At 41.1% G+C, this 72,089-nt stretch overlaps 1 protein-coding gene across 1 annotated transcript; it reads left to right on the top strand.

The window, feature by feature from the left end:
• The first annotated feature begins 18,213 nt into the window (after positions 1-18,213).
• Positions 18,214-71,008, top strand: LOC139468038 (protein NDNF-like). The gene is made up of 4 exons (XM_071249726.1): positions 18,214-18,544; positions 57,849-58,079; positions 61,755-61,882; positions 65,448-71,008. The coding sequence occupies exons 2-4, from the start codon at positions 57,856-57,858 to the stop codon at positions 66,758-66,760; spliced, it is 1,665 nt and encodes a 554-aa protein (XP_071105827.1). The 5' UTR covers positions 18,214-18,544; positions 57,849-57,855; the 3' UTR covers positions 66,761-71,008.
• Positions 71,009-72,089: the final 1,081 nt, after the last annotated feature.

The raw sequence follows: 72,089 nt of genomic DNA, 5'->3' as shown, positions 1-72,089 counted from the left end.
ACGCCAGCTACCCGAAATAATCTAAAACAGCACCCTAGGGTATTAATAGAGCCATAAAGTCGTATCGCGTTGTCCATGCCGTTTCATCCATTAACGTCGATGACGCAAATCATAGCACTGAAACGTATTTCCATGTTTACTTAAACTAGCGACAACCAACAAGAGGAGATCTTTGTCGCGACTAGCTGGGATTACAAAGTAATAATCACTATACACCTTTTATACAAAATGTACCAAGCCTTGAACCAACCGGCTATAATACTTAGATTTATTAATAGAACATATTTATCATTAAGATATCCGTTCCATTACAAAAATAGCCAGCGTTATCTAAATTTATAGCTATTTATTGTAATTATTGTAGTAAATTGCTAATAGGGCGAATGCTGGCTATTGTATGAGGCTAATCTTGCCCGCCTCGCCTTCGAGTGATCTTGCTTCTTGTGTTTGATCCTTGGGTTAGTATTATTGGGTCCATGACACTCTGTGGTTGATGACGATACAAGTAGCACATATCTTGTAATTAAGTGCTTGCTTCCGAGATGTATCCAGTTCTAGACTGTCCCCTCTTCCCCGGCGCTCATGATTGACACAGGTATTCTTTTGTCATCCGATCTTGTACTACTCCTCATTAATCAGAAACAGCTGCTTGGAATGTAATATTACCTCGTTTGATCTAGACTCTTTGACGGACACTTGTTGAAAGGTCATCTCAGGGGTTTTCGAAGCAATATCAATAAATCAGCCGCATTGCATCATAGGATTGAGTGGCCTTTTCACAATATTTACTGAAACACTGTCTCCGGCTATTCCTGGACGCTGCATGTGCAAACAGGAGGCATGTTAAAGTGTTCGATGGGAGATGACGTTAGCAGTTAGCGACGACGTTGCACAAGGACTTCTACACAGACCAAAGCTGTCAAGGATGACGTATTGCATAGGGCGGTGACTAGAGTGCCGATGAAACCAGGCTTTGATCGAAAACGGACGGGAAAATTGAATTTTCACTGATATTTCACAGGATCTTAATAACTTCCAGGTAAGAAAATCACAAAAAATAATATTAGAAGCGGTACAACGAGGACTTTACGAATTGCATGTCCCTGTGCCTCCGTCTACAGGAATACGGCATTTTACGAGCTGGAGACCAAAGGTGTCGGGTGTTATAGAATGTTCAACTCACAACATCTTTTACATTCCGCTATTCGGTCTCGGGTGTTGAAGAATATTTAGCTCATGTAATCCTGTACACCCTCTACTCGGCCTGGTTGTGTTGAAGAATGTTCAGATGATATAATCCTGTACACTTCACTATTCGGTCTCGCTGTTCAAGAATGTTCAGATAATACAATCCAGTACACTCCGCTATTCGGTCTCGGGGTGTTCAAGGATGTTCAGAAAATGAATCATGTACACTCCGCTATTCGGTCTCGCTGTTCAAGAATGTTCAGATAATACAATCCAGTACACTCCGCTATTCGGTCTCGGGGTGTTCAAGGATGTTCACAAAATGAATCATGTACACTCCGCAATTCGGTCTCGCTGTTCAAGAATGTTCAGATAATACAATCCAGTACACTCCGCTATTCGGTCTCGGGGTGTTCAAGGATGTTCAGAAAATGAAATCCTGTACACTCCGCTATTCGGTCTCGGGGTGTTCAAGGATGTTCAGAAAATGAAATCCTGTACACTCCGCTATTCGGTCTCGGGGTGTTCAAGGATGTTCAGAAAATGAAATCCTGTACACTCCGCAATTCGGTGTATTTGTTAAAAAATGTTCAGATAATAAAATCCCGTGCACTTCGCTATTCGGTCTCGCCGTTCAAGAATGTTCACAAAATGAAATCAAGTACACTCCACTATTCTCGGTGTTCAAGAATGTTCAGACAATGAAATAGTGTACACTCCGCTATCCGAGGTCGACATATGTAACTAATTTTTATTACATTTATTTTCTGTGGAATGTTTTGCCTAACAATGTAGACCTATGACGTTGCCTGGCAGCGGAAAATTGTAGAATAATGTGCCAAATGATGGCATGTCAATAAATGATGCCACGTTCAACGTTATCCATAACCTACATGGTTTTTTTCAAAGATGACAATTGACACTTTTTAAAATAGTTTTTTAGAGAAAACAATATATCTGAATGTTAGAACCGTGTGCCATAGATTTATCCGTAACTCCTGTCATGGTCGATATTCATAAAGAAGGTCTTGTGGCCCCCAAACATGAACTTTACCAGAATTAGAGGGCAAGTAAAGTGAAAAAAAAAAAAACTTTGCAGGTTTTAATACTTTAGGGCATACGTCATCGCTAATGCTTGACCAAAAAATATATTTGAAAAACGGAAATACCGTAAAACAGGCGAAATCGTCCAAACATCAAGCGATCATTCAAAGCGCTGCTGAATCTCGGAAAGAGGCTTATAATTATCGTGCTATTTTCAAATTGACAAGTGATAATTTGCAATACATCGTAAAGCCCCACTCCCCCACTTTGTAGATGAACGATCCGATTCCGATTTTCCGAGAAAAGTCAGATTGTTTTCGAGTAATGTTTCGTCATCTCAGGATTAGTACAAAACAGCCTTAAACCAAACTCGATCACTCAGGATTAGGAAATAAGGACATCCAACCAACTGCCCACACTGTTTGTACAATTTAGCTAAAACCTGTCAAAATACCCTTGAATGTCACTACAAGAAAACCAAGGTAGATATTGCTACCTGGGTAGGTAGGGGTGGTAACGACGGAGTGCTGATATGACGTGAGTGCTGATATGACGTGGGAAAAGTGGAGCTTAGCGAAACCATACTCCATCGTACGTCACCTGTCCCCTTGGGGATTCCAGGTTAGAATAGGTCCCCAGCAACATATTACTTTTGGTTAATTAATGGATAGGGTAGTCAGGCCCGATTATTTACATGCCGTCATCATATAGCTATAATAGTGCGACGTTAAACAATAAGCAAACGTTACTGGTCACAATTTACCATTGTTAAACCGATTGGAATCAACGCAACCTTTCTGACATCAATTTAAATGGCTAGTGTCAGTTTGGCACTTTGTACTTCGGGTGCTGGTAAAGGTTTCGCAGTTGTTACCACGTTTGTTTTATGCTCATATTCTATACTAAAATATTGGAACGAAATAATTAACAACATATATTCTCTTAATGTCTTAGTATTGTTGGGGCGGTCCGGTAGCCTAGTGGTTAAAGCGTTCGCTCGTTACGCCGAAGACCCGGGTTCGATTCCCGACATGGGTACAATGTGTGAAACCCATTTCTGGTGTTCCCCGCTGAGATATTGCTGGAATATTGATAACATCGGCGTAAAACCATATTCAGTCACTCACCTAGTATTGTTGGTAATCGATACTGAGCTGGACCGATTTCAAGACAATGTCACCAATGTGTACTGAGTTCATGATAGCCCACAATTCCCTGTTAATACCGTGTGGAATTTCAAGACCGCCGTTATCAGCCACGTCGCCCACAATGACAACTGGAATGTCCTTTCGATTGTTAAACAATATCACACTATTTCATTATCTTACATACATCGATGGTGTCATAATTGTAGGTGTTGAGGTTATATGAAGTGTGTTTGCAGTTTGCAGTTTGCAAGTATTAACTCGGTGTCACTGTGTGGTCCTTCTTCGAGATTGCTATAGCCATTCGTCAAGCCTATCATTTCTCTTCATCAAGTCTATTGTAATCCTTCATCAAGTCTATTGTAACCCTTCATCAAGTCTATTGTAACCCTTCATCAAGTCCATTGTAACCCTTCATCAAGTCTACTGTAACCCTTCATCAAAGTCTGTTGTAACCTTTCATCAAGTCTATTGTAACCCTTCATCAAGTCTATTGTAACCCTCCATCAAGTCTATTGTAACCCTTCATCAAGTCTATTGTAACCCTTCATCAAGTCCACTGTAACCCTTCATCAAGTCTACTGTAACCCTTCATCAAAGTCTATTGTAACCCTTCATCAAGTCTATTGTAACCCTCCATCAAGTCTATTGTAACCCTTCTTCAAGTCTATTGTAACCTTTCATCAAGCCGGGAGCAGCCCTACAACTAATCTTGAAGCAGCCCTACATTAATCTTGTAGTAGCCCTCCACATATCCCGTAGTAGTCCAACATTAATCCTGTTGTAGCCCTACACTTATCCCCTGTAGTCCCACACTAATCCTGAAGCAGCCCTACATTAATCTTGTAGTAGCCCTACATTAATCCTGTAGTAGCCCTACATTAATCCTGTAGTAGCCCTACATTAATCCTGTAGTAGCCCTTCACTAATCCTGTAGTAGCCCTACATTAATCCTGTAGTAGCCCTACACTTATCTTGAAATAGCCCTACATTAACCTTGTAGTAGATCTACACTTATCTGTTAGTAGTCCCATACTAATCCTGAAGTAGCCCTACATTAATCCGGTAGTAGCCCTACACCTATCCCGTAGAAGCCCCACATTAATCTTGCAGTAGCCCTACACGTATCCTGAAGTAGCCTACATTACCTTGTAGTAGCCCTACATTACTCCTGTTGTAGCCATACATTAATCTTGTAGTAGCCCTACCTAAATCTTGTAGTAACCCTACATTTATCCTGTAGTAGCCCTACATTACTCTTGTAGTAGCCCTTCACTAATCCTGAAGTAGCCCTACATTAAGCTTGTAGTAGCCCTACATAAATCTTTTAGTAACCTTACACTAATCCTGTGTAGCCCTGCATCTTTGTTGTAGTAGCCCTACATTAATCCTGAAGTAGCCCTACATTAATCTTGTAGTAGCCCTTCACTAATCCTGAAGTAGCCCCACACTAATCCTGTAGTAGCCCTACAGGCTCACGGAGTTGGTTTGGTCGGTCAGGTTGACGGAGTTGGTTTGGTCGGTCAGGCTGACGGTGTTGGTTTGTGTGGTCAGGCTGACGGTGTTGGTTTGGGTGGTCAGGCTGACGGAGTTGGTTTGTGTGGTCAGGCTGACGGTGTTGGTTGACTGCTTGTCATCATGCCCCAACGACGTAGGCCGTTGCTCATGATATTGTCTGGTCCAGATTGAATTATTTACAGGCCGTCGCCATATAACTTGCATATTGCTCAATGCGGCGTTACAAACACAAAAAACGCCCTTACACACAAACACGCGCACGTACACAGGCACGCACACACACACAGACGTCACATAGCTACAATATTGCTGAGTGGGGTGTCAAACAACAGACAAACGACCATAGGATTTTGGCTGACTCTTGGACACAGGCTCGCTGACTTGGTTGATGCATGTCATCGTTCCCAATTGCGTGGATCGATGCTCATGGTATCAATCACTGGATTGTCTGGTCCAGACTCAAATATTTACAGACTGCCGTCATATAGCTGGGTTATTGCTTAGTGCGGCGTTAAACAACAAACCAACAACAACAACTATATGTCGTTTTTACGAGCTGAAACAGTTATAGTATCACCAGTCACACTCTTCATGATACGTACCGTGTAAAACAAGTCGCCGTGGTTCCTTTCAAACGTCATCTAGCATGCCCGAAATATTGCTGATGAAACGTTTAGCAATATTAACTTACCTTCGTGTTTATATAGTTCCTCTTTACCCAAGCCTTGTGGTGTGTAACTGCTGAACAGTCCCTCGCATAGTATCTATACTATGAACAGTATCAAAATCGAATAATTTTATTGATATTTTACGAAACGTGTGTATGATATATTAAAAATATTGAATTCATGGCACATAATTCTCGTAAATCATATCTGCGCAATGTGTTTATCAGAAGCCAAACGAGTCACGTGATAACGAAATACCCGATTCAAATCAGGCTTATTCTATGACAACTAACGAAATTAGGTCAAACTGTATATACATGCTGTGTGTTCCCCGTTATCAATACTTTGAACCGCGTCACTAGCTATAAATAGACGGCTATTAATGGCGATGATTTGTTTTGTTTTGAACACGTGGTTTCCAAAGCGAGGTATTTTAATATCACAACAAGATCTTGCAGTGGCGGGTGGTAAGTTTTTGTTCATTTAGCATTTGCGGTTTTTTAACAATTACGTTGTGTTTGAGGAAATATGGCGATTAACAAATGAAGTCTTATTAATATTTGACTGATCACCGTTTGATATTCGTATAATATTGAATATAAGGCAATTGGCGAAATCAGCTCAATGAATATTTCAACGCGACTAACGAAAACACAATGACAGTTAACGCGTTATTGATAGGTGATGTCATACAGACCTGTATTATCACCAGCAGGTATTTGCATAACACGTTTTATTATTAATCTGTCATTCGAGATAAATGGAATATGCCCTTGATAACACGAGAAGCTGACAGTAGCTTTACAGGGATTTTTCATTTTTCACAGCGCACTCTCTCCCGATTCCTAGTCTGAATAGAACTGTGGTATACCATGCCACGATCGGTGGCCAAATTCTCTGTGCATATATTTAACCGTACTTGTATGTGGGATAACAATAGTTATATGAGGGGATATAAATAGTTATATGAGGGGATATCAATACTTATATGGGGGATAACAATATTTATATTCAGGGATGACAATACTTATATGAAATATATTAATACTTATATGTGGGGATATCAATACTTACATGAGGGGATATCAATACTTATATGTGGGCATATCAATACTTATATGAGGGGATATAAACACTTATATGAGGATAACAATACTTGTATGGGGTATATCAATACTTATATGTCGGGATATCAATACTTATATTTTGGGATATCAATACTTATATGAGGAGATATTAACACTTATATGAGGATAACAATACTTGTATGGATATATCAATACTTATATGTCGGGATATCAATACTTATATGGGGGATACCAATACTTATATGAGGGGAAATCGATACTTATATGGTGGATATCAATATTTATATGGAGGATAACAGTACATTTATGTGGGGATATCAATACTTGAATGGGGGATATTATTGCTTATATGAGGGGATATCAGTACTTACATGGGATATATCTATACTTATTTGAGGTGATATCAGTACTTATATTGGGGATATCAATACTTATATGGATGATAACAATACTTATATGTGGGGATATCAATATTTGTATGGGGTATATCAATACTTATATGAGGGGGTATCAATACTTATATGGGGATATCAATACTTATATGGAGGATGACGATACTTATGTGGGGATATCAATACTTATATGTGGGGATATCAATACTTATATTGGGGAAAATGATCGGTCAGTTATGTGAGCGGATTCATATTGATTTACTTAGCATGCTGATATAGCCCAACTCTATCCCGAGGCCCTACAAATAGGGATGCACAGTCCATGCAAACCAGTGATTGATAGCATGAGCAACAATCCTTGCCTTTGGAGTTGGACACAGTCAGCAAGGCCACACTTCGTAACCACACAGTCCTTAAGCTGTTTTAATAAAGTATTAGGCTCCCATGGTTTTTTCACGAGGAGAGTTCGGCGTTCCGAGCGAACACTCTTACCTTTAGTAAATTATTTCGTCTGAAGGACACGATCAATGTATGTCCTTTGTTCGTGTAAGCGACAGTAATATGTTTCAAATCAGGCATTGCATCTTTGATTTTAAGGCGAGTTGAGTTTATAAGTTTAAATAGAAGGAGAAGAGAAGTCCTATTTATATTGAAGTGATGTCACTCACATGCCGCCCAAAATACATGACGTGTACTGGTTACAATCGAACAGGGCCCGTCCTAGATTATATATCGTTTACGATAGGTGTTATAGTGTACACATTGATTTGTTTGTTGTTTAACGCCGCACTCACCAATATTTGAGGTATATGACGGCGGTTTGTAAATAATCGAGTCTGGACCAGACAACCCAGTGATTGGTGTTGTGAGCCATGACTCACGCCGTTTGGGTACAATGACGCAGTAACGACGAAGTCGGCGAGCCTGACTACTCGATCCATTAAGTCACCTCTTACTACAAGTATTGGTTGCTGGGGACCTATTCTAACCTGAAATCAACGAAGGATTGTATTGTACACTAATACCATGTGAAATATAATATGCTCATAACAAATGTTACTCGTGCAAATGTAAACTGTTATGTTTTTATCTAAACCTGTCACGTTAAACGTGGATTATTAAATTATAAGAAAGTAAAAAACATACCAGGTGTCAGCATGGTGAAGTGTTTTGATAACTGAGGTTCAACTATACATATGCTTTAGTGCTGTATACACGGATCGACTTAAGTTACTTTTCCCCACCCCACCCCACCCCACCCCACCCCACCCAAAATTAACAACCCTCAAATGCGCCTTTAACTAAGGTTTTAATACATGTCGATGATGTCGTTTTAAAGAGTAGTCGATAAACAGTGATAACACACTTTTTATATTGGATATTTGGATATTGAGTATTGAATATTGTTTATGGGATATTTCCAACCACTCACTGCCGCGGGATCCAAGAATGCCCTCTGCACCGTCTATAATCCGACCCCCGGTATAAAACGTGATTACAATTATGACATGTAATATTTTTTTAATGGGAAGAAACCTGTTTTCTGTCTATGCCTACAGCGTGTTATTTTCGAGGAATATAGCTGGAGGAGAGATTTATTAGAACATTTAATCATAAAGAAGTATTTATCAGTGTGCTCATGGTCTGGGGAGATGTGCCCCCCAGGTGACCGCCGTCACCCTCACAGTCATGTCCCCCGGACGACATGCACGGCATATATGACGACTCCCCAACCTCCCACGTCGCCTACGGGGATAAAGATATTAGCTGTAACATCGAGGGGGCCACACTGGGGCGGAAGGACGCCCGATGAACGCTGTTTTGGTATTACGCCCTCTTACCCCCACCCCAAGTCCCTCCCGAGAACCGCCCGATACACAAGGGTCGGGATTACGACGCACTCGTACTGAAACCATGGTACCATCAATCACTGGATGCACACAGGACTCTGGTTCCGTCTCTCACTCGAGATAATCACTACGCTGATACATTATTGAAGTGAGAGATAAAGTCCACGTCCAATAATGGGATTGGTAGAGAAATTATGTGAAACTTGGATTTTTAATATGAGTTGAACCGAGATTAAATGTTAATATGGTCTCCTTCGTGTGTGAAGGGGTAAGGACTAAGAACAGATGGTACACCACGGGGCACCGGGTTCATTGCGGGTTGGAATGCGGAGCTGTAGGATATATTTCATTTTGTGCAGAAAGTTCAAGGCAGCGCCAAATTAGACGCTTGACCTTTCCTGGATACTAAAGAGAAAAGCGACAAAAACATTTCCATAATCATAAGAAATCTCTACCAAAAGCAGAGAACACGTGTACGATAAACAACACTGCAGAGTACACGTTGAACGTAAAGTGTGATATACAGTACAACAGAGCACCTGTTTAACTCTTTCTGTGACGTGCAGTACTACAGAACACATATTTAACTCATTATGTGATGTGCAGTACTACAGAACACCTGTTTAACTTATTTTGTGATATGCAGTACTACAGAACACACGTTTAACTCATTATGCGATGTGCAGTACAACAGAACAAATATTTAACTCATAGTATGATATGTAGTACAGCAGAACACATGTTTAACTCATTCTGTGATATACAGTACAACAGAACACATGTTTAACACATAGTATGATATGTAGTACAGCAGAACACATGTTTAACGCATAGTATGATATGTAGTACAGCAGAACGCATGTTTAACACATAGTATGATATGTAGTACAGCAGAACGCATGTTTAACTCATAGTATGATATGTAGTACAGCAGAACGCATGTTTAACACATAGTATGATATGTAGTACAGCAGAACACATGTTTAACTCGTTCTGTGATATGCAGTAAAGCAGAACACATGTTTAATACATATTGTGATATAGAACACTACAGAACTCATGTTTAACTCATATTGTGATACAGAACACATGTTTAACTCATTCTGTGACATGCACTAGAGCAGAACACATGTTTAATACATATTGTGATATGGAACACTACTGAACACATGTTTAACTCATATTGTGATACAGAACACTACAGAACTCATGTTTGACTCATATTGTGATATGCAGTACAGTTAAACACATGTTTAACTCATTCTGTGATATGCAGTAAAACAGAAAACCTGTTTAACTCATATTGTGATATAGAACACTGCAGAATACGTGTTTAACTCATACTGTGATACAGAACACTACAGAATACGTGTTTGTCAGATTAGTGCATGATGTCAGTTTGATGTCGATGCGAGTGTCATTTTTGTCAGATTAGTGTTAGAATAAATTGTGTTGAAAGTTCTCAACATTATCAGACATTAAATTATGTCTGATGGACTTGCGTTAAGAGTTTCATCATTGTCAGATTAGTGTATGAAGTAATTGTGTTGAAGGTGATATCACAGCCAGTTTTATGCTTGAAGATTACCATGCGTTTACTTCCGTTTTACTGTTAGAGATTGGCACCGATATTGTCAACATTGTAAGTTTTATGTTTAAGAAATAGCGTCGACCATTGCCAGTTTTAAGGGAAAGAGACACTGATCGCGTTACTACCGCCAGTTTTACGTTTGAAAAGTAGCACTGATATTTTTATCATTGTCAGATTTAAGACCTGCAGACACACAGAGTATCTCCAGTAGTTTAGGATCCTCTTCCCGCGAGGCAATTGTGATAAGGTTTTATTTAACTTACAAGAAGTTTACTATTCCGTGGTATTTGTTTGTTACTGGTATTACATTTCTAATGCTTATCACCATTGAAAAAAAGTATTGGATGCTTTTTGGAGTTCATGTACTTCAGTCGGTGGATATTAGCTCAACACGTGGCTCGGCTGCAGAAGGGGAAACTAAACATGGGTTTCTGGCAGTTTTATATCTGACACCATCATAACACGGTATTCATCTTCAATGAGGCTGGAAATGGCACATGGCGTGGGGGCCTGTCTTAGGCGCCGCAATTCGCTGTTTTACGCAGTTTTTAGCAGTTCTGCAGACATACTACGACGGACGCCATGAAGTGGTTCACACATTTTACCGTTGTTGAAACAGAATCCGGAACTTGACGACCAAATACTTTATCCACTTTGCAGAATAGCGTCTTTTTACGTTGGGAGAATAACCTTGATAGTGTTACCATTGTCAGATTAAAATTTGTTTTAAAATTGAAGAGTGCTTATGATGGGTCGTATATTTATTGCAGATACTGCTATTGACGTTAATGTGTGACATATTAATACCACTAGATAGCAATAAGTTCTTTTAGACGTTGAGGAGGTAACACTTTGTAAATGCAGTCGGTTAAAACCTTGAGAGGGGAGAGGGGGTGGGGTGGGGGTGGGGGGGGGGGGGGGGGGTGGAGGGAGGGGTCTGTGGCGTTAAACAAACTGACTCACTAACTCATACCAGTGACAATCTTAATTATTTAGGAATCCAGAATGGTTGGTTGGTTGGTTGTTTTACGCCGCACTCAGGAATATTCCAGCTATATGACCACGGTCTGTAAATAATCCAGTCTGGACCAGATAATCCAGTGATTGATATCGTGAGCATCGATCCACGCAATTCGGGGAATCCGAATGGAGTACTGCAATGTCCCTTTGTAAAAACGTAAACCAGTAAACGCCCGGAATGCATGGTGTCCACTTAAAAGGGGTACGGAATAACGAGGTGTTGCTTATATCTACATGGTTGAGTTACGATGTCATTCTCACAAAAATTATATCATTCTAAACATGTACAATATTGTGAATTCTTGATAATTCTGTACATGTTCTGCACAATCCCTAATTAAAATTCTTCAAATGAAACATATTTTCGCACATGCAAGTCATTTGTATGTCAACGTTACGTTTGTGGAAAGTCCAAAGGGACTAAAGTCGTTTCCTTTTAACGCTTGCTGAAACTATCGTGCGTCTTGAACATATTGTCATACAGCTATTTTTCATATATGCACATTGTAAATATATATATACATAAAAAGTCACTGAAACAATACCAACAGAACAATGATCTTGGCAAGCTCCTCACAGCGATAGCCTGTTCACGGGACTCTATGCTATCTCTGCCACTGGTCACAGCTCCCCACTGCACTAGGCGGCTTGCAACCATGTCTGGAGTTGAACTCGCCTGACTGTTACGTTCACAAACAAGTGATGACTGTCGTGACGCCGAATACTCTTCACCCAGCTAAATTATTTTGTGAGTTTGTCAATTTGATTTCAATTTCATTTCAACTATCACGTAAATAGTTTAGTAAGAATGCAAGGGGGGAGTTGTTTGCTTTTCCGTTTGTCTGCAATCTCTAACCGATCTGATTCAACAAAACAAACGTAAATTCATTTGAGTCAGTCAGTCGTGAAGTGTTTCCCATTCAACTGGAATGGCATACACACAAATAAAGAAAAATGTCCTTTCATTTGGGGATCAGAGGGATTTTTTTCAAGATTCTTGGAGTGGCCGCTTGCACACTGGTAGCAGCGATAATGCCGGGAGGGTAACGAAGGTGAACTAGTTAGTTTTATGGTCACATCAGTAGTATTTCAGCCATATCGTGACTAGAAAATGTTATACATGAACAACAATATATCAAAACCTATGGATAGTACAATATCTAGCATTATTTCACATTCAAAAGTTTCAAAATTTGTTTGGGAACATTTAAAAATGGAATCTCAATACTTAATAAAACAAGACTATAGATCGCCAGCAAACAACGTAAGGTCACCATACTAGGGACCATGAGGAGTGAGTGAGTGAGTGAGTGAGTTGGGTTTAACGCCGCTTTTAACAGTATTCCAGTTATATCACGGCGTGTCAGCTTAATGTGGGAGGAAAGCCCGAAGTGATGCAGGTCTCAGACGTTTACCACGTCGGTGAAACCCACGAGCACGGGTATGGTGCTGACAAACCTAGAAACATCATTGGGGTGAACCGGTATTCGAACCCACAATCATAGGTTTAAGGGACTCAACTCTGCACAGCGAATCGCTGCGCCTTAGACGGCTGGGCCACCCATGCCCCCTAATGTTACCATGAGAAATTGAGTGAGATTAGAACCCACAATCATAGGTTTCTGGCGTGCCTAAGGGACGCAACTCTGCACAGCGAATCGCGGCGCCTTAGTCGGGCAACCCGTGCCCCCCCCCCCCCCCCCCCCCATGGGGACTAACGGTACCTCTGCTACCTGAATGATGCCCCAGCAGGATTTACACCATCTGTTTAGTGACTGGTCATAGTTAACAAGTACAGACAAAATATTGAAATGACAAATATACTATGTTGTAAAGTTTGTCATGCATAGAAATAGTTTGAATGGCGGGGAACTTACATAAACTCTTAGATTGAAAATATTTTAGGCTTCTTCAAACCCTCTCGGGGGTACAGCCACTAACAATCTTAGTTACTTATTAAGCACTACCAACTGATAAAAATATGAAACTTTAAACACTGTATCCAATTTTCTAAAACATTTTTTCTTTTAAAAGCACAATATTAAATGAGGATTAACATTTTTTAAAGAAGGTCTTGACTGAGTACGCTGAAATATTTATCCCTTTGGTGGAAAAATCAACACAGTCAAGGATATGCTTGACTGTGATTCTGTCATCACAAGGGATACACATCGGGGGATAGTCACCTTTCAATAAATTCTCAAGTATATAACGAGAACGAACGTGTCAGGGGCACTGAAAGAGCTTGGGAGTTAAGGGGCGCAACTCTGCAGAGCTAGTTTTTGTGCCTGAAACCAATGGGCCATCAATAGGTCCAATCCCAAATTATCCAGTGGTAAACGTCATGACCGATGCAGAGTTGCATCCTTTAGATGTCAGGATCCGCTAATCGTGGGTTCGAAGCCCACATTAGCCTCGATTATGTCACTCATGTTCATACATGGTATGGATTTTTAACTATTTTTTCTTGTTATCCTAACAATGCTGACTGATGTTTAAAAAACTTATTTCAAATGTACAATAACCAGTTTATTACCACCATCCACTACCAGTAGCGAACTGTGACATACAGATGCTTTATAGGAAAAACAACAACATTATTCAGTTCAATTCTCTTAATGAAAATTGAAGAAGCAAAGTGACGCGTCTGATAAAAAACATTAAATTAATCAGAATTGCGTGGAAGAATTCCTTGGCGCAAGTAGGCTTTATAATTCCTATTTCTTAAAGTTTGTTAAACGTGATGAGTCATGTACCAAAAAAACCCAACAGAGATGGAACACATTCAATGAACGGCAGGAAACCAAACAGAATTTTTCACCGTTGTAATGGAATTACGTATATTTTTCTAGATAATTCTGCTTCAGACGCCTTCTAGTTCTATATAATACGATTTACCGATCTGACTCATGCGCCACTGAAACATCAATATAGATTACTACAGCTCTGGTCGGCCAAGAGACCAATGGTCCCAGGTAACAGAGTGAAGCAGATTCGAGACACTTTCTTAGACGGTGTCAAATGTGAAATTGATGGGGTGATGAATACGGCTCTAGTTCCCGAGCGACCCAAGGAACGTCGGTTTCTTATAATTGTCCGACACAGCGTCCAGACTGCGAGTGACCCCTCGATCCCTAACATGACGTCATATGCGGGTCCAGTCTCGAATCTACAGTCTGACCGACAGGAGCGGGACGAGAATGACTGGCCCGTACCGGTCGCGTTTTGAAGAGTTTGATCATATCTGTGTTTTAGGAGAAACGTGGTTCTGACGGGCACTCGAGAAGTGGGGTTGTTCGACTCTCGATAATTGATGACATATGTAGAGATGACATTAATATTAGGTTTCCGCATACTGGAAGTAGACGAGGATGACGGGGCGTGTCAGAACAGAATGTGTTTCGAGGGAAACGTGGTACTGGGGGCACTCCAATACTTGTTCGATTCTTGAAATTTGATTCACATGTGACATATAGAATGGTACGGGGTAGGTATGGGAGAGGTGGGGTCAGAGTAGAGTGGGGTGGGTGGATGAACTGGTAAACTGGGACTAAATTTGCATCCCGAGGGACGAACATGGGAGTGTTTTCTCCTCGAGGTGATCATATATCGTATGAGACATTTTTAGTAGTCATGTTAATGAGTGAGTGTTAGTGATTGAGTGAGTGAGTGAGTGAGTGCGTGAGTGAGTGAGTGAGTGAGTGAGTGAGTGAGTGAGTATTTTATTAGTTTTACGCCGCTTTTTAGCAATATTACAGCAATACCACAGCGAGGAAATGGACTTCACAATATGTGTTGGGAATCGAACTAGTTATTCATCATGACGAGAGAACGCTGTAACCAGTTTTATTTTTTAATTTATGCCCTTCAGCATTAAACTAGGTACAGATAACAATTACAAGTTGACATCGTGGATTGTGAATTAGCTATAATGTGCATTGACTATGCGCTGAAAGAACTGACGTGTTGTGTACGTATTATGTCTCAGAAAAGAAAGGTTTAAATATATTCTTAGATCTTGAGTTTGCTGACCCGTAATGGGTCAGTACCTAGCGGTGACTGGAGACTGCCCACTGTCCACTCTTATGTGGTCGGGCGAGGAAAGCCCACTGTCCTATGGCTGCTGTTTGAGGTCGCAGGCCGCTAGCCACATTTCTATTTCGTTATAAATATTTCATGGACAGCATGAAACTATTAAGGTATTCTATTGCGCGTAATGGCATACTTTATGCACAGAAGGTGATGTGAGGTGAAATTGGGCTTAACGTCGCGTTCATAATTATTTCACTCGTATAGCCACGTGACGAGTATGTCACTGCTTGAACTAGTCCGGAATGATGCCGGTTTTCTAGCGCAAGTCCACTTAGATACCATGCCGCAGTTTAACATGAATACCCCACTCAGACACAGTATACTGACTCCGAGCCGACCAGTCCTTGTTTTAGCCCCTTATGCCGAACACTGGGCATTGTAACAACTGTCGTCTTTCAACGTATTTTGGAATGAGGCCAGGGAATCGAACTACCGCCGTCCGGTCTCCTGGCAGACGTCCTATCTTACACCTCCTGTAGTGAGGAGGCGGTTTAGGCGAAGAAACTATTATGCATTAAAATAAACAAAACAATTTCAAGAAAAACTTGGCCACGTATATGCAGTATATATCGCACGGTGGGATAGCTGATTGGCTAAAGCGCCGGCTCGTAGACGTCGTTGAAGGTTGGGAAGTCGTCATGTATGCCGTGCACGTAGCCCCCGTGGACATGACAGTGAGGTTGGTATTGGTGTGGGGTTTTGGGTTGGGTGGGGGGTGGTGTAGGCTACACTGTCTCAGATTACAAACATGCTGAGACATTCTCTTTAACTTTACGTGATTAACGACCCTAGTGAACTTTATTCATCGTAAATAACACGTAGGTGTAACTGAAATATAGATATCTACCCGTTAGGAATCTAAACAGTGTCATGACAGTAGAACATGCTTATAGCGAACACGGATGTAACGAACTAATGGTTATAACGAACTACACTCAGGGCAAAAGAAAATATTCACCCATGGTTGATGGTGGCTAAAAACAAACAAGAAATGGTTAATCGATGGTGATGCATTTGATACGGGTACCACAGTTGTGTTTTGGACCTAAGTTTTCCGTTTTTCGGTGACTGTTTGTACTTTATTTGTCAAATCCAATGTTCAAGTGTATATTTCTTTTGCACATCAGTGTATTTCAAACGCGTCGACTGTTTTACAATATATCGTCGTTATTCATGCGAATAATCAATTATGTAGAACACGTACAACTGCTAGAGCAATCTGATAGTCACGCCAACAGACTTCAATCCAAAATGGCGAACATGTTTTCGTGAGTAACAAGTCCCTTTTGAGTTACCGTATGTAATTAAGTTATACGAATGCGTTAAGGATATGCACGTGCTATATATTTAGTCACCGACCAAGTGTCTTTGCTGTAGCCTTGTAGTCCAAGCGGTGGCTCGTCACGCCTAAAATCCGGGTTCGATTCACTACATGAGAACATTCTCATTCCATTATGTCCCCACCGTCATATGACCGGAATTCTGCTTAAACTACTCACTCACACGATGTCGATAAAAACGGAATCAGCCTTGGTCAAAACTCTTTCGTCCAAACGCACCATAGTAGTACAGTCTGGCAACCAGCTCGCTTCTAAGATTGGACAGCGTTGGTTGGAGACGTGATCTGAGCGAGAGCTGAGCGAGAGCTCACCGTGATAACAGCCCGTCCGACTGCCCGGTCCGAGACAGACTCGGATTGAGGGAACTATTGATAATGCCTGGCTTAGTAGCACCGTGTCCTGTCCAGGCGGCCGTTGTACAGATAAGTGGGTCGGCTGATATTGATGTAAACGAGTGGTCAGCTGAGATATAATGACCACCCTACTGGCAAGCATGAGTCACAGACTGTCGGTCGACGGCATAAATACATACTTTGCTTGGTCCAGATGTCCGAGAGGGTCTCGACAACTCAGACAGTCGAGAGACAGTGTGTGATTATAGGATGTAGATGCGTGTTGTTAACTCATCGCTTGTGACATACTGCACGAATAATATAATCAAATATGTGATTATATTAAACTTGATTGAACGGTTCGTGACAATACGTAAAGTGATTTGCCACTTCTGCTTCTGTAATGTTATTTAATATAAGGTACATCTGTATACTGGAGACATAGTATGACAATTTCGTCCCAAGATTTGTGCCTTATATGAGTAAATATGTTTGAATCAAATGTACAATTATATATATCGTGTTACGAAGACGCAATATTTAATTATTGTTTTTGAAATATCATCATCATCATCGTTATCGTTATTATCATAATCATCATCTAAATTACGATGTAAATATGACATGTAGTAAAAAATGTATGGCATTAAGGAAAAATGGCAATGGAATTTTTTTTTAAAGAATTTTAAACTCGGTGCCTTAACATTGTGCATGAAGCCTATATTGTCTGCTATCGTCATATACGAGACTGTTAATACACAATGACCTGGTACTGTTTTTTTCTCACCGTGTGACGGTGACACCAGCCACCCCTTCCCCTCACGCTCTGGGAATAGTGGAATCAGTGGACCAAGTTGAAGTCACGTGACTGCTGCTAGCAGTAGCACGCGTGCGCTCTGAGGCAGTGTGGTACCGGCATTCGTCTGCCTAGATAGCAGGGAAATACGGAGCTCTCTGCCTCACTAGCTGAACGTGTCTCACCTCGTGGATGTTACTTATAGTGTTTCAACTTGGAGGCTTTTGCATGGTGGACATGCGGGGAGGGTGGGCCACTGACAATGTGTGCATACAGGCCGTTGCTGACGATGCTGGTGTGTAGAAGCGTTCATGTGGGAGGACCCCGGGAGAGCATCAGGGGCCAAGTTGGACGCCCCTTTGTTAGGCTCCCTCACACCAACTGTACAGTCACGGATCTCAAATAGCCCAACATCAACAATCAACAAATCAGTTCGTGTTATTCTCTGTCCGGGAGCAACGAGACCGGATCTGGTCCCAGGTTTGTGTTCATTGCCTACTGATTTAGAGATTTGTATAACTGACAATTTCTTACAGACTATGACGCAATTAAGTCTAATTGATCCCAACAGTCGCCACAATAAAGCGCAACAAGCATTAACTTCAATCTCACGTGTCTTTACCAAAAACCTTCATTTGCCTCTAGCATGAGATCCGCTGAAGCTTTAAGAAACAGCGCAGACGTTAATCTCTCACACAAATTCTACACACCGAGCAATGATGGAGAAAGATATCTTTACGATCCTATATGCCTGCCTGACTATCGGTTTACACCAAAGAAAAGAGTTTGTCTAACTTAACGGGCGGCCACTGTCTTGCCATGGCTGTAGGTCATACAATGAGATATTTGAAACTGGAAGATGCTTGAGTTTTGTGTAACCCTTAGCGTTCTGGGGACCCAAGGCCGTGCAGTGCACGCCTGACTTCACTTGCCGTACAGGCGGGAGATTAGATACCTACAGTACATTCATGTTGCGAAGAATTTGACTGGTTTCTCGTATTAAGGCAGAGCGTCGCCAACTTTCCCCTTCCAGTTATAAAGAGTGCATGTGAGCCTAGCCTGTCGGGGACAGCACGCAGTTATCTGCTTTACCCCTCAGCCAGGGCCTACTAATTCATAGGGCTATAACCCTCGGGTTTGAAGGCCCCGACATATGGAACTGGTAGGGGTGGGAGAGAGGTTGGGAGGGGGTAAGACTGGTCTATATAATGTTACCAAAACCTCAAAGGCAACAAGCATGTGCTTGACTTGATGTAGATGAAGACACTCTTCTGGCGTTGATGCAGGTATTTTACAACGTGTTTTGATAGGATGAACCTATCTTGAGTATCCAGTGCTGTTATACATGCTTGATTGTCAAGTGTAGTTTGACCTTTTTTTCATTAAGAAGAACTATGTTATCGGTGAAATATACATCCGTCAAGCAGTCAGACTTTATATTGCCCGGAACCATAATCTTACCGATGGAAATGTACTTCCTTGATTATGTCATGGACATACATTATTCTACCCGGAACTATAATCTTACTGATGGAAACATTCTTCCTTGACTATCTCATAGACATAATTATATTTTATTACCCGGACCTATAATCCTACTGATGGAAATATACTTCCTTGATTATCGTATAGACATATATTTCATTACCCGGAACTATAATCTTACCGATGGAAATATACTTCCTTGTTATCTTATAGACATATATTTTATTACCCGGAACTATAATCTTACTGATGGAAATATTTTTCCTTGACTATCTCATAGACATAATTATATTTTATTACCCGGAACTATAATCTTACCGATGGAAATATACTTCCTTGATTATCTCATAGACATATATTACATTACCTAGAAGAGAGAGAGAGAGAGAGAGAGAGAGAATCTGTTGGGAAGGGAATATACCTTCTTAATAATTTAACAATACGACACTGTTACTCTGTTTTTGCTTCAGTTCTCAACAGAGTTGCTTCGCTTGCCAGTGCAAGGATCCTATGTTTGTAGGTGTGAATCCAATCCAATATCCTTATACTGTGTGCACACATAAAGTCGGCTTCATCGAAGTTTCCTTCATTAACTTACGCGCCGTGATATACGGAGCGGAGATAAATCCACTCACTCACTTACTCACTCACTAACGCTCACCACTATACTTCATACTTGCCCCTAGCTGAATTTATCGTACACTAATCTGTCTAGAGTAGAGCAGCCTCGGCTATGATAGCGCGGGCATCCTGTACACCGTTATACCTGGAGCAATGTCTTCGAGTAATTGAGTCCAGTCTGGAGTCTAGCTGGATGAGGAGACTTTCAATAGCATATTCATCCATTAGCCTGTATCGCTATGACTACGCAAGAACGCTTTCCCTTGTGGAAACAATTGTGGGTTGTTATCTAACAGGAAGAAATGTTCTCGACTTGTCCGGCGGTAGAGTAGCCAAATTCCCCTGCAGAGTTGCGCGCCTTCGTCGTGCAGGATCCGCTGGTCAAGGACCAGATTAGTCCAATTATGATTTTTAATCTATCAATAGTCGTACGTCGGTTTCTCCATGTTGTAACCAACCCTTACAATGCACTTAAAGCTTTCTCCCTCATTGTGCGGAGCCAACGTGTTAGAATGGATATGCTGTTAATCCAACTCACTCACCCAGCCAGCCGTATCTATGAGTGAGTAATAGCAATAGTCTAGCATTATCACAGCGGCGACACCAGGAATGGGCTGCAACCTTAAAGTGTTAAGGTGTATATCATTTAGTATCAAGTACAACATGTATAGAATCGAACCCGGTCCTTCACTGTGACCACTAGGCTACCCCACCGCCCCTTCCAGTCGTATATATATCCGTGTTTGGCATCACTGGCCGAAGAGAGTATAACAGGTATGTTCCTGAGGTAGGTGATGTGTTGAGAACAGGTACGTGTGTGACGATAAATACAAACGGACAACTATGGCTCCATCTAAGTCCGTGTACAAGAATCGTTAACAGTAAGAAACACTCTTATTTCACATATTTCGCCAGAAATACGTCCATATCTTAGAAAAGAAGAGCTATATACTGACGGATATATATAACGACAGTGACAGGTGAAGACAACATAAGTCAGCGAAAGACAGCGTTATATATATTGGTAGCATGACTAGGCATTGACAGATGTCTAACGCAGGGACAGGAATAGTCACAGGAATGGTTATAAGTGTCGGTAACATGAATAGGCGCCGACATATAAACCTGTGGAAGTGTCATAAATAGGCATAGGAAAGGTTGTAGCAGCCTATTAGATACATGGATAGGCACTTACTGGGAAAACGACGGAAAATATAGACTCCTCATTTACCTTTCGCTGTGACGTTAGGTAATGCACAACGGCGGTTGTCTTAGATTAATAGCATGGTGTTTGGGAGAGGTTGAGGTTGGGGTCGGGAGTTGGGGTTGAGGTTGAGGTTGCAGAAAGCATCATGTTCTCCACCCCCATGATATGTAAGTTACAACTGCATGAAAAGACTTCAACTTTCCAAAAGTCACTTTCCCCTCTATGCGGAGCAATATTCCAGCAGCTCAATCCATTGGTGTCTACGTTTCACAACTTAAGTGGCACAATCGAGTATACTCTTTCTACGAGGATTTGAAAGAGCGCCATACGACTCTTGCTCAATGGTTGTTTGATCAGGGTTACAACACTCAATGCGTTAGTAAAGCTTTCAAAACGTTCAATGGTTGACATTGTGGAGGACATTTCCACATTTGACTCTTCAGTGACACAAATTATGTCTGATGCAATTCCGTATTTTCATTTGTGCCATGTGTTTCCGTGTTTTTTCCGGGTGAACTCAGTTGTGTGTGTATGGTGATTGTTTCAGGCAATGTGATGTATCTCGTTATGCTTTCAGACTTAGAAGGCAATGTGATGTATCTTGTTATGCATTCAGACTTAGAAGGCAATGTGATGTATCTTGTTATGCTTTCAGACTTAGAAGGCAATGTGATGTATCTTGTTATGCATTCAGACTTAGAAGGCAATGAGGTGTATCTTGTTATGCTTTCAGACTTAGAAGGCAATGTGATGTATCTTGTTATGCATTCAGACTTAGAAGGCAATGTGATTTATCTTGTTATGCTTTCAGACTGAGAAGGCAATGCGATGTATCTTGTATGCATTCAGACTGAGAAGGCAATGCGATGTATCTCGTTATGCTTTCAGACTTAGAAGGCAATGATATGTATCTTGTTATGCTTTCAGACTTAGAAGGCAATGCGATGTACCTTGTAGGCATTCAGACTGAGAAGGCAATGAGATGTATCTCGTTATGCTTTCAGACTTAGAAGGCAATGTGATGTATCTTGTTATGCTTTCATACTTAAAAGGCAATGAGATGTATCTTGTTATGCTTTCAGACTTAAAAGGCAATGTGATGTATCTTGTTATGCTTTCAGACTTAGAAGGCAATGAGATGTATCTTGTTATGCATTCAAACTTAGAAGGCAATGTGATGTATCTTGTTATGCTTTCAGACTGAGAAGGCAATGAGATGTATCTTGTTATGCTTTCAAACTGAGAAGGCAATGTGATGTATCTTGTATGCATTCAGACTGAGAAGGCAATGCGATGTATCTTGTATGCATTCAGACTGAAAAGGTAATGCAGTGTACCTAGTTATGCATTCAGGCTTCAAAGACATGCCCAGTAGACACTTCTGGACAAAATGGACAATGACCTCTACCCATCCTGTAGAGTAAGCAGTAATGGACAAAATTGGCAATGACATCTAACCACCCTGCAGAGTAGGCAATTCTGGACAAAACGGACAATGACATCTAACTACCCTGCAGAGTTGGCAGTTCTAGACAAAATGGACAATGACATCTAACCACCCTGCAGAGTAGGTAATTCTGGACAAAATGGAAAATGATATCTACCCTCCCTGCAGAGTAGGCAATTCTGGACAAAATGGACAATGACATCTACCCACCCTGCAGAGTAGGCAATTCTGGACAAAATGGACAATGACATCTAACCATCCTGCAGAGTAGGCAATTCTGGACAAAATGGACAATGACATCTACCCACCCTGCAGAGTTGGCAATACTGGACAAAATGGACTATGACATCTACCAATCCGACAGAGTATGGGACGAAAACATGTATCTGTAACCGCCACACACTGTTATGGACGCATCTTCTCTATGTGATCAACAGTAAACATTTGTTTAAACGCTGTTGTTGAGTGTTGCATGAGTACACGTCAATAAGATGATGTCATACTTGGAGTATAATTCCAGATGATCCCCATTAAGGAATATTTTAAACAAACGATTATCACCTTATGGATTAAACATATTTATAAAAAAAATCTGGATTTGTAAACAAGCAAAACTTTATATTCCCTTATACCCTTAATATCCACCGTTATAGTATTATCTACTGTAAACTGTTGTCTTAGTAATATTTGCATAAAAAGGCAACTTAGGTTGTATACTCCCCAGGAAGCCGCACACTTATAACTTATAACACTGACCTGGATAATAAGTTGTAGTGCAACGAGCATGCTTTAATAATGGATATGGTGCAATATAAATATGCATTTATTAGTATAATTTCTCAAGCTTGACCCGTGTTGAAGAACACTATGAAGACCACATCAGGCCATTATAGATCATTTCATTGTCCAGATCCCGTCAACATCTATTGATATTCTATCCTTTGCATTGCCTAAGACATTTATCGGTGATTACGGAACAGTGATGTCGTATGCAATATAATGCATATAAAACACATTTTTTATTTCCTATTTTCTACTGTTATGCTACATTAAGTATCTGGAATTTTGGTTTTTATTTTCAACTATAACCCAAAGATTACATGATATATATTTGTGTTAGAACGTAAATACATCACATACATATTATATTAGTTACGGAATATAACAGTGATACATTGCATTACTCACGTAACTCTGAACATATTCATTACACTGTTAAGACACTTTAAAAAAACGACCAAAAGCTTTGCAAAATCATAAGAAATCTGCTAGAAACTGAGTCTATTGTACGATTCCGACCATATCATGAGCATGTGTTTATGAATGACTACCAAATAGCGAAAAGGTGAGCATATCCTGTCCCATCGGTGGTACCCGTCACAAATACACGCAGAGGCAGGTTGTTCACCATAACAAACACGGGCGCGTATGGTACTTGTCAAAATAAGGAATTGCATCAGACATAATATTTGTCATTGATACGTCAAATTTGGAAATACTCTCCACATGTCTACCGTAACATTTTCCATAGATTATTTATACAACCATGACTAGTTTTATGTAATGCAAAGTTCCTTTATGCTCTCCTGAAAACATATGTTGTTTTTAAACTAGTCTGACTGCATATTACATTGTTTCTTGGTGCTACTGTGAATATATATTACATTGTTTCTTATTGCTATCCTGAATAGATATTACATTGTTTCGTATGTTATACCCAATACGTTACACTGTTTCTTTACCAAGGTTGTTTTTTTGTATGCTGCCCAGAATTCATTTACATTACACTGTTTCTTGGTGCTACTGTAAATATATATTACATTGTTTCTTATTGCTATCCTGAATAGATATTACATTGTTTCGTATGTTTTACCCAATACGTTACACTGTTTCTTTACCAAGGTTGTTTTTTTGTATGCTGCCCAGAATTCATTTACATTACACTGTTTCTTGGTACTAGTATGAATATATATTACATCGTTTCTTATTGCTATCCTGGATACATATTACATTGTTTCGTATGCTATACCCAATAGGTTACACTGTTTCTTTACGCTATCGAGGCTGCTCTGTTTTTGTATTCTGCCCAGAACTCATTTATATTGTTTCCCCTTCAATATGTTACAAAATTTCTTGATACTACCCTCAACATGTTATATCTTATATCCTAGTCTTCTTCAACATATTACACTGTCTCTATACACTGTCGTGCATACTTATTTCACTGTTTCTTTATACTACTAGCATTGCATTTCTGTCTATTACCCCTAAAATGTAGTATATTGTGTCTTTATTTTACCGAGAATAAATATAATATTGTTTCAGTTAACACATTACATTGTTTCTTTATACACTGCAAAGAACATATATTACTTTGTTTCTTTATTCACTGTACTGAATAAATGTGACATTGTTTCTTTATACTATACTCGGAATACATGTTAGATTGTTTATTTATTCACTGCAATGAATACACATTACATTGTTTCATTATACGCTAAACTGAATATGTATTACAATGTTTGATTATACACTGCAATAAACATATAATTACATTGTATACACTGCAATGAATGCATATTACATTGTTTCATTATACGCTAAACTGGATATATATTACATTTTTTCTTTATACACTGCCATGAATACATGTTACATAGCTCTTTATACTCCCCTCATTTTACATAGTTTCATTACACTATCCTGAACGTATGTTTCATGGTGTTTTCATTGTCTTCTGTAACATGTTACATTGTGCATTGCCGTGCATACATATTACAAAGGTACATTGTTTCTTTTGATCACCTTGAATACATATTTCATTGTTTCTTTAAACTATCTCTTAGCTATCTTTAAACTAAGACATGATGAGTTCTTTCTTTATAACTCCCAGTACACCTAAATTCTTTCTTTCTCCAACATTACATTGTCCATGTATGCTACCAACATTAGATTGTTTCTGTATGCCACCACCATGACGTGGTTCCTTTATACTGCCAATATGACATTGTTCCTGTATGTTACCAACTTTACATTGTTCCTTTGTATTGCCAACATGACATTGTTCCTGTATTCTACCAACATTACACTGTTCCTTTGTACTGCCAACATGACATTGTTCCTGTATTCTACCAACTTTACATTGTTCCTTTGTATTGCCAACATGACATTGTTCCTGTATTCTACCAACATTACACTGTTCCTTTGTTCTGCCAACATGACATTGTTCCTGTATGCGACCAACATTACACTGTTCCTTTGTACTGCCAACATGACATTGTTCCTGTATTCTACCAACATTACACTGTTCCTTTGTACTGCCAACATGACATTGTTCCTGTATTCTACCAACATTACACTGTTCCTTTGTACTGCCAACATGACATTGTTCCTGTATTCTACCAACATTACACTGCTCCTTTGTACTGCCAACATGACATTGTTCCTGTATTCTACCAACATTACACTGTTCCTTTGTACTGCCAACATGACATTGTTCCTGTATTCTACCAACATTACACTGTTCCTTTGTACTGCCAACATGACATTGTTCCTGTATTCTACCAACATTACATTGTTCCTTTGTATTGCCAACATGACATTGTTCCTGTATTCTACCAACATGACATTGTTCCTTTGTACTGCCAACATGACATTGTTCCTGTATTCTACCAACATTACACTGTTCCTTTGTACCGCCAACATGACATTGTTCCTGTATTCTACCAACTTTACATTGTTCCTTTGTATTGCCAACATGACATTGTTCCTGTATTCTACCAACATTACACCGTTCCTTTGTACTGCCAACATGACATTGTTCCTGTACGGACCAACATTACATTGTTCCTCTATACTGCCAACATGACAATTTTTTCTGTCTATAACCCTTGAGCTATGTTATATAGTTTCTTTATATTACCGTGGTGTTGATGGACTTTGAGGATAGACTTCTTATGATTATGGAAATGGTTCTGTCACTTTCAATTCATTACCACAGTCGACTGAATACACATGACAATATTTCTCTGTCCCCTACACTGTATATATTTTACATTGTTTCTTTTTCTATCCTCGATGCATTTACATTGTTTCTGAATACATGTTGACATCTTTAGACTCTTCACATGTCATTCATATGTTACAATAGACAATGATTACATGCGCATTTACATTAAGATATGACTACTACTACTACCACTACTACCACTACTACCACCACTACTACTACTACTACTACTACTACTACTGCTGCTGCTACTACTACTACCACTACTACCACTACTACCACCACTACTACTACTACTACTACTACTACTACTACTACTGCTGCTACTACTACTACCACTACTACCACTACTACCACCACTACTACTACTACTACTACTACTACTACTACCACTACTACCACTACTACCACCACTACTACTACTACTACTACTACTACTACTGCTGCTGCTATTACTACTACCACTACTACCACCACTACTACTACTACTAATACTAATACTACTACTACTACTACTACTGCTGCTACTACTACTACTACTACTACCACCGTGAATACATATTGCGTTGTTTCTTGTACTACCCTGCCAATATATTACATTGTTAGCTTTCTTTTCCTGGAAAACATGTTACATTGTTTTTATATATTACCCTGATAAAGACATTAAATTTATTCCTTGTTCGCTACCCTGAAACATTTTACATTGTTCACACTGACATACTGTACATATGTGACAGTGATTAAACATGGAATGCACATTGTTAAGATATGAATGCCAAACATTGTTTATGCTGATGCGTGTGTTACACTGTATAGTTCTGTAATATATATTGTATGCATTTAACTTTGCAAACACTTGTATTAATTGTATCACACCACAGAGAAATTGCTGAATCATTTCAAACGTAATAGAATTACTCCCTTCAAAGAATTTACTAATAGCTTTGAACAACTTGTTTGATCGATACTGAAACAAACCCAAATAATTTCAGTCTACGGATTGTAGTGTTTGATCTGGCAAACTTATCGGAAACATTGTTGACTCGAGATTGGGTAATTAAGCCGCGTCAATTTAGGTATAGACATTAATTTAATTTGGTCCGAGACACTTTGTCAATAAGAACGAGACATCCATTGCACCGAGACGATTACATCGGAATTGACAGTGCACTGATTAGGCCTTGCTGATCGATAGTGCTAAGTCAACGTGTCTGGTAGCGCGATCTAATTGTAAATGTTTGCCCAGATGGCCCTTAACTAGTCTGTCATACAGATCCTGAAACAAATATATCCAATACAGCTCTTGCAAGTCTATGAACGTGATGAAGTCTAGATTTACTGCAGTTTCTGAATATGAACGGAAACTCTGTGCCGCTTTTTTAATTACATTTTATTAAGATAATAACTACTAGATGCTAGTCTAGCCCTAAATGATTGCACATCAAACTACAACACGCAGCCAGGATGAAACAGGGGCACAAGATGTACACGTGTGTGAAATAAATTGATATATTGCACGCTTTTATGTGGTTAGATGAAGTTGATGCAAATTCTTAATCCACACAAACATCCATGGCGTAGCATGATGCTCTTAGGTGGTAATCGCTCGATGATATTCTGAAGTTATCGGTTCGCATTCAAGCAGAATGCACCTAATCAGTTTTTGTATACATGCTCGTTATACAAATTGGAGACTCAGGCATCAGCATCATGATACACGATTATAAAAACCGAGTCACTGACTCTTCATTCAAATACCTTATGTTACACAATGGAGCACGACAGATTCAGATGATTAAACCTGCTTGCTGAAGCTAAGTATATTTGTCCAAACGGCAGAAATTACCCCATCCACACACCATATACACTACAAGCACGAGGTCGTTTATTCACTTTGTCAATACAACTACGAATTTCGACGTAGCTTATGTTTCATGTTCCGGAGTCCATGCACTGTGAAGGGAAGCCTAGCAGACTATATAGTAACATGATAATATGGTCTACAGAAGCAATCTGGCTTCCAGCGATGAAGACACCATGTTTTGGCTCGCAGAAACCCATGTGTGTCGCGAGCAGAAATTGAGTGTATAGCCCACCGAAGGCCAACCTACTCGTCTGTGGTTGTCTGTGGATGTCTGTGGTTGTCTGTGGAATAGCCTGTACCATCTTCCCCCATCCTATACACATGTGCTGCCTTTTCCTCAAGCTTGCCTGTTCCTTGTACTGAAGTAAATGTGATTACAAGATTAAATAACACAAATTTGGCAAGGCTGCCAACTTGGTTAACCAGTGCGGATTTCATTGAGTTTATCAAGCTAATTATTAAATCATGCGCTCTTGCATGAGCGAGGGAACACCTTCTTGAAGTTTTACTCCGTTGATGGTCTTAAATGAGGACAATATGTGAGACTGTGTTATAGGTCGTAAATGGCTTCTTCTACTACGTTCTGGTAGCTGGGTACATATGCGCTTACTATTGGGCTTCTCGTGTAGCTCGTTGCTTCAAGTAGCACTGTTTGTTTTAATGTTTGTTGTTTAACACCGCATTAAACAATATTCCAGCAATATGACGGCAGACTGTAAATAATCGAGTCTGGACCAGACAGTCCAGTGACTGACATCATGGGATGCGATGCGTGCATCAACCGAGTTACCAAGTCTGAGACCAGGCGAACCTCTCTGTCACCTCTGACGACAAGCACATGTTCTTTAAGACCAATTTTAACCCAGATCTTCACGCGTTCAACTAGCAATGAAGCGCTTGACAGGTAGTGTAAATGCATTTATTTTAGATGGGTTTATTTAAGGATTATGTCATTAAGTTGTGCAAAAGTAGTAGTATCTATGACTTTAATGTGTTTACCACATTTGGGATATATCATTGCGTGCTAGCTTAATGTGAGAGGAAAACTTAAGGTGAAGGTGGAGGTAGTTGTTTACCTTCTGATCAGGGGTCATAATCGGTGTGATTATGGGAATCGAACCCAAGACCAGTAGACCTTGGCTTCCAAAGGGAGTCATTGTGATTTTTGGGTACTGGGACACCCTGCCAGGAAGGGGTCCATGAACTCGTCCTGTGTAACATTTCATAATATGTTTTTGTATGTAGAACTATATCACAACAATGTGTCATTTTATAAGCAGTGTCAATAATCGGTTTATTTAGTATACATATCAAGTATTAGTCGTGGGCTGTGTACATATTTTTTGTACAAATAGGCCATCTAGTGTAAATGCGTCTTGGCGCTAGTAGATGTTTTTCAAGGTCAACTTATAGATAAGAGTGACAAAGCCATTTCCAAAATCACAAGACATCTACGGTGTTTGTTTCCGAGTATATCATAAGCATGTGTTTATGAATCTCTATCAATTTGGGATGACACCAGGTGTTCCCAAAACGGGGATCAGAACATTCTTACTCGTTTTGCCAGTACCTGTCTCCATCATGGTAAGTTTAATGCTTCTTGAATTTGGTACTAAACCACTTTATTATGGAAATGAAATTACGCTGACTACCTACACTGAAATAAATTCAGATTAATGAAGGGAAAACTAAATGATCGAGTATTTTGATGCGTAGATTGAGGAGGTATCGTGACAACGCGTTGTCTTGCGTCATCTGTGAAATTGAAAATGTAGCACCAGTGCAAGTGTGAGATTTGCGTGTATTGGCTTGGTAAGATCCCAGTCTACTATATATGTGTATTAACGTAGTAATATTCACAGTCTGTCGGGACAACGTAATAATTTTTACGCAACGTCAGGACAACGTAATAATGTTCACGCAACGTGGGGACAACGTAAGAATGTTCACGCAACATAGGGACAACGTAATACCGTTCACGCATCGTCGGGACAACGTAATAATGTTTGCGCAGTGTCGAGACAACGTAACATGTTCACGCACCCGACGGGACTACTACTACTACTACTACTACTACTACTACTACTACTAATAATAATAATAATGTTATGTTCACACAGGCATAGCCTCGTATCCAAAGATTGCACCGATTTTTATCTTTGGTTTGTTAATAACATACCCCTGCTTGCAGGTTTGACCAAAGTGTTAAATGTGCATGGCCGACGTCACTGAAGGCTTTCCCCCCACATGGAGCTGGCACGATGTGTTATAACTTAAATACTACGGTGTTAAGTGAACATTAGTTTGCGGTACGTTTTATGATGCATTAATACGAGAGTTTGCGTGGTTATATCAGATGCTCAAGACCAATAGCAATGTGTGATATTTTTGACATATTTGTTAAATATTTGGAAAGGACAAACTATTGTATGTCTTGCCAATATGTTAACGTGAGTTCACCGGGCTGGAACCTGATTAACAGGATGTTTAACCAAACGATATCCAACTGTAAATGTTTGTTTTCATTATCACATGGGGAGTGTAACATTCTCGATAAAAGGAGCAAAATACCCCATATCGTCCCGTGCAATCACGCCGGCATTTCCTCTTGTGATATGATGAACTGACGATTCGTAAAGATAGCCTCTCATATCGCTTTCACCAAGATTGAGATAAGTGCAATATCAAAAATAAACAAATAAATACCATGAATAAATAACATGATGTATAAACTTCGTAAAGAACATACGAAATGGAAGATTCAAGTACTGTAGAACGTTCTGAATACACTGTTTTTACAAGAGGGTATCCTGCGTGCTGGGGTTAAAAAGATGCTTGTCTTTGTTTGCGCGCACCTGCTAACCCCTTGTACGTCAGCGTCAGGGTGGCCAAGGGCACAAGCAGATCGGGTAGCCCTGTAATCAAGGATAATCTCACGTCTATATGCTTATCATATTTATACTAACTGATGCCCTATATGTGTTGGATCTCAATAAACAGGCCGCTTTTAGATTTTGGCGGACGTCATCATGGCTGTCAGCTTCTATACCGCGTGACATTCTACCAAATTTAACTGGCCTTGTCTGATATTGAGGCGGTCCTATTTGAATAGATACTTTTAATCTTATAAATGGATGCATGAATGACATTTTGATGTACAGGTGATATTGCATGTATATGTGTGTAGAATATGTATAGGAGAGAAGGCACATGGTGTAGTTGTGTGAAGAATATGTTGGGGAGAAAGAGAGAAATGGATGCATGGATGGAATTTAAATGTATAGCTGACATTCATGTATGTGTGTAGAATATGTAGGTGAGATTTCATTTCATTTTCATGCATATGTGTGTAGAATATGTGTGTGTGTGACAGAGAGAGAGAGAGAGAGAGAGAGAGAGAGAGAGAGAGAGAGAGAGAGAGAGAGAGAGAGATTTCTGTCATTTACGATGCTTCCTTATTGTTATCAGTAAACAAATAGTATAACCAAAAGAAGATTTATTTTACTTTTGTAAGGAAGCTGAGAGAATACTTGACTTCAAAACCATAACCTTTCGGGACGAAGATCAAACACGGCTACAAAGCCACCAAGCACCTTCAGCCACCGCACTGCAGCGTCAGTACACAACTTCTAATATTACCGTTGAGTTGGTTTACATGAGCGCTAGGCTTATTTCTCTGTTTCCTAACCTGTTCTTGGTTTATGCTCTACCACGGTGGGCTTGTAGACTAAACCTGCGTTACCATTCCAAGGCCCAAGACCCACAACTTAACAGCGTAATCAAGGCAAAGTTTCAGCACCGGCGAACCCCGCATCTGTTCCCTGCTCGTGTGGATGTTTATATGTGTGGTATTATTTAACTGCCACGGAACATTTGAGTATCGGTAGTGTTGTGGTGTACGTGCGTCTTCAAACTAGCACTAGGCTCTCCATATTTGCCATTTCCAGCTTAAGAACAGTGGGTGGAATTGGTTCTCTGGTTCGTATTATTTGTGTTTACAATTATGAAAGTCGATGTATCTTTACCGTTGCTGCAGAATCCTAATCGTCTCGTTGGTTTGATATCGGCAGTTTAACTACTGGTAACTCGATATATTTTATGGCCCTCGGACTTCGACACAACGAGGTTTCTTTCATTGACATCCTTAACGTTTTTGGTTTTCTTTTTTTGCACTTAGCAATATCCCAGCTGCATGATAGTGGCGGCTTGTAAATAATCGTGTCTTGATGAAACAATCCAGTGATTGACATCATGAGCAGCGATCTACACAACTGGGATACGGAGACCTACATCAACCAAGTCAGCGAGCTTCACCCGCTCCCGTTCGTCGTCTCATTCGACATGCAAGGGTTGCTGAAGACCAATTTTAACCAGGGTCTTCAAGGGGCCAGTAAATGTACACGAGTGGTTGCAGGATAAACTGAAAAGGATATTATATCACAATAATGCCACGTTGCCTCTGACTTGCCCATCATACTGCGAGGTACTATTGTCGGCAATGTTCGGGTCACTGATACCGCTCATGTCTACCTATGAAAGATATACTGTAGGAATGATTGCATCTATTTAGAATACCATAATGTTTCAAATGAGAAGCTTTTTTTGCCAAATGAACAGATCACCAGACACCCCTTCTCCCCCTCCCCATTTTCCCAAAGCAAACGGATAAACCGCACGTCTGCAACCGTAGCGACATAGTTTAGGCAAGGAAGGATAACTCCTCCATTAAAATACGGACAACCTTGACATTCATAACACTAGCACCGGACGAAACCCAGAATTATTTAACGTCCAGAAATAAGTCGGTCATGTCATGTCCACGCAATGATGAAAAACTTAAGTTTAACTCTTCATAACCAAAGCGTCCTCAACTGTGAGCGGAAAAGTGGAAATATATAAACGATTGCTTCTCATTTACAAATGTTCGGTTTATGGCCCATGAGATCCCGAGCATTGTCCCGGAACTTAAACATCATCAGTACATGCTGAATGTATTCGCTACCTCGGTGGAGCAGCTCTTTAAGTTCCCATTAGTGGAGTGAAGTACCTCTGTCCTATCTAATCTGTATCACATGGCGGATGAGATCCAGGCGAGTTGCCGACATACATAGTAAGGTATTAAGCCCTATTCGTCATACTTGGCGGCAGTAGTCGCATATCTACTTGGCTGCATGACAACTTGGGATACTATTACGCCTTCTACTGCCACTACTACTACTACTACTACTACTACTACTACTACTACTACTACTACTACTACCACTGCTACTACTACTACTACTGTTGTGGCTCCTGTAGTGATTCGTACGACCACCCATATTGTCGAAACGTCTGCTTCTTGTACTGCTACTGCAACCACTACTAATACTGCTTCTGCTACCACTTCTACTGCTAACACCACCACCACCACCACCACTACCACTACCACTACCACTACCACTACTACTACTACTACTACTACCACTACTACTACTGCTCCCTTAACTGCTGCTGCTACAACCACTACTACTATGACTGCTACTGTTACAACTATACTATCCCTATCACTGCTACTACTGCTACTGTTTCTGCCACTACCACTGCTGCTACTTCTACCACCACCGATACAACTACTACTAGTACAGCTGCTGGTTTTGCTACTGCTACTGTTCCTCTTTTGAACCAACGATCTTCAACATAATAATGTCCTCGAGCATCGCATGAATATATTCCTTACCGTGAGCTAATTCATGATTATCTCTGTATTATTAACAAGATTCATATCTACTTTGACGTTTCAATTTCAAGTGGGTCTAATCACTGACTTTCGATCAATAAAATAATCTGTCAAAGTCACTCTCCATTACATGAAACCATCCTACGTAGTATTCATAATTAAAGCACGACCTTGACATATAGTCTCGGGGAATCGTGTCCTAATTAAAACGTGTAGTAAAGATACTATCAAAGGGCAACATACTTAACCTATAAACCCATATATTTGAGGTTATGGCCCTGCTAAAGGCGTTATACTGTCTAGGTGAAGTGACGGGGATCCGTCTAGTGAAGTGTATGAAGGGTGTGATGTATACCACCACAGAGAACACGCTGTTTAATATGTTTGCACCCTGCTTTGTGACGTTAGCTTGTGTAGCTGCTCGGGAGTCTAGACTCCACTACAGCCAGCCTGGGACGACGCCAACTGTTCATTTTGACGTGTTACGCACAAACATTGTGTAAACCTACCCCATAAATACAGATTGAATTGCTTGATGTTCAACAGTTAGGCAAAAGACACAACAACGTTTGGCGAGGTGGTCCCGTTGAACCACATGTGCGCTGTTAGCGATTTGAAAACAGATTCATGGCGTGTGTTTAATGGTTACCGCATTGAAGTATTTGTTGACGTCATGTAGAAAATCGACCTTGTTGAGTTAAACGGTATAAGGTGCACTTCGACCAAAGAAGTTGTGTGAGACGTCTCTGTTGACCTGCTGTGTGCATGGATGTATTTACCGAACTGTTGTTTTGTGGGATTTATATGCTTAACTGATGAGGTAAATGTATGTGCCGTACTGTGCCCTAATGTCTTTAGCAAACAATTGTGTAAGATATGTCAACCCGTACATATTTGTATTTATCGACCCAGTGCATGAAGTGTATATGTATCGAACTAATGAACAAGGTGCATGCATCATCATGCTGTGTCTGCCGAACTTAAGGACGATTGCTCTCATGAAGTGATAAAATTAAAAATACGTGTATAAATTTTAATAATATACTGATATTAATGGCCATAAATAATAATCGATAAGTACATCATGTAGATATGAATCGCACACTGGTCTCTGCTTTTATATATAACATGTTATATACTTACTATATATATTTCACCAAAGGGAAGCGGATATAGGTGAATTTATCTTTTAGTAATTCTCATGGATGTTGATTGTCTAGTTCAAGTAATGGTTCCATTGTTTGCACACAGAAGGAATGACTTCAACTTTCCAACAGTTAACTTTCCCTTGATGTCCAGCAATATTCCACGGGTGGCCCAGTCGTCTTAGGCGCCGCGATTCGCTGTGCAGAGTTGCGTCCCTTGGGCACGCCAGAAACCTGTGCTTGTGGGTTCGAATCCCGGTTCGCCCCAATTATGTTTCTAGGTTTGTCAGCACCATACCCGTGCTCGTGGGTTTCACCGAAGTGGTAAACGTCTGAGACCTGCATCACTTCGGGCTGTCCTCTCACATTAAGCTGACACGCCGTTATATTACTGGAATACTGTTAAAAGTGGCGTTTAACCCAACTCACTCACTCACTCACTCATTATAGAAAGGGGTTTGTTGGTTTCATTTATTATTTCATTGTTTGCAAAGAAGCCCATAACATGACATGAAAACAAAGATGACGTCATCCCATGTTCATAACGTCATAGACAATGTTTTGAGGAGATAGAAGTATACAAGTGAATGAGCGCTAAACATCCTCCTAAGTGATCTAAGAATAGTGGTCTAAGCCGTGCAGGATGCAATTTCGTACGTTCGAATCCAAGATTCGGGCCGAAATGACATTGGTATCATATTATAAGGACGTATTTATACCAGGATTCCGATATCATACAATGAGGACGTATGAAAAATAGGATTCCCATATACAATGATTCCTATGTCGTATAATAAGTATATCCACCAGTATTCCTATATCATATAAGGACGTTTGTACAAGAGAATTCCCATATCTTATCATAAGAAAGTATTTTACAACAAGATTCCTCTACCATATCATAAAGACGTATTTTACAACAATATTCCTACATCATTTAATAAGGTCGTATTTACAACAGGAATCCTACATCACCTTATAAGGTCGTATTTACAACAGGAATCCCACATCACCTAATAAGGTCGTATTTACAACAAGAATCCTACATCACCTTATAAGGTCGTATTTACAACAGGAATCCTACATTACCTAATAAGGTCGTATTTACAACAGGAAACCTTATTAGTAATCGTGCATCTAATCCTATCAATCGCATTACCACAATAATCTGATACCCACCACCAAATATATATTTAGGCGTAAAGACACTGATTGAGTGTGGTTTTAGGCCGCTTTTAGCAAAACTCCAGCAATATCACGGCGGGGGACACCAGAAATGGACTTCACACATTGTACCCATGTCGGGAATCGAACCCGGGTCTTCGGCGTGACGAACGAACGCCTTAGCCATTAGGCTACCCGACCGACCCTTTGAGTGTAAAGAAGGGTAAGCTTATGTTCAGGAAAACGCTGATTTGTTGCTACATGTAGTGGATGAAAACATCAATACCGAACTTCATCTCCCCGAGGCAAGGGAGTTAACTGACAATAAAATAATCCAGTTTCCACCCTTACCAAACAGTGGCTATTACGAGTTATGTCCCTTCTATGTTCCTCCTATTGTACAATCAGATTCCACCTCTCATATCACTTGCCTTGCTTCAGGCAAAATCGCTGCGCCCTGTCAAAACGATCAAATCGATCATCAAGAGCTGTGATAATAAAACTGGCCTTACTTCGCGAAGAGGATCAAAACACTTGAGCACCTTGATTCAAAACTTGAAAAGATTTGGAAAATACCTGTCGACGCCCAGTTGACGGGACAAATCTTGCCTTTCAATCGACCTTTCAATCGACCTGCAATCGAACCTGAATCTGCACGGCAGTTGCCGCGTTGTTCACAAACCAGATGTCGATTTCATCACACGATTTTGATGAGACGATGCATGGACTCGTTTGTCCAGCCAAAATATGCCTCGCTCGGCAAGGGTGGAACCTTGACTTTTATAATCAGTTACCTCCCCTGTCTCGCATCTCTTCTTCTTACGTACGTGTATGTGTTTGATACTGATACACATATTTGAGAGCAATCTCATTAAAATCAGACCTTAGTTCTCGCTACCGCTGAACAAAGATCTGAAGACATTCAATAAGGGGTCACGTCAGAACGACCTTTCATCCGACCAATCAGTGCGTCGCTTACTAGATTATGAAGTGACAGTCGGAATGTGATTTCTAATCATGCAATCTCGAAAACTTTAATATAGGGTATTCCGAACGATAGTTACGGGTTTAACGACTGAATCCTTACAATCTAGACCATCTATTAGCCATTCCAGAATGGGTTTTTTTTGTTAAGGTTTCAAATTTGTAATCGAGAATTTGTCAAAATATGTTTCGAAGCACAGTCGCCAATTTGAAATTTGTGCCTTAAAGCAAGAGAATAAGTTCAGACAATACGATTATATATAATATTCATGTGTAAGATCATTGAGCGAATATTCGACGTTTTCAGCGGTATCATGAACTAACTGATGCCATGGCGAACGTTCCTGTAATCTCCAGAACATTATACAGAAAAAGGGATCGTCTGAATGTAAGCTGTCCACTGTGACGTCATGTCACGTAATGACAACTCTGCTAATAAACTCTTCGGTTGTTTCCGTAAAACGAGTAGGTTTTTAACGTTTCGTGGCTGCTGATATTGACTCAGAACTCCTTTTTTGTCTTCAGGATACTTATTGTAATATGCTTTTAAGATTATGAAATCCCATATTTATACTGTTTGTCTCCTTTAAGCTCTACTTTCCAAGAGGCCATTGATGAGAATTCCACCTTAAAAAAACATTGCTTAGGTGCTTCAAAGTGGAGCAAAACCAGTGTTACATAATATTCCATATTCATAAGAAATCTCTGCCAAAAGAAGGGTCGATTGCACGATTCCGACTATATCATGAGCATGTGTTTATCAAATAGTGATGATACCAGGTGTTCGGGAAAAGGTGAGCGTATCCTGCCCCATCCGCTACAAACACATGCAAAGGTAAATCAATTGTTCACCTGAAAAAAACCGGGAACATATGTCACAAGTCAAAATAGGGAATTTCATCGAACATCATTCTTGTCACCGTTTTGAAAGCTTCTCCGAGGCCTTGAATGTTCCAACTATTTTCAATTCGGCGGTAGCATGTCATGACACTGCGTATCTGAAAGTATTTTCCATTCCGCTCGAGGCAGTCATGACAATTTGAGTCTGCAAGTAATTGAAATATTTTCATTCCGCAGTACGCCGTCATGGCTGTGTGTATCTGAAAGTAATGGGACTATTATCAATTCAGATGTAGGTACATCATGACTTTTTGTGTCTTCTGAACGTAATCGAAGTATTTTCCATTCTGCTGTACGCCATCATGTCAGTGTGTATCTGATAGTAATGGGACTATTTTCCATTCCGATGCAGGCATACCATGACAATTTGATTGAGAAAGTATTTAGAAACTCTAACGGATGACAGCAAGCCCAGTTACATTTATGTGTATGTATGTCTAGACTTCTATTTCTGTTACATTTACGGGGATTTCGGCGTGTTCTGCAACCTATCTAAAAAGCAGTCAACGCGAAATGAACGTCGCAGAATATGAGTGTGCGAGTGAATGTTGTTCACCGCCGCAATCAGCAATATTCAAGTTATATCACCGTGACCTGTTGAGTCTGGACCAGGCCAACCAGTGAGTGAAAGCATGAACAACATTTCACGACGTCGTGACATGATTCCACGCAATCAACCAAGTCCCGAAGTCTTATTGCCTGACTCTACGATCTTTTTAGTGGGCTATGTTTTGTTTGTTGTTTAACGCCGCCCTCAGCAATATTCCAGCTACATGACGGCGGTCTGTAAATATTCGAGTCTGGACCAGACAACCCAGTGATTGACAACATGAGCATCGATCCACGCAATTTGGATACAATGACATGTATCAACCAAGTCAGCGAGCCTGACCACCCGATCCGGTTAGTCACCTCTTACGACAAGCATAGTCGCCTTTTTCGGCAAGCATGGTTTGCTGCAGACCTATTCTAACCTGGATCTTTACGGGTATTTAAAACATTGAACTCCTCCATGACATAATATTGAAGGAACTTAAGTCTGTATTATGATGTGTTGACTAAATATTATAGCATATAGGTTTTCACACAATAGAAAAATACTGAAGACGTATTTCCAAATATTGACACGCACGGACATCAAACTCTTGACGTAAGAGGTGAGCTGTCCCGCTGTTCACGAGTACAATAATGGGAGCACGCTGTAAATTGTAGTAAACACTTCACATATTTGTCGAGCTCGTATTCTCATCCTCGATTACCAAGCTTATTTTATCTCCATTCTATTATGATAAATATCCTCGACCCATTCGCCGTCAAAGGTGTACCTGTCTCATTGTGCCCGTCGGAACTCGACCTTGGGGTTGTCCGAACTCGACCTTGTGTCTGTGTGAACTCCACCATTTGCCTGTCTGAATTTGACCTGTCTGTCTGAACTCGGCCTTGTGTGTCTCTGAATTCGACCTAGTGTTTGCCCGAACGAGACCTAGAGACTGCCTGAACTCGGCCTTGTGTGTCTCTGAACTCGACCTAGTGTTTGCCCGAACTCGACCTAGAGACTGCCTGAACCCGACCTTGTGTATATCTGAACTCGACCTAGAATCTGTCTGAACTCAACTTTGTTTATATCTGAACTCGACGTAGTGTCTTTCTGAACTCGACTTCAGCACCGTCTGCAACGACATTCCTCACCGCATCGTACTTCCCTTATCAAAACATGCAGTGTTCATCTGTTTCTCCTTGTTACCTACCTGAACGTGAAACTGTGTTGCGGAATGCATGCAATCATCATTTTGAAATGTAGGCATAGGTGCTGTATGCCTAGTGCACATACTTATGGAGTTAGTCTCGCCCCAGTTGTACTGGGCGTTGGCTGTGTATGTTTGCAATTTACATGCTTCTGGTTTAATCGAATCGATATGGCCATAAACTCAATAGATACTCTATACAGTGAAACCCCGCTAATTAGGAAGAATACTGTTAGGTGAGGTGATATGATGTGAAAAGGGTTTAGGGTCGCGTTCAAGATTTTTGTATTTATTTACCGACATACATTCAAGTTTATGTGTTTGGCTGCTTGTGCTTTTGACTAATGCTGGTTTGTAGTGCAAGCCCACTGAGATACCATGCCTCAGTTTAACATGAATACCCCACTCAGACACAGTATACTGACTCCGAGCAGCCCAGGCCTTGTTTATGCCGAGCTCCAGCAGGGTAACAGAAACTACCATTTTTTATCGTCTTTTGGACTGATGTGACCAAGGATCGAATTACGGACCTATCCCTCTACGGGCAGGCGCTCTATCCACTAGACTACGCAATACTAATGGGAACGTCTACAAATGAAAGGGATAGGAACTGTTTTTTATTATCATAAGCAATATCTCCTAAAGTAGAGTCCATTGTACGATTCCGACTATATCATGAGTATGTGTTTCTGAATCACTATCAAATAGTGGTAACACTATATCTTTGTTGCTAGATGAGTATATCGTGCCCTCTCGGTGGCACCCGTCACAAACGCATGCAAAGGGAAGTCAACTGTTCACCTGAAAAAAAATCCGTGAATATATTGTTCAAGTCAAAATTGCATTGGACATCATAACGAAAGGGCTATTACTTCGTTAATGCGGACATTTGTAAATTCGGATGATTTCACTGATAAACGTTCGGTTTGGAGGGGTTTTACTGTACACCAATTTTTCATAGGTCTTAAAAGAGCCATAGTTATTTATAAGGCAAGAATATCCAAGTTTGTCATGAGAGAAAAGATCAAGGTAATCAATTATATGGAACACATAACTCTCTGTATGTTTAAGCAACAAAGATGGTCAATAACCACGATAGTTGATAACTAATGGACATAAACGATCCTGTGTTTAGATGAATGACACTCGGTTGCTTTTAGAATGAGATCTTTCCATATAATGGTACTCAATTCGTTTCACAATTTGTTTCAAGAAGATCACAATATGACACAATGAATGAGTTTGGTACGAGCGAACACCTAAACTGTTTAGGCCCCATTCGTCCCTTCACCATTCTTGACCCAACTCGTGTTATTCCGGGACAATCCCGACAGCTACTCGCCGTTGGTGACCCAACTCGTGTTATTCCGGGACAATCCCGACAGCGACTCGCCATTCGTGACCCAACTCGTGTTATTCCGGGACAATCCCGACAGCGACTCGCCATTCGTGACCCATCTCGTGTTATTCCGGGACAATCCCGACAGCGACTCATTGTTTACGACTGGGTTCTGTATATGCGCAAAACGGGCAAAGCTAAACGTTTTGTTTGTTTGTTTCTTGCTTAACGCCGCACTCAGCAATAGTCAAGCTTTATGAAGCGGTCTGTAAATAATCGCGCCTGGACCAGACAATCCAGTGATTGCTACGATGACATGCATCAACCAAGTAAGCGAGCCTAACCACCCGATCCCGTTAGTCGCCTCTTAGCTAAAAGAAGTGCCAACTCGTTGCGTAATGATTCACGTATATTTCCGCCATGTCCCATATATATTCCAGATGCTATTTAAAACACACCGGGACCTACGGTATTAAACAGTATGATTGAACACATTTAACTGTATCTTAGGTATATTTTTAGATGCAAGACGTGTAAAATAAACTAAAACACATATTCACGAAGGATTCTTTGGCTAAAGCACTTGAAGTCATACGCGCATTCTGACTGGTTTGTCGTATTTTCGCACGTAACGTTCGTCGATAAGGGGTCTTCCTGTAGTCGTCTTGCAGATTACGGAAATTAGCGAGTGGTGGCAGAATGGCGTGAGTATCACAGTAGTCCATGCCGCTGCAATTCGCGATGGAGGCGTGTCAGAAATCAATGTTCGTGGGTTCCAATCCCGGTTTGCCCTGCTTATGTTCAAGGTTTGTCACACCGTTCCCTTGGTTTTCACCAAAGTGGCAAACATCAAAGACCTTCATTGCTTCGGGTTTCCTTCCCCTTGAAGCAGTCGCCATAATATAACTGAAATACAGGTCAAAGCGGCTGAAAACTCAACTCTCTCATTCACTCGGCACTATCGAGTGTGCGTGCGTGCGTGTGCGCGTGCTTGTGTCCGTGCGCGCGCGCAAGCGTGTGTATGTGTTCATATATAATTTTTCCAACTATAGCAACTGAAATGATTCTACAAGTGCTAGTGCTAGGACATCGTCAATCATTCCACTATGTATTGTAACATTTCAATGATAATGTTCGGAAATTAACGGCAAGTGGTACAACATTATAAAATACTAATTTTCAGCATCCCCGGGGATGCTCTCCGAAGTTGTTTGTGTGTCCCTATTTGTATTCAAGGTTGGCTTGCTGGTCTAAACTCTAAGGAGGTCGGATTAACGAGGCTTCGCTATATTTACCGAATCACCGTGACCATATAGCTTCTAGTCTGCCAGATACGTCTGCCTACCTTTTTGCCCTACCACGCTTATCGTGGTTGTGTTCACCAGAATCTAGTTTGTTTTACGTTTGTCTCGGGTCTTGCCCCATATACTTCCTTATTTATTGTTTCTGTTTAGGTTCAAAGGAATCCGCCTCTAGACTCTAATGGTTTTTTTCTGTGTGGTTGCACCTAGCTTGGCGGGCCACACCGACTCTGCCTTCCGTGGTAATTGGAAGCCGTGGAAGCGAACATAGGCAGACTGAGTTCGCCAGCTTCTTGGAATATTGTTGTCTGTCTAGGAACATTTGATAACCTCCGTTCTTTTTTCTTAAGAAAACATCACGATCTTCAGATCTGAATGAGTTATCCTACACGGTTCTTGGCGCGCTATTCAGTAAACACACAGATAAACGAGCTGGTCAGCAAGAATAAACTCATGTGTGTGAGCACGTTGCTCTACGTGCAAGCAGACAAGGTTACCGATTAGAACACCTTGGTCGTTACCGCTTCCCGGAGTTGCCTTATCTGATTTGTTTCACACTCTGGTGGCAATTATGTGCTTGTTCCATTCCTGAAAACCGCAGATGAGGCTGCCTATCTGAGAGCCTAGCCCGAACAGCTGACGAGATAGAGGGTCGTCTGCTGCCTCTGCCTTTTCCCGCCACCCGGCCAATACAGGACTGCAGGACTCGTCTCGAGCGAATATACATCCAGAGCAGCCTGCACTTTCCGTGGAGAACGTGGCTACACAGTGCTGTATGATCACCTTGCCATCTTGCCAGAGATAAATCTATGATCCTGCTGAGGGACGCCGCGAGAACGAGAAACTTGAAAGTGTTGCATATGACCTCTCGCTGCGGCCTGTGCTGGCTTTGGTTCACTTCCATTCTCCTGCTTGCTTCTGTCTTCATGAGTCACGGACGTTCAGCAGTATGCTTCCCCATGTCAGGTTCTTCTCACTAATCTCCCGCCGACTTTGGCAGCTCAGGGTTTTGCATCACCTTAGAGGGCACAACAACCTGTTACGTCCAGATCGTGTTCTCTCGCCATACTCCTTCTGACTCGTGGCAGAGGTGGGCAACAGGCGGTCGCGAGAGCGGGCTACTGTCACTCACTCACAAACATCGTTCAGAAGCGGGGACACGGTTGCCCCTATCGTGAGCTATTAGTCTGTCTCACAGTGACTGAACCATATTATTGTCCCTTTCGCCCAGCCCTTTCTGTAATACAAAACCCCTAAATAAAGCAAGTCTAGATTGAATCTCCCATCTCATTGGGGCTCCTTTTCAATTTATTTGGTTCTATCAAAATTATATTTTTTTTCAGAGACGAAGCGTTAGTCTGGTGAGCTACGATCGCCGCAATTTGCTGTGGCTTTGCCTCCACAAGGCATATAGTAAACTACGATCGTGGGTCTTATGCCAGATTCGTCCTGATTGTTTCTTGGTTTGGCAGCACCAAGCCCATGCTGGTGGATGGGTGGTAAACGTCCGGCATGAATCCTCACACATCACACATCAAGCTCTCACTCAGTGTGTTACATGTAATGTAGACAAATGAGTTAGCCACTGCATTGTCATAATAGTGTGTGTGTGTGTGTGTGTGTGTGTGTGTGTGTGTGTGTGTGTGTGTGTGTGTGTGTGTGTGAGTTGGGTTTAACGCCTCTTTTAACAGTATTCCAGTGATATCGCGGCGTGTCAGCTTAATGTGGGAGGAAAGCCCGAAGTGACGCAGGTCTCAGACGTTTACCACTTCGGTGAAACCCACGAGCACCGATATGGTGCTGACAAACCTAGAAACATAATCGGGGCGAACCGGAATTCGAACCCACAATCATAGGTTTCTGGCGCGACCAAGGGACGCAACTCTGCACAGCGAATCGCGGCGCCTTAGACGACTAGGCCACCCGTGCCCCCCATTGTCATAATAAGAATCACTGGAATCACCCTTCTGGTCGTGCGTGTCGGGGGGATGGTTGGTTGTACGGATTTATACGAGACTATTTACTCTCTAAGCAGGATCCGAGCAGTTCTTTTTGTGTGAAAACTGTATCAAAATTTGTTTTCCCGGATTTTTTCAGGAACACAGTTTTTTTTACCCAAAATAATCCTATCCCTCTGTAAATAAGCTGGCAATTTATTAACCATGGACTTTACGGCTTTATTTTGGGACATGCAATGGGTGAGCTCTGTGTTGAGGATTGTACAGTGAGTCAAGTCAAATTCCACCAAGCTGCAGCCGCTCGGTCACCTCATAGGCCGTTGCCTGGATGAGGTAATTCGTGGTAATCATGCAGACACTTGTAGACCTACATCATCGTCAGATGATGTCAAGAGGGGGGCACGGGGAACACCAATAATCCACTCCCAGTAATTATGACAAGTTCGTGGAATGCACAGGCCTGCCATAGGCGGCCTACACGAGGAAATGAGGCCATTTTAGGAGACACAAGTGCCTATTCTCTCTGACAACGTTTGCAAATATGCTGTGTGAGAATAATGGAATAATGAGCGTTTTCTGCATCTATGTATGTCTCTGAGGAGACGATGGAGCCATGAAGGGACCGACCATTTGTTATTCGGGGGTTGGACTTACATGATGCCAAAGGGGTATATCCCAAAAAGCCCTTTGAGTCAAATTGTATCGCTGTGACAAGTCAGTATAATAAGCCGGAGTCAGTGTCCGAGTCCGTCTCCCTGGCTATGCGGTTATTATTTGTTGTAGGAAATACGTGGCAAACTGTTCGCTACCCTTATGATCAGTAGTATGTTCTGGTTATGGCTCCATACACCAGAAAATGCGGCCATCATTACTTTATTTTAGCAAAGGGGAGATATTTGCATCACGGAAGAACATGATCGAGAAAACACCCCTGTTCCAGCTTCTTTATTCTGTCTCAGAGGAACGGAACAAAAACAGAATGGGTTCCGTAACGTTTCGCAACTAAATGATGCAATGGAATTGTTAGCATGGCGCGAAACACTGCTTTGCCATAAGGTCGGGGAAACTGCTTATTCTAGAGGCTTACTCGCAACATAACATAACAGAGCCATAAAAGAATATTTTTGCTGCTGTTTAGATCGAATGACATTTTCGTAGTTACAAGATTAGGATGTCAGGTCTCAAGAGTTGTTTCTTCTGGAAAAGTGAAGGTTTTGGTGCGTTCTTGAAACGCTGCTGTTTTGAGGGCTAGTGAGGGCGATTTATGAATGGCTCCTTGGTTGATGGTGTTTAAATGTGGTGTAGGAGCAAGACGTTGCCAAGCAAAGTGATGTCTGGTGATATGGTTGTAAGCTTAAGACAAAATGAGTTTTATTGTGCAATTTATGTTCTGAGCATGTTAAATAGATACATTCACACTTGAAAAAATCGGATGTTGCTGTCAATAGATGTATTACAAATACGTTTACCGAAAATAGTACATTTTCGAATATGTTTAATACATGATCATACATTCAGGTTTTTCCAACACAAAGCATCGCATTAAGATCCTGTTTCAAATACTTTAAGATGATAATGCACTGGCTGTGTTCGTACTGCTAGAGACATTACACGAAATCACCTCTTTGGCCTGATGAACCAATGTTCTTGCAATGTTGTCCTTTCCCGAAGACACCGCCTCTGTGGTCCCGGCCGCGTCCTACCAAAAGACGTTAGGTACATGTTGTTTCCCTGCCTGGCGCTTGTCATTAAGGGGATAGAACAAAGACTGGCCAGCTCGGAGTCAGTATACTTTGTCTGAGTGGGGTATCCATTTCAGACTACGGCATGGTATCTCGGTGGGCTAGCACTATAAAACCGGCATTGGTCTGGACAAGTACAAGCAGCCACACAAACATACACACACGTGCATACACGTCGCTATATAGGTGCAATAATCTTGAACGCGACGTTAAACCCATTTCAACTCACCTCACCATACCCGAATAAACACCCTCTCTCATCTTAAACACTTACAAAAGTGACGAGAATGCAAATGTGTAATTGTTTATATTTCTTAAGCTGCTTAAGTACTTCATACAACCCATAAAGGTATTGGTTCAATTGGGGACCTATCATTTATTATAGGGGTGGGTGGGGGTGGTGTCAGGGCGAATCAGGGGAGCGTCATGAAAAATATGACAGTCTCCAGGCGAGGGTCATAAAACATAATACACATATTTGGGAAGGGTCATGCAAAAATGGACTTTTTTTCATTTCAGGGAGAGTCATGAAAAAAGTGAAAAATGACATCCATTATCCAAAAATGTGACAAGCTTTAGGGGGTGGAAAATATTTCAGTACCTCAGTGCATAGAAGAACATCTAACCCCTCCACAATATGTAATAAATGACTGGTCGTGAGTCGTGTAAATTGCTACCTTGTTATAATTAAACCTATTCTCACAGCCCTGTGTTTAGCCAGTTAGAACTCATCCTTTAACCAGGGCAATCACGTGTACCCGAGTGTATATATTAGGGACGTTTAATAGTATTATGTGGAACGAAATGCCCCCGATGGCGCCAAAATCACCATCTGTGTACGACAGACTTGCCGACCTGGGATATATATAGAGAACTGAGAAGTCTACGGCATGTACTTGGCTTTCTTCGTTCTATAACTAGCCTCGAACGACAGGTGTCCCTTGTGAGACGAGACACGCAGAGCAGAAGGAATTCCCTTCCTTGAAGTCTGCTTGCCTGATGGCGACCTTCTGCTCGATCTTCCCAGTCTATAAGAGCTCCGTATATCGTACTCACTTGTTATGTGTGGGGAGCGGATCAGATCCGTGTTAAATTGTGTAAGTGCGTCTTACTTTGTTTTGCCAAATATTAAATTATGTGATTGAAGAATGAATTTAAAAAAACAACAGATTTATAAATTATCGATGTTGATGCGTGTGTATCCATTCATCTTCGAGTATCCAATGTCTGATATCTCTATTACGGCAAATACTCCGGTCCTTTTCCACGGACCGCCTCCGTGGTCTAGTGGTAGATCATCCGCCCTGAGAGCAGAAGGACTTGGTTTCGATCCCCGGCCGCGGTATACCAAAAGACGTTAAAATATAGTACTTGTTTCCCCGCCTGGCGCTCGGCATTAAGGGGCTAAAACAAGGACTGGTCGGCTCGGAGTCGGTATACTGTATCTGAGTTGAGTATTTGTGTTAAACTGCGGCATGGTTTCGTAGTGGGCTAGCGTTAAAAATCAGTCCGGACTAGTACAAGCACACGTCCATGCACGTCGCCATAGAAGTTCAATAATCTTGGAGGCGACGTTAAACCCCATTTCACCTCACCACCCTTTTCCGCTATAGTAAGGTGCGGTCGGGTAGTCTAGTGGTTAAAGTGTTCGCTCGTCACGCCGAAGACCCGGGTTCGATTCCCGACATGTGTTCAATGTGTGAAGCCCATTTCTCGTCTCCCCCGCCGTGATATTGCTGGAATATTGCTAAAAGCGGCGTAAAACCTTACTCACTCACTCTACTATAGTAGTCCCATACATAGATCGCTTCGTTTCCAAAGTGACGTCCCTATCGCTATCTCTCTAATCGCTAACTCACCATAGAAATTCTCTCGCTCATGAGCGTCATTTGATTGGCCCCGTGAATATTCCGGTTAGAATTAGTCTCTTGCAACCCATGCTTGCCGTAAAAGGCGACTATGCTTGTCGTATGAGGCGACTAACGGGATCGCCAACTTGGTTGATGCATGCCATCGTATTCCATTTACGACGGCGTTAAACAACAAACAAAGAAACAATCAAAATATTTGATTGCAAGGCTGTTTTAAGGGATTTCATCGTAATAGAATAGAGATATACTACACTCGATACTCGAGGATGTCATTCGTCCAGTCTATCTAAGGTATGCGCATTGGGTGGCCTTGTGTGCTATAGTTCGTCATACCGACGACCCCGGTTGCACATTCATATTTATCCCGAAGATCTTTACATTAACATTAAGGAAAAACTATTTTGCGTATATAAAAAGGTGGAGTTGGAAATTATGTTTTCCCAAATTCAGTTATCTGCTTTATCATGAAAGATTGTGCAAGTCCACGAGCCTAAGAGTTGCGGTGAACCCAATCCTTAATACTGCGTGTTTATTCTTTAGAAATCCTTTAAGAATGAACTATTACTGGGACGTTTGTCTGCACAGGCATCGTGACACTGGAGCATCCTTATTATTGTTCGATCAGGAAAAGCTTATACAGATACAATTTATATGAAAGTTGTGTTGTTAAAATCTTATCAGGTGTGTGACAACAACAAGGTTAATCTAGTTCATATCTAATTGGTTTGATAAGTCCAGGGTATCCAAGTGGTGGGCAGTAGGGTTTGACACAAATGCCACGATTATTGGTTCATACTATGAAGGTGAGCTTCAGTGTCTTCCCATGTTTACAGACCAGGATGTGCATGACGCAGTATACTCAATAGAATACCAGAAAATGATCAAATATCGATATGCGTACTGCATTGTACGACCAGTTAGCTAAATCCTCCCATATACAAATATTTACAATGTCACAAGTTTATAGATTACCTAGAAATATTTGATAAATTTAGGAAAACAGCGTCTGCCAGCATGATGCCATGATGATTCGTTGTGATCAAATGTACACAGTAAAGGTATCTGTGATCTTCTACATTTAATCATAACGGAAACCAAACAATATTTCCGATGCTTAGGAATTGCTTCAGACATTCTTTAATCAAAAATCGATGCACAGAATACAAGTTTCGTGAAATAGTCGTTTTAGGCGTTTGAGGGTAAAAAGTCAGCTTTCGTTACCCTTGAAACTTACGTATTTCTGTACTGGCAACGCGTTTAAAAACTGCTAAATATCATATAAATTTGAAATTTAAAAAACAACCCTTTACTTTTAAAAAACAAATACAAATTATAAAGAATATCACAGGAAGCCAATCCCTAGACCAATTCAGTATCAGGGGAGGTGAATCTTTTAAAACGTATGAGCAGGTTTGAGTGATGCACTTCTGAACTAAAAATCACAATATGATAAATGAGAACACATGCACAGTTACTTTTGTTCACTATTAAAGATAAATAGAAGTACATTTATACACGAAGCCGCCCCCTAGGAATTTATCACCACTTTGGCTTTTTGGTATTCGACTTTTATATGTTCTCATCTTCACCAGATATGGAATGTCGTTAATGATTTCTCCATTGGTATCGTAATCATAATTTAATATGATAACCATGTTGGGATGCAAGATATTGCTCGACGTAGCGGTAGTATTACCTGTTAATGATCGCCCTTCCCATCATGCGAGTATCAAAAATAAAAAAAAAGACAGACAGGAAATGCTGATAAGTTTTCCTTCTCCCTCAATTCTTGTAGGTAACGGTTCATCACATTTACGTTAAGATCCCCTGATCGTAACGAGACCACCCTTTGTGGTAGGAAAAGAGCATGTGGTCGTAAACTAAGAGGACCTGAGCTTAGCTCGATTGACCCGAAGAAGGTCTCTATTCGTAACGAGACCACCTGTTTTGGTTGAGGAAGATCTGGTGGTCGTAAACTAAGAGGACCTGAGCTTAGCTCGATTGACTCAATGATGGTCCGTGATCGTAACGAGACCACCCTTTGTGGTAGGAAAAGAGCATGTGGTCGTAAACTAAGAGGACCTGAGCTTAGCTCGATTGACCCGAAGAAGGTCTCTATTCGTAACGAGACCACCTGTTTTGGTTGGGGAAGATCTGGTGGTCGTAAACTAAGAGGACCTGAGCTAAGCTCGATTGACCCGAAGAAGGTCTCTATTCGTAACGAGACCACCTGTTTTGGTTGGGGAAGGTCTGGTGGTCGTATACTAAGAGGACCTGAGCTTAGCTCGACTGACCCGAAGAAGGTCTCTATTCGTAACGAGACCACCTGTTTTGGTTGGGGAAGATTTGGTGGTCGTATACTAAGAGGACCTGAGCTCGATTGACCCGTAGAAGGTCTCTATTCGTAACGAGACCACCTGTTCTGGTTGGGGAAGATTTGGTGGTCGTAAACTTAGAGGACCTGAGCTGAACTCGATTGACCAAAAGAAAACGAAAAATCTGTGTGTGGGAGAGATCTGCTAGTTGTTTACCAAGAGGAACTGAACTCGCTTGACCCAAAGATGTAATAACATCTGATAATATGTTCTTGGGGTTAAAAAAGCGCTTCCTGCACACACGTCACATGTTTGATAACGATAGTAGCCTATGCACCGAGGCGTCGAAATAGTGTGGACGAAGAAGTTGCCATCTTCCAAACTGCTTGTTATTACCTTACGCAACTGCTACTATGTCAATCAAAGAATTCCATTGTGAGCGGAAGATAATATGGTAACCTTCGGGTCGCAGGGCAACATAGACCCTATAGAATAAATTAAAAAAATGAATCCTAGATTGCCTCAGCTCTTTATTTCTGGGACTTATATCAATCGGGTGGTCAGGCTACGTGACTTGGTTGATAGCGAGCCATCGTACCCCGACGGCGTGGATTGCTCCTAACAGTATCAGTCACTGGACTGCCTGGTGCAGACTCGATGATTTACAGATCTGTGAGCACGGCGTTGAAAAACCCCGAAGACAACTCTATAATTGGCACATTTGGTACAATGTGTGAAGCCATTCCTGACGAGATTGCTGGAACATTGCTAAGAGTGGCGTAAAACCACACTCACTCATGAGATGCAAGAGTCGTAGGACTCCCGGGACTGTGATGGGAAAAGGATGATTTATGTTGTCTAATCTAACCCCACAAGGTGTTTCTATGTGACTCATGGAGATGAGTTATATTGTCGACAGACGGCAGCTGAAGTAAACTTTTTTGAACCCGTGACCGTGTGTGGGTGAACTGTACCAACTGACTCTACTCCGGGTTAAACTCTCCCAGAAGAATATAGTTTTTATTCCACACAAGACCAAGTCAGTACCTGTTCCAGTAGGCTATAGTGTTGATAACACGTAAGAATAAGTAAGTACCTCTGACAGTAGCCTATTGTGTTTATTCCACATACGAAGGAGGGAATACCTCTTCGGGTAGGTGATAGTGTTGATGCCACAAAAGAATACGTCAATACCTCTTCCAGTAGGTTACATTGTTTATATCAAGACATGTTCCAGAAGGCTTTTTGTGTTGATGCCACGTAAGAATAAGTCTAGACCTCTACCAGTAGGCTATAGTGTTTATTCCATCACGAAAAAGTGAATACCTCTTCGAGTAGGCTATAGTGTTGATGCCACATAAGAATACGCCAGTGCCCCTTCCAAGACGGAACATTCTCGATACCAAATAGGAACTAGTCAGGGCATCTTCCTGAAGGCTTTTGTGTTGATGACAAATAAGAATAGTGAGTGACGGAGGATGGTTTTATGTCGCTTTTGGCAATATTCCAGCAATATCACGGCGGGAGACACCAGGAATGGGCTTCACACATTGTACCCATGTGGGGAATCGAACCCGGGTCTTCGTCGTGACGAGCGAACGTTTTAACCACTACGCTACCCTACCACCCCCAAATAAGAATAAGTGAGTACAGTATTGTAGGTGTTTATTGTGTTTATTCCACATACGAAAAAGTGAATAACGTTTCGAGTAGGTGATAGTGTTGATGCCACAAAAGAATACCTCATTACCTTCCAGTAGCATATTGTGTTTATTCCACAAACGAAAAATTGAATACTCTTCCAGTATGTTTTTGTCATTTAACAATATGCCTACCGCTCTACCTCTACCACTACCGTGTTTCTGTGTGTATGTATGCGCCCCTTAATCGTACCAGAACTCAGATGATCATGCCTTTGATAACAAGATTCTCCCATATAATGATTCCTGGTTTTTCAGCACCACACCCGTGCTGACAACAGTGATAATCGTCTCCAAACTGCAGAACGTTGGGCTTTCCTCCCACATTGAGCTGATGGGACTGAATAACTAAAAGTGTACAAACCAAACTCATTCACTGATGTATGCTCGATGATGAACCGCACTATTCTCTATACAGATGTGATGTATGCTCGATGATGAACCGCACTATTCTCTATACAGATGTGATGTATGCTCGATGATGAAACGCACATTTCTCTATACAGGTGCGTTGCATGCTCGTGGATCGACCGCACCGTTTCTTATACAGGTGTGATTTATGCTCGGTGATGGAACGCACCATTCTGTATACAGATGTGATATATGTTCGGTGATGGAACGCACTTTTTTGTATACAGATGTGATATATGATCGGTGATGGAACGCACCATTTTGTATACAGATGTGATATATGATCGGTGATGGAACGCACCATTTTGTATACAGATGTGATATATGATCGGTGATGAAACGCACCTTTTTGTATACAGATGTGATATATGATCGGTGATAGAACGCACCATTTTGTATACAGATGTGATACATGCTCGGTGATGGAACGCTCCTTTTTGTATACAGATGTGATACATGCTCGGTGATGGAACGCACCTTTTTGTATACAGATGTGATATATGATCGGTGATGGAACGCACCTCTTTGTATACAGATGTTATACATGATCGGTGATGGAACGCACAATTTTGTATACAGATGTGATATATGTTCGGTGATGAAACGCACCTTTTTGTATATAGATGTGATACATGCTCGGTGATGGAACGCACCATTTTGTATACAGATGCGATATATGATCGGTGGTTGAACGCACCTTTTTGTATACAGATGTGATACATGATCGGTGATGGAACGCACCATTTTGTATACAGATGCGATATATGATCGGTGGTTGAACGCACCATTTTGTATACAGATGTGATATAGGCACGGTGATGGAATCCATTATTTTGTACAAAATTGGATATATGCTCGGCGATGGAACGCACACTTTTGTATACAGATTTGATACATGTTCGGTGATGGAACGCACCATTCTGTATACAAATGTGATCTATCCCTTGGCACGAAGTCTCTCTGCAAAATTGTTTCTGTCAGCTCCTTGATATGTTCAATTAACGCATTATTTACACACCGCGGAAGACGGATTATGGCCGAGAGTGGCCTGTACGATACCCAACATTGTTGCAGGTTGTAAACATCTTCAGTCTGTGGCTACTCGAGTTGTGCTGGCATCATCCAGATATAAAAGGATGCACGTATCGCCATCCATCAGCGGTGCCGCATCGTACAGTTAACGTTACTGTCATGTGAAAGAGAAAATTTCCAATGTACCTTTTTGGTTTTTAAGGTAACATAGAATTCACAATATCCGACTGTTTATTTTTAGTTTTGTTTGCTTTGTTTGATGGAAAATTCCTGAAAGTGGCGTAAAAGCAGACTGACACTCGCTTCTGTGTCATTCTCTGTGGCTTAACTCTGCAGTCAGCATTGTATTCCAGTATTGCACGACTGAATGGCAAACCAGTGGTTGATATTATAAGCAATTTATCAGTATTGGAGGTAAGACTGCTTTGAAGATGTAGATCTTTTCGATCAAGGTACAGCCATGACATTGCTGAAATATTGCTGAAAGAGGCGTACAACCCTATTTCCATTCCATGCTGCCTGATGTACGTGATCTTCAGCTGTATCAACAAGTGCCATCATGGTGTGATCGACTGTAGTATGTGCTACAATGTATGCAAATGTTCAGTATGAGCTATTATGTATGTACGTGTTCAGTATGTGTTACAATGCCTGTGTGTGTTCAGTATGTGCTACAATGTATGCAAGTGTTCAGTATGTGCTACTGTGTCTGTATGTGTTCAGTATGTGCTACAATGTATGTGCTCAGTATGTGCTACCGTGTCTGTATGTGTTCAGTATGTGCTACTGTGTCTGTATGTGTTCAGTGTGTGCTACTGTGTCTGTATGTGTTCAGTATGTGCTACTGTGTCTGTAAGTGTTCAGTGTGTGCTACAATGTATGCACGTGCTCAGTAAGTGCTACTGTGTCTGTATGTGTTCAGTATGTGCTACTGTGTCTGTATGTGTTCAGTGTGTGCTACTGTGTCTGTATGTGTTCAGTATGTGCTACAATGTATGCAAGTGTTCAGTATGTGCTACTATGTTTGTATGTGTTCAGTATGTGCTACAATGTATGTGCTCAGTATGTGCTACCGTGTCTGTATGTGTTCAGTATGTGCTACTATGTCTGTATGTGTTCAGTATGTGCTACTGTGTCTGTATGTGTTCAGTGGGTGCTACAATGTATGTGCTCAGTATGTGCTACCGTGTCTGTATGTGTTCAGTATGTGCTACTATGTCTGTATGTGTTCAGTATGTGCTACCGTGTCTGTATGTGCTACTATGTCTGTATGTGTTCAGTATGTGCTATCGTGTCTGTATGTGCTACTGTGTCTGTATGTGTTCAGTATGTGCTACTGTGTCTGTATGTGCTACTGTGTCTGTATGTGCTCAGCATGTGCTACTGTGTCTGTATGTGTTCAGTATGTGCTACAATGTATGTGTTCAGTATTTGCAACTGTGTCTGTATTTTCAGTATGTGCTACTGTGTCTGTATGTGTTCAGTATGTGCTACTGTGTCTGTATGTGTTCAGTATGTGCTACAATGTATGTGTTCAGTATTTGCAACTGTGTCTGTATTTTCAGTATGTGCTACTGTGTCTGTATGTGTTCAGTATGTGCTACTGTGTCTGTATGTGTTCAGTGTGTGCTACCGTGTCTGTATGTGTTCAGTGTGTGCAACTGTGTCTGTATGTGTTCAGTGTGTGCTACCGTGTCTGTATGTGTTCAGTATGTGCTACTGTGTCTGTATGTGTTCAGTGTGTGCTGCTGTGTCTGTATGTGTTCAGTGTGTGCTACCGTGTCTGTATGTGTTCAGTGTGTGCAACTGTGTCTGTATGTGTTCAGTGTGTGCTACCGTGTCTGTATGTGTTCAGTATGTGCTACTGTGTCTGTATGTGTTCAGTGTGTGCTACTGTGTCTGTATGTGTTCAGTGTGTGCAACTGTGTCTGTATGTGTTCAGTGTGTGCTACCGTGTCTGTATGTGTTCAGTATGTGCTACTGTGTCTGTATGTGTTCAGTGTGTGCAACTGTGTCTGTATGTGTTCAGTGTGTGCTACCGTGTCTGTATGTGTTCAGTGTGTGCAACTGTGTCTGTATGTGTTCAGTGTGTGCTACCGTGTCTGTATGTGTTCAGTATGTGCTACTGTGTCTGTATGTGTTCAGTATGTGCTACTGTGTCTGTATGTGTTCAGTGTGTGCTACCGTGTCTGTATGTGTTCAGTGTGTGCAACTGTGTCTGTATGTGTTCAGTGTGTGCTACCGTGTCTGTATGTGTTCAGTATGTGCTACTGTGTCTGTATGTGTTCAGTGTGTGCTACTGTGTCTGTATGTGTTCAGTGTGTGCAACTGTGTCTGTATGTGTTCAGTGTGTGCTACCGTGTCTGTATGTGTTCAGTGTGTGCAATTGTGTCTGTATGTGTTCAGTATGTGCTACTGTGTCTGTATGTGTTCAGTATGTGCTACTGTGTCTGTATGTGTTCAGTGTGTGCGTCACTGTATGTATGTGTTCAGTGCTACAATGTCTGTATGTGTATACTATCTGCTTGAATGTCTGTGTTCAACATATGTTTGAATGTATGTATGCTGTATCTTTGTGCTTGATGGTCTGGATGCGTTCACTTTGCGTTTGGTAGTCTGTGTTCAACTTGTGCTTGAAAGCATGTTTGCGTGGTCTGTGTTCAACATGTACTTTCATGCATGTGTGTGTGGTCTGTGTTCAACATGTGCTTGAGTGCAGGTATGCATGGTCTGTGCGATCTTCATGGCCTGATTGACCCACACCATTCCCTTTCTCAGGTGTATGCTAGCTGTCTAAGCTATCATCAGTTACCTCGTTACTTCCGCCAGTGTCTGTGACGGGATGGAGACTGCAGACTCAGAATTCTATGGTACAGCGTCAATTGCCATGAAGTGGAGCTCCTACGGCTATCAGTGTGGCTGCTGTGTTTAAAGTGCCACTCCATGTCGTTACCTCTCCGTTCGAAGAAAACTGAAAGCCCTTTACATATAGTTATGTTTCTAGTTGAAATAATCTGTAATTTGTTGCTTCAAGCATTATTACCTGAAGGTTATCAGATCTCAGGCGGTTTTTTGTATGTCAATTATCACATGGGTTGAAAGCCAATCACACAACAAACTTTATCTATAGAAATGGTGTAACTATTTAAACATTTGTACTGTGACTAAATCATGTTTAAGCATCTTATTGTAGGATATAATTGTCATATATATGTGTGTATTTCGATGTGTGAACGAGGCTATTCTATCTTTAGTTTTCAATGATATTTTCATTGATCCACTCATAAACTGTTCACAGATATTTTGCCTTTTACGCCCAATGGAATCTGTTTCGTCGGATAATCGAGACTGGTTAACCTCTGACGTGGACGTTTTATATTTTTATTTAATTGTCAGCACTATACCCGTGCTCATTGGTTGCACCTAAGTTGTAAACATTTTTGGGTTATTCTCCCATATTCAACAGAAACATTGTGATATAACTGAAATAATGTTCAAAACGGCGTTAAACTCATTCACTCACCCAAGGCTGATAATTGCGTGTCAGTTTCGTAAAGTAAACAACTGAAAAACAGACAATTTGGATCATATGCTCATGTTCTCAAGAGTCACGTGAGTCTACATCAAGCAACTTGCTAGATGTGATGTAACAAAGTTACGTAACTCCTCTCAGCAATTTGTCCATTTAGACACAGTTCACAGTGGACAGCGTGTGCGGCACTGGGTTCATCTAAGTCTGTCGACCAGCGAGGAGTGTTAGGATGCTGGCGTTAGCCAGTGTATCGTTCCCTGTTGTGTGAATATAGTTGGCGTGTTGTGTGTTCACAGGCACACTATGATGCCTCTGCCTCTCCGACGGTTGTTGTGGTGGTTTGCTGTGGGGAATCTTCTCGTGTCCATCTTCATGCTCCCCCTCTCACTCGGACAACACATATCAGCGTCCAATCGAAGACGACAGTACGACTTTGCCAACGATCGACCAGAAATATTTTACGATACCCGGACGATGACGGATGGTCGCGAAGAGACCGTGTATCTTCTCAAAGGGGAGACGGAAAGGTAGGAATGATTTTACACGTATTTTCATTACATAATTGTTAATAATTTGGTTTTACCATATGCAAATGCATATATATATTTTGCATATATGTGTAATACTCGTCAGTTGTAACGTAATGAAGAGATCGATTTATGAAAATGAGTGATGTGTAAATTTTGACAGCATATGAAATTTGGTATCAATGTTGAGATTTATCATTTTTTATTAATACTAAATATATTTTGTATTGAAACGATTATGACACGTTGATATCGCAATTCATTAGAAATAATCAGGAACGAAATACATTGTAGTGTTAGCATTTTAATGACACACAGTACATCTTAAACACAATTATTGTACAAAGGGACATCGTTTAGCTTATCATGGTTTCATTAAAATAATATATTTATAAAATAAAATATGATCAACATACAAATCAAATTACTTCTAGAACCTTTGCGAATATATTCACTTTGAGACATTGTTTTTTTTAAATGTTGATATTCTCATATATATATACATATATAAGGTGCCTGACTGCTTGGTAGTGCTAGACCACGAGGCTGTTGAAGGGATAAAGCTATAGTTTCTACTCGTTACGTCTACTCATAGTGTCGTGGGCTTCATCGCTTGGTGAGAGCAGACACCTGCTACAGGCAGGGCTAGCTTGTGTGGTTCTACCGGAACTTTACGACTTGGTTTACCGGTGGAGCAGTACAGGCTTAGCCTTTCCGACAACACCTAGTGTCATCATCGATTTTCAGTGATCCATTCCTATAATTTTCACCACTCGTTTGCCTTTTATATCCAATGGAATCTGTTTCGTTAGATATTTGAGACTGGTTTATGTAGGTTTTATATATAAATGAGTGAAACAACCGTAACCGTAATCGTGATAGTACCATGTCTGTCTGACGTGTCACAGGTGTGGTAGTACCATGTCTGTCTGACGTGTCACATGTGTGGTAGTACCATGTCTGTCTGACGTGTCACATGTGTGGTAGTACCATGTCTGTCTGACGTGTCACATGTGTGGTAGTACCATGTCTGTCTGACGTGTCACAGGTGTGGTAGTACCATGTCTGTCTGACGTGTCACATGTGTGGTAGTACCATGTCTGTCTGACGTGTCACATGTGTGGTAGTGCCATGTCTGTCTGACGTGTCACATATGTGGTAGTACCATGTCTGTCTAACGTGTAACGTGTGTGGTAGTACCATGACTGTCTGACGTGTCACATGTGTGGTAGTGCCATGTCTGTCTGACGTGTCACATGTGTGGTAGTACCATATCTGTCTGACGTGTAACGTGTGTGATAGTACCATGTCTGTCTGACGTGTCACATGTGTGGTAGTACCATGTCTGTCTGACGTGTAACGTGTGTGATAGTACCATGTCTGTCTAACGTGTCACATGTGTGGTAGTACCATGTCTGTCTGACGTGTAACATGTGATAGTACATGACTTTCTGAGGTGTAACGTGTGATAGTACCGTGTCTGTCTGACGTGTTACATGTGTGATAGTACCATGTCTGTCTGGCGTGTTTCCATGTGTGGTAGTACCATGTCTGTCTGACGTGTCACATGTGTGGTAGTACCATGTCTGTCTGACGTGTCACATGTGTGGTAGTACCATGTCTGTCTGACGTGTCACATGTGTGGTAGTACCATGTCTGTCTGACGTGTCACATGTGTGGTAGTACCATGTCTGTCTGACGTGTCATATGTGTGGTAGTACCATATCTGTCTGACGTGTAACGTGTGATAGTACCATGTCTGTCTGACGTGTTACATGTGTGATAGTACCATGTCTGTCTGGCGTGTTTCCATGTGTGGTAGTACCATGTCTGTCTGACGTGTCACATGTGTGGTAGTACCATCTCTGTCTGACGTGTCACATGTGTGGTAGTACCATGTCTGTCTGACGTGTCATATGTGTGGTAGTACCATATCTGTCTGACGTGTAACGTGTGATAGTACCATGTCTGTCCGACGTGTCACATGTGTTATAGTACCATGTCTGTCTGACGTGTTACATGTGTGATAGTACCATGTCTGTCTGACGTGTTACATGTGTGATAGTACCATGTCTGTCTGACGTGTAACGTGTGATGGTACATGACTTTCTGAGGTGTAACGTGTGATAGTACCATGTCTGTCTGACGTGTTACATGTGTGATAGTACCATGTCTGTCTGACGTGTTTCCATGTGTGGTAGTACCATGTCTGTCTGACGTGTTACATGTGTGATAGTACCGTGTCTGTCTGACGTGTTACATGTGTGATAGTACCATGTCTGTCTGACGTGTTACATGTGTGATAGTACCATGTCTGTCTGGCGTGTTTCCATGTGTGATAGTACCATGTATGTCTGACGTGTTACATGTGTGATAGTACCATGTCTGTTTGACGTGTTACATTTGTTATAGTACCATATCTGTCTGACGTGTTACATGTGTGATAGTACCATGTCTGTCTGACGTGTTCCATGTGTGGTAGTACCATGTCTGTCTGACGTGTCACATGTGTGATAGTACCATGTCTGTCTGACGTGTAACATGTATGATAGTACCATGTATGTCTGACGTGTCACATGTGTGGTAGTACCATGTCTGTCTGACGTGTTTCCATGTGTGATAGTACCATGTCTGTCTGATGTGTAACATGTGTGATAGTACCATGTCTGTCTGACATGTTCTATGTGTGATACTATCGGGTCTGTCTGAGGTGATAGTACCGTGTCTGTCTGACGTGTTTCCATGTGTGATACTACCAGATCTGTCTTTATCGTCATCAATATGCACGACAACTGTCTGAGTTATGCAAGTACTGTCAAAACACTCAAGGTTTTATTACAAAAGCGTATTAAATATTTACAAATAAATAACTAGAGCGAAAGGATTTGCCTCTGAAGTGCAGTGTCTCTGTTTTATGAATAGATCTAATTTGCAGTTCATTGCAGAGATATTTATGGACTGACTTCAGTATTTATTAACGTAAAAAGCTATGTGTGCACACCGGTTATTATGGATAACACACCGGATAACACAATAAATGCAACTACATATTGAAGTAAACTATTATAGTTCAATAATGCAACACAACCGTCGCCCATTCTATTACCAACCAATCAGGAATGAGTTGTCTGGTATTGGGCGTTGTGTATTTTTTCGGTTTATGGAAACAGAGACCATTTATTTGATGGTAACCACTAATGTCAGTTAATCAAATTCTACGGTGATTAGGGGGGCACGGGTGGCCCAGTCGTCTAAGGCGCCGCTATTCGCTGTGTTGAGTTGCGTCTCCCTTGGGCACGCCAGAAACCTATGATCGTGGGTTCGAATCCCGGTTCGCCCCGATTATGTTTCTAGGTTTGTCAGCACCATACCAGTGCCTAGGTTTATCAGCACCATACCAGTGCTCGTTGGTTTCACCGAAGTGGCAAACTTCTGAGACCTGCATCACATCGGGCTTTTCTCCCACATTAAGCTGACACGTCGTGGTGTATTTACATTTAAAAGCGGCGTTAAACCCAACTCACTCACTCACTCACTTAGGTGAACGTGTGTACTATGTGTAAAGCACCATTTATGGAATCCCCGGGCCTGTAATGGTTGGAACAGTGCTAAGTGCGGGGTAAAAATATATTTACTCTCGAGCTGATTAATGATAATTACTGTTGTTGTTTGCAGTTACTATTTTCTCCTAGAGGAGGGTGGAACACCGCTGTCGATCGTGGTCACCCCCTGTGCATCGAACATCACATTCGTACTCACAAACAAAGCCTTGGCAAGCAGCAGCGAGGAAGACGACCCAGAAGGTACTTAGAGTTATGAGTTGTCCTCCGGTCTCCAGGGGTACATGAACTAACATAGAGGGTACATCAACCCATGTCCCCCGAGGTACCGATGGACAACTAATGTATCTTACCGCACGCCTTATTATATTGCAGGTATGCCTTATGCATGCATACATGCATGAATGCATGAATTGGTCCGTATCGGTAAGAATGCCAATTCGGCAAAATAGCAGACGGCACAAAACAAACTTAGAGTTATCCCCCCTCGAGCTATTTCATTCGGAAAATATCGTACATATCCGGAGAATGGCGTCTTGATAATTTATTCAAGATACAAAATTTCGGTTGGTATGTTCCACATGTAATGCCAACAGTTAGGCAATTCGAGCGGAGAACATAGTACATTTCACTGGATAAGTTAGGTTCATTGAAAATAATAGAATGGGTCTCAGACAGATTATTCATTTTCCGGTTTTTTTCAACCCGTGCAATACTTAACTGCCGGGCATCATACAGTATTCATCCTTCTTTGATGGTGGCTAAAATATAACAAACAAGAAACAGTTACTCGATGGTCGATGTATTTGATACGAGTATCATAGTTGTGTTTTGAACCTTAAGTTGGCAGTGTTTCGGGGACTGTTTTCAGCCTGGTAACGTTTTGAAAACTGTCGTAATCCCCTTCCCCCGATTTATCCACCGGAACTAGAAATAAAAGATACCAGTGAAACCGCCTCATCTGTTTCCTCTTTACATCTATTAATGAACATTGGGAGGGACAGAAAACAACATTCCACAAGGCTGTATCACTGGTGGGATGACTTCAACCTTCCAAAAGTCCAAAAATCGGGTGTTCTTTAACTTCTTTTGAGTAGCATAGGTATTCTTCGCTTTTAGCAATATTCCAGTTATATCGCGGCGTGTCAGTTTGATGTGGGTAGAAAGCCCAATGTGATGGAGGTCACAGAAATTCCACGAGCACGGGTATGGTGCTGACAAACCTAGAAACATAATCGGGGCGACCGGGATTCAAACCCACGATCATAGATTTCTGTCATGCCTAAGGGACGCAACTCTGCACCGATATGAAGAATCGAATTGAGGGCTTCGGCGTGACGCGCAAACACTTAAACCACGATGCTAACACCGCACCCCCCCCCCCCCCCCCCCCCTATTCCAAAGAGCAAGTAATTAATTTGTTGAAGGCATCGCACTTTGCAGTATATGGCAGATTGCAAACTGTTTGTAAATACAGTGTCGTTACGTCTGTGAATGTAAATACAACGTAATCGTTTTAGCTGAGAAAAAATATACAAACCAATTTATCAGTTTGAAAATGAATTAAATATAGTGTCTTTTGTAATTGAGATTATAAATTCTCGCCGATTCAAAGCGTAATTGTAGATTTGTTTTTTAACACGAATAACATGAAAACAAACCGGTGACAACTTGAAACCCTCCAGTAAATAGAATGTATTGGTGGAGCGGTATAGTAGCCGTGTGGTTGAAGCGTTCGATCGTCACGCTGAAGACTCGCGTTCGATTCCTCACATGGGTACAATGTGTGAAGTCAGTTTCTGGAGTCCCTCGCCGCGATATTGCTGGAATATAGATATAAAATTATACTCACTCATTTGTTTATTGGTTGTGTACATGTTGATAATTTAGGATAAAACTTAAAAGTCTTTGTCTAAATGAGATAAAATGATATGCCAATGAGTAAAATCGGATCCAAGCTACCGTTAATTAACATCTATTTTACGCGCGCACACACACACACACGCACACACACACACACACACACACACACACACACACACACACACACACACACACACACACACACACACACACACACACACACACACACACACACACATATATATTTATATTATATATGCTAACAAATATACGTTTTAGCATGTTGATAAACGTTTTCTGTTCATTAAACTTACCTTTATTTTTACATGTTATATCTTTATGTTTGAGATAAAATCAGAAAGTTTTGTCTTTAATGCACCGGTAACTGTAGCCTTTGTGTAATTCCACTTGTTAAATACCTTATTTCTTTATTTATGATTGAAATAGGATCAGAATGTTTTGTCTTTAAAACTTAAATGCACCGACACCTTTGTAGTCTTCGTGTAATTCTCTTGGTGACATTCATGATTCGGTAACAAGCCGTTCGCTCCTGAATTTACAAATCTGAAAGTTTCAACTTTGCCAGAGAAATGCACTTTGGTCAGTGCATCTGGATGTTTGTTGTTTCAACACATGGAGGCATGCTTGCACAGTGTTGTATTTGGCATTCAAATTAGCGGGGCAGTCGGACCCTAGTCATGCCCTCCTTTCGCTCCCCACTTCTTGCCCGTGTTTGCCGTTACCCCATATATTTTGTTTCCTAGAATTTGTGAGATCTGTGAAAGCTGTTAGGACTCAGGCGTTTGTTGCCGTTCAAATGATTGTGTCAACTCGGACGTGTTTGCTTGCCATTGAAGACTTGTTTAGCTAACGTCTAGCTGGCGATAGGGGAGTAAATGGAACGAATTGACAAGGATTGATGGAAACCGAGTTCACCACAGTGACCGTGACTTCAGTCCAAGACGTTTTATGTAGTTAGAGAAAGTATAAGCAATATCAGACTTAGTGTATATTGTATGTTCTTTTGGAGAGTATGAACAGCAAGTGTGTCGGTTCATGCCAGTTTGAATGTACATCGATGTTGTATGTATGAATTAGGTTGTAACGCTTCATCGAACGCTATTATTAATATTAATTTTGAATAGAAATGTGAGTCGTTAAGCACTAATTGATTAACATTGGGATCTGTTATAGGATCCTTACAGGCTGTATTCTGTCGGCATTCCGTTCCAATGGTGGAATCTATTTGTTTAGTTAACTGTTATTATTGATATTAAATGTTTACCGCCATTTGAACTCGATGATAATAGTCAGTTTCACATGCAGCGTAGCATTGTTTATTTCAGCATCCGTTCTTGTGGGTTCAGTCTCATAACAGTTATCTATTGCATTGACCTTCTAGCATATAGCTTAGCGCACTCGCTCAACACGCCCAAGAATCGGGTTTGATTCCAGATGTTTCCAAGTCCTCTGTATCCATTATTATGATAAAAGGGATACAAATCTCATACCCTCGTCACATCTATTACACATGCATTTGTTTGTTTGTTTGTTGTTAAACGCCGCACTCAGCAATATTCCAGCTATATGACGGCGGTCTGGACCAGACAATCCAGTGATTGACATCACACGCATCGATCCACACAATTGGAATACGATGACATGCATCAACCAAGTCAGCGAGCCTGACCACCGATTCCGTTAGTCGCCTCTTACGACAAGCATATTCGCCCTTTACGGCAAACATGGGTTGCTGAAGACCTACTCTAACCCGGATTTTCACAGGTCCCATAATACAAATAATGTATGAGATGGGAACATATATATTACCCTACAGTGCATACGTATAGGGACCGTCAAATTACATTTTACCAATGCTAAGTTACCCACCTACCCACTACCCTATAACAGTGTGTAACATACTAGTATATACTTCTTATTTCAGACCCTTTTTCCTCCCAAATGGAAGGCCAGTCGTCAGTCCGGGTAGAGGAGTTCAAAGGCGGGGGTAACATGGTCTACACAACACGCGATGCGCGGAAAGGAATCTACATTCTTAGTCTACAGGCAATCAAAACGGATACCACGGTGAAGTTATTTGCTACCACCAGACCAGAATCTGTATCATTGTTCCCCGAGATGCCTGTGGATGCAAGGATCCGGGTGACCGCAACAACACGAAGATCCATCAAATTTTCATGGAATCCCAGTGGCAACCCATTAGAATTGCTACAACCCTCACTAGAATACTGTGTGTCTGTGAACAAGGTAATGAACTTTCAAAGTCATTGCTCCGTCTTGGCCCACTTACAAGGGGACTCACGCCCCACCCCTCCCCCCAACAGTGGTTTTGGCTTTCCCTGGGAGAAGAGTAAAAACAGAGAAAGACAAAGGAAAGCCAAGCCGATCAAAGCAATGTCGCCCAAAAGGTTGTTTTACGCCTGTGTTGGGTCAAAAACAAATTTTACTTTTGACAAAGCAAAACCAGAAACTACGTATTTCATAGACATCCATGTGGTGGATAAAAATACAAATAGGTCGTCCACGTACGTGGGCGCGGTTGTGCAGACGAAGAAGAGGAAGAGGCGACAAGCGCTGCTGAAAAATGAGAAGAGGAAGACCGTGTCTATTCAAAAGGGTGTGCGTTCTGTGAGTGTTAAATTAGTGTTGACCAAACAGGTCGAGAAGGGTGTGTTGGAACTGAAATCATGTCGAGGGGTTCTCCCCTTTGAGATTCTGTATGACAATAAACTTATCCATAAATCAGAGGTTAGGAGGATCAAAATTGTGAGAATGAAAAACTTGCCGGCAGGCACTTATATTTTAAGGTTTAAAGGGAAAAGAAAACGCAAGCGTTCAGTGATGGTGTTCTTCACTGAGTCTGGCAGGTATCGCCCGCCGCGTCTGCCTGTAGACTACAGAATCAAGGTCTTCAACACTCTTACCACATGCACAAATGTGACTCTAGCCTGGATGGGCAGTAATGTTAAACAAAAATATTGTCTTTATAAAAAGGAATTAGTTGACAATCAAAAAGTGCGAAAGCACCGATGCTCAGATCCTGGGCATCGCAGTGACAGAGAAAAGGTATTTTGTACAAGGTTTAGACACAGGCAGCCTTCAAAGGCTGTAATTAGTAAGACAGTGACGGGTCTGAAACCCGGTACAAACTACTTGTTTGATGTGTACGTTAGTAGAGGAAACAGTGCCTCGCTGGTCTACCTCAACCAGCAAGTCAGGACCAAAACACAGTGCTAAACCAGGAGCATGTCGCACCTGAGGATAACATATCTTGTGTTAGCCAAGGAAGCAATGTTAATTTGTGCTGTACATGTGGATTACGATACCAACTGTTTCTCTAAAGCTTCTCTGAAACTGCCTGTAAGGAAACAGGTTCTCGGATGCTGAGGGTGAGGCGTTCTTAGAAAGGATTTGACGTCGTCTTATGTTGGCTGTTGGACCTTGAACGAAGTTCTCGGTGGGGAGTTAACGATTGGGACAGGATTGCAATGATTGAAACATATGGATATGTTTCAGAATTGTTCCAATGTCCAAATGGGTGGTGAGAGCACAGCATTCGCCTTTCACCAGCAGGCGTGACGATGCTACAGGCTAAGGCCTTCCTAGGCAAGTGTTCAGTGCCTATAGTGCTGTGTCAAAATATTTCTGTGATGTTGTGTGGCAAAGGTGAAGGAAGCGTCTCAGTACTAAATGTCTTTCAGCAAAGGGGCATTGCTTCAAATGGGGATATAAGTTTCATTATGACCATAATAATAACAACTGTGTTCCATGAATGATTCCTGGAACATATTTAACTGTGCTGGAAGGGTTGTAAATCGCATTGGTGACCCTTATCCTTGAATACGTTCTCCAAAAGGGGTTTACAAACAAGTTTCTAACCCTTGACCTTGAACATGTTTAGATCTGCAAGAAGGATCATTAAAATCGTGGTCTTGTATGTGCAAGCAAGAAATGTGATACGTTTTCCTAGCGGTGGGAAGATACTTGACTTCTCTTTAACCGTAATGCCCAATGGGTATGTTGGCCACAGCAAGCTGCTGAAGGTGCCTGTGTAGGAGGGCATGGTGCATTGAACGGGTGGGTTAAGGCTGTGTTGTGATCCTGTAGGGGTGTTATCAAAACGACGTACGTCCATCACAAACGGGGCACGCTCCCGGTATGTATGTATTTTCTCGATGGCTATGAGGTTCTGACAGCACCCCTTACAGATATGGGACGGGAAGGGGCACATAGCAAGACGATGAGATAAGTTATCATTGTGTACTATGTTAATGCATGCTTGTACATAGCCAATATGTAGTTTGAAACCCGATCCTAAACACATCATATATGGAAAGGTTGAAAGCAGTGTGTAGGGGCCAACACTACGTAAGCAGGTCTGTTTCTAGTGGCTTTTCTACACTCATATTTAGGGGTAATACCTATGGTATATTAATATTTTTTATCAGTTTCAGCTCAATAAACAGTTATATGGATGCAGTATATGTTAAGCCTCGAGCTGTAACAATAAAAAAATTCAGTGAAAGCATATTGCATATTTATGTTTGCCATCATTTAAATCAAATAGGTGACATTTCATCGCAACACATTTACTACATGTAATTCCCTTAAATTAATATAGTAGTGGCTTTTAGAAGGATGAACATTATGCATTCAAAGCAAATACAGTACCGGCTCAAATACTTCCTGGAGGATCTACAAGACGTTAACATGTTACGAATTTAATGTTTAACTTCCTGAGTGTACGTTAGCTACTGGGGTTCCAAGCACGAAACAGTTATGAAATGGTTATTATTTAGTGTTTGTTACTATTATAGCGTTGTAGTGTGTTAAAGGGAAGCTACACTGTCTCGTGTTCATTCCTAGCCAAGGTCGAGACGTTTTAGCTTTTGGTTGAAGCTAAGACATCTTAGTCATTGACTGTTTGGTTGATGTACATTATACAATGTGAGGTAGGACAATTGTGTATGGAGGACGCGAATCAATCTTGCTAGGACTGCCACTTTCTGAGAGCCTACTCCCCCTTTAAGAAAGATATTGACAATATCGATAACATGGAACATTCATAAAATGCTCTTCAATATGAGATAACACAGCGAAGAGATGCATTTTTACAAGATACTGCTTGTTTTGGACCATTACATTAGGTTTTATCCTTAACTTAGAACATTGCATCTAGTTAGCGTTGACCTTTCCCTCTAAATAAAAAGCGACAAAACCCTTCCCATAATCTCAAGACATCTCTACTAAATGTAGAGCCCATTGTTGTACCATAACTTGTTATAAACATGGGTTTATGAATCACGTTCAAAACTATTCAGCAATTGAATCTATTGGTAGTGCTACGTATACTTCGTATTAAAAAACATAATTTAGTAATACACGTATAAATATTAATCAAATGTAGTAATTAATAACTAAAATGTGGCCAAAGCATTTATATATTATTTAGGCTTACAACATTTAGTCGATCTAACATGGTCCACGATGATCGCTACTTAACCGTGTGAGATTCTCTTCCAGGGTATTATTAGTCAGACATACGAATGCTCGAGTCCAAAGATAGGGCGCATGTGAAAGACTAGTCAAGAGTTTTACCGATTTGAGACATAAACGTCTTTTATCTGCACAGTAGACTGTTTACCTGTCTGTAAGGTAGCATTTAGCAGTTGACAAGTCCATGATTTACGACATGATACTGTAGACAAAACATAAAGCCAGTTCAATTTGTTTATATATTTATTTGAAACAGTTGTCTGGAAGATGGCGTTGAGATTGTAGATGTATATACAGTGTATTATTTTCTCGATTGATTTGTTTTGGCAATGCTGATAATGTTACATGTTATTTTCGAATTGTAATTCGTTCCTATAGCAGAGTTGCATAACAAAGTAAAACATTCGACAACAATAGATAATATGCAATATGCAATATGCAGCATTACATATCCTAAATAGTTAACACCAGTGTTTATGCTTCGTGCATAATCTAGTCACAAGGGGCACGGGTGGCCCACTCTGTGTCCCCTGGGTACGCCAGGAGCCTATGCTCGTGGGTTCGAATCCCGTTTCGCCCCGATTAAATTTCTAGGTTTGTCAGCACCATATCCGTGATAATGGGTTTCACGAAAGTGGTAAACGTCTGCGACCTGCATCACTTTGGGCTTTCCTCTCACATCAAGCTGACACGCCGTGCTATAACAGCAATACTGTTCAAAGCAGCGTTTAACCCAACTCACTCACTCACACTCGCTAGTCACGATGGATACTGATATATATGCATAAAACACGGAATACATAGCTGACTTGCACCCCCGGGACTGTTCTGCTCGAACCCTTCCGTAGCATGAAGAATGCGTGCTTGCTTACGTGGTAATTTTGAAGTAACTCATTGAATGTCTATTCTCAATCTGCGTTCTTGGAAATGGTATACTTCCTGTTGCGAAAGCTAATCTTCAAAGAGCGTCAAAGTTGGTCTCTAATGCTAAGTGACAGCGGTAATTACCACGGTCGTGTGTCACCCCCGCACACTCACATGCAATACAAAGTAACTCCAGGTGGTGTTATGTATAAATATACACCAGACATGTTATATTCAGCTACATATCACTGCATTAAGTACTCTGGTAAAGTTCATCTTCTCATTCTCATGCTGCTTGAAATACAGTACACAGGCATATCATGTGCAGACATTAGAGCCCGACTCGAAGTGTTTGATTCAAGTATCTTAATGTTAAAAGTCATCTTTGACAATGTTACAAGTGGAAGTATGACGTATAAACATTGATAAAACATGAACATCACTATATAACATGTTTTTGTAAATCAGAACCTTCAGTGATTTCAAAGACACAAATAAATATAAAAGTTGGATATTAATGTTCGATGTTTTGTTAAATCAGTTCCACAAGTTTTTATCAAATTTATGCTTAACTTAAATGTTTATCGTTACTCATCAAGCTGTGTTTAAGTGGGCAATATAGGACATGTAGAATATAATCTATATGTGTTTGTCCTGTTTGTATTGCGTTTTCAGGATGTTCGTGCTTACAGGTTGAGACCTCTTCATCCACATACATTAAAGGTAGTCATCGAACGGCGTTACAGAATATGGTTTACGTGTGGCATTTGTGTAAAACACACAGGGCAGTTTACAATATTTACTTCAATAATTGTTGGTTTTGCGACATACGTTTACACAAGATGCTGTGCCACTGACGTGTGAAGAACGAGAATTTCATTGTGACGTATTTAGGTCATGTGTTACTTAAGGTCTTCCAGCCTTTTAGAATGATTCGATGACTATCTTTATTTGATACAGCAACATAAACATCTTATATCAATTGTTTTTCTTCCTGAAGGGAAAAAGCCTCGGACAGGCAGTTGAGGTCACAAACACACCCGCCCATTTATCATTACACTTTTGAACAGAATAAGAATCTCTCTGAACTGATCTGGGGACACGGGTGGCCCAGTCGTCTAAGGCGCCGCGATTCGCTGTGCAGAGTTACGTCCCTTGGACACGCCAGAAACCTATGATTGTGGGTTCGCCCCAATTATGTTTCTAGGTTTGTCAGCACAATACCCGTGCTCGCGGGTTTCGCCGAAGTGGTAAACGTCTGAGACCTGCATCACTTCGTGCTTTCCTCCCACATTAAGCTGACACGCCGTGATATAACTGGAATAATGTTAAAAGCGGCGTTAAACCCAACTCACTCTCTCACTCTGAACTGATCTTAACACTCATCCTTCTTATATTCCAAATTTACAATCTTACTCAACTTCTCTTTACAAAATACGCTTCGTAAGTTTCCATATTATCTTTCAATACTTGTGTTCATAAATAATACGTCTTATGTTCTAGGATTAGATTTAGGAATACCCATGAAACTGATGAAACTTAAATTCAGCCAATCTTGCCTTAAAGTGAACCTTCAGAAAGCTAGGGTATGCTGTGCTTGGTCAATTTTATCGTTAGTAGGACACATTTTATTCTAATCTCAGGATTGGTCTTACCTATCGTATATGACCGATCAGTATACTAGTACTTTTTTATGCAAAGCAGTGTGATGGACGGTCGCCATCTTCTCGATTCCTTTGCCGTCTAAAGACAGTGAAAAGTTACTTCTTTTCAAACACACCTCTTTTATAATAAATTGAATAGTCTTCATTATCAAGGGAAGCCCGCGTGTTATGTACAGGCTATATATGAACTGGTTCACTTTGACCACAGATATGTAAATGCTTAACCAACTAGTCCGGTGCCAGACAGTCCTTACTGCATGGACAAAGTTACTGTTGCGATCGTGTCACTTCTTCCCAGGGATACACCATCTATTCAAATGTGTTACAGCCTGTACAATGCCGGCTCAGGTTTGACCCTTGATGTGACCAGTGAGAACGTCATATTTCATCAAGGTAAACAGCTATCCCCTATTTTAGAATGTTCAGTATGTAGAAGATCCTGGTATAAATAACTAAAATTAATCAGTCCCCTTGGTCTGAATACATCTTCCATTTCTATCATCTGTACCTTGCACTATGTATCTGTACATGGGTGTGAAGCC

This window comes from Haliotis cracherodii, unplaced genomic scaffold (assembly GCF_022045235.1).
Source record: "Haliotis cracherodii isolate W230 unplaced genomic scaffold, xgHalCrac1.p SCAF_2, whole genome shotgun sequence".
NCBI lineage: Eukaryota > Metazoa > Mollusca > Gastropoda > Lepetellida > Haliotidae > Haliotis > Haliotis cracherodii.
The sequence above is the reverse complement of the archived record's forward strand: the minus strand, read 5'-3'. Positions and strand labels throughout refer to the sequence as shown.

Coding starts and splice junctions, on each gene's coding strand:
- LOC139468038 (XM_071249726.1), top strand. CDS start 57,856: ATGATGCCTCTGCCTCTCCGACGGTTGTTGTGGTGGTTTGCTGTGGGG. Junction 58,080..61,754: donor CTCAAAGGGGAGACGGAAAG/GTAGGAATGATT, acceptor TGTTGTTTGCAG/TTACTATTTTCTCCTAGAGG. Junction 61,883..65,447: donor CGAGGAAGACGACCCAGAAG/GTACTTAGAGTT, acceptor TTCTTATTTCAG/ACCCTTTTTCCTCCCAAATG.